The 70305-nt window shown below is 45.7% G+C and overlaps 1 protein-coding gene across 1 annotated transcript; it reads right to left on the reverse strand.

Annotated features, from left to right (window-relative positions):
* Nucleotides 1-29017: 29017 nt before the first annotated feature.
* Nucleotides 29018-60513, reverse strand: LOC117363958 (extracellular tyrosine-protein kinase PKDCC-like). The gene is made up of 7 exons (XM_033952582.1): nucleotides 59943-60513; nucleotides 47572-47694; nucleotides 45527-45798; nucleotides 36883-36962; nucleotides 36673-36777; nucleotides 34237-34413; nucleotides 29018-31077 (listed from the first exon to the last, which is right to left on the reverse strand). Exons 1-7 carry the CDS (start codon nucleotides 60369-60371, stop codon nucleotides 30977-30979), a joined length of 1287 nt encoding a protein of 428 aa, XP_033808473.1. The 5' UTR covers nucleotides 60372-60513; the 3' UTR covers nucleotides 29018-30976.
* Nucleotides 60514-70305: the final 9792 nt, after the last annotated feature.

The raw sequence follows: 70305 nt of genomic DNA on the forward strand, positions 1-70305 counted from the left end.
CTAATTACACACGCAAATAACTATGGTGAATTTAGGAAAACACCTAAAGACATACCTGTTCTTGAAATACCTAGGTAGCGGATCTGCAACAATCTCTCCCATCTCAATCCCCCCCATCACAACCGTTCCCTTAAACTGCTAGCCACTATTCTTCAACTATGTAATGTTCTACTCAATTTGTAGCATCTTTCTAATCATTGTAAACCGCATAGAACTTCACAGTCCCTGCGGTATATAAACTGTTGTTATATTATATTACTACTAAAAAGAGGACATGTCTGGGTAAATCCGGGATTTCTGGTAACCCTAACTTTAACCCCTCCATTGCCCCAAGTACCACAGTTTGATTGTGGGCCTGCCGGGACAGATAGGGAAAATATTTAAGTGTATTGTAAACCGCTCTGGGTGAATGTCTTCATGAAAAGCCGGTTAACAGATCAAAATAAATAAATAAACCGTGTGAGGCTGACTGCTGTCTATTCAGTGACACCAAAGTAGTGCCACTGAATAGCACCATGGACCGCTAAACTGAATGTCTGGTATTTTGTGGGCAGTCCAGAGGCAGAGAAAGACACAGGGGAAGCCACTGGTTGCCCTGGATCGGTAGCATGGAATGTTGCTACTCTTTGGGATTCCAGAATCTTTGGTTACTCGTTAGGATTCTGAATGGAATGTTGCTACTCTTTGGGTTTTGGCCAGGTACTAGTGACCTGGATTGGCCACCGTGAGAATGGGCCATTGGTCTGACCCAGTAAGGCTATTCTTATGTTCTTAGAGTGGGCACTTATGCGGTTGTCAGGGGCTGGGAACCAGCAATCCGGTCGGATTTTCAGGATTTCCCCAATGAATATGCATGAGATCTATTTGCTTGCACCGCCTGCATTTCCTCTGACGCCACAACGTCAGAGAGAAGGCTTCCGGTTCAGGCGCAGGACGTGCTAGGAGCCGCTGCATGCGGCTTTGTGTACATTGCGGCTTTGAGGAGGAGGGAGCCAGTCACAAGATAACACCGGGGGCATCGGACCGCAGGCCGCAAAAAACGGCCAAGCGGGCCTTGACTTTGACACCTGTGCCTTATGGGATCGCTGAGTCTGTGTGTGATCATTATTCTGTTCACAGAAAACATTCAGGGCATTGTGGGGTCCAATAGGATCCTGACGGTATTCCTGGGTGGGAGATTAATGTATTTAGGCCCATGTCAGGATTGGCCAGAGGGGATGTGATGTGAAAACATTTTGAAAGTCAGACTGGTAGTGTAGAGTTACTCATTTAATTTCAGACTTTCAGGGACACGTCTCAGATACAGGCGCAGACACGAGATAAGCTTTTAGTGAAACCTCTCTTTAGAATGGCTGTCTTCTGAGGCAGGGGAAAGGATTTGGGATTTACCTCTTGCCTTTGTTTCAGCTGTAGTTCAAGACAAGTTATACTGAGGTTCGGCAGACATTTTCCTGCTGCCGGAGGGCTTAAAATCTAAAAGGACAATTCTATAACTTCACGAATGCATTTACCCATTCTATATGTGCATAATGGGCTGAAATAATTAGCACTTACAGGTATATCTGTACTACACACTAACGGAGTTACTTTGTAGCATGCCAAGTTTCCACGTTTATTTCTCATTTGATATACCGCCTAGCAGGTGGTACCTAGATGGTTTACAATAAAATTTATAAAAAAGAATTAAGTAAAACATAAAAGAAAAGATAGCGAGGAAGAGGAGGAGCAGGAAGAGCCTCGTCGCACCCCCTCCCTCTCCCGAAGCCGATCCTGTTACTTTGTTTGAGCCGGACTCGCTCCCTCCTCCCCCAGCAGCAACTCCGTGCAGGGACGGCACCTGCTGCGATTCACACGCTTCACGTGGCTGGCCCACAAGCCTTCCCTCTGTCCAGGTTAGCTACACAGCGTGTGAGTCACTGTCTGCGTCCTGCATGGAGTTGCTGTTGGGGGAAGAGGGAGCCAGTCCGGCTCCAATGAAGCAACAGGGTCGGCTTTGGGGATGGGGGGGGGGGGCAGCAGGCAGGCAGACAGGCTGGCAAGGAGGGATCCCCGGCAGCGGCTTCAACAGGGAGTGGGTAGGCAAGGATCCCTGACAGCGACTTCAACAGGGAGTGAGCAGGCGGGCAGGGAGGGAACCCCGGCAACAGCTTCAACAGGGCGGGCGGGCAGGGACGGATCACCAGCAGCAGCTTCAACAGGGAGTGGGCGGGCGGACAGGCAAGGAGGGATCCCTGGCAGCGGCTTCAACAGGAAGTGGGCGTGCGGGTGGGCAGGGACGGATCCCTGGCAGTGGCTTCAATAGGGAGTGGGCGGGCGGGCAGGGAGGGATCCCCGGTGGTGGTGGCGGCCAGGCCACGTAGCCCCAAGCGGCCCACGTACCACATGTTGAGAAACCTAAGCTGAGCAGGAGTCCTCCAACGAAATTGCTGCCAGTGTGGGGTACTGCTTCACTATTGAAAATGTGCTCATGAAACAATACTCTGTACTGACTGGCAGGACTGTGGGTGAAGGACCCCTGCTCAGTGTAGAACAGTGCTTTTGATGCAGTGGTGTAGCGAGGCTGAGAGGCGCCCCTCCACCTCCGCACGTTCCTTCCCCACCCCCTCCTGCCGCACGCTCATCGTTTCCCTTCTCCCGTACCTCTGTAATAGAAACATAGAAGATGACGGCAGATAAGGGCCATAGCCCATCAGGTCTGCCCACTCTACTGACCCACCCCCAAGTCTACTATCCTAGGGATCCTGTCGCACCAACGTCAGCTCTTCCTCTGATGTCACTTCCTAGGCATGGGTCCAGGAAGTGACATCAGAGGAAGAGCTGATGCTGGCGTGACAGCAGCTTGGGGGTTGCTGCCCGCACCTGGAATGTTACAGAGGTACGGGAGGGGGGAAGCGATGCGCATGCGCGGCAGTGGGGGTGGAGAGAAGAGGACAGATACCTGCGCCCTCACCAAGACAGTGCCCGGGGTGGACCTCCCCCCCCCTTTACTAAGCCACTGTTTTGACCAACTGAACTGCCCTACCTTAGACTACTGTTCTAATTTTCGTAGTTCTCTTCTCATGCTCTCTCTCTGGATATCTTTGTACCATCCGCACAAAGACAAACCCTTCCTTCTTTGGCAATGCTGCTCACAAATACATTAATTAGAATTGGTCCCAGCACTGATCCCTGAGGCATTTCACCTTCTTTTCCTCTGAGCAGATTCTGAGGAAATACTTTTTTACGGAAAGGGTGGTAGATGTGTGAAACAGTCTCCCGGAAAAGGTGGTGGAGACAGAGACTGTGTCTGAATTCAAGAGGGCCTGGGATAGGCACGTGGGATCTCTCAGAGAGAGAAAGAGAATATGGTTACTGCGGATGGGCAACTCTATGACCTCACAATGCAGGTGCAAAGAGCCTTAACCTATAGGAAGAGGGGATGCAAATGTTAAGAGCCTTAGCCAATAGGGAGAGGAGGAGATAATAGTTACTGTGGATGGGCAAACTGAATAGGCCGTTTGGCCTTTATCAGCCGTCATGTTTCTATGTTTCTATGACTAACACCTTCCTTCATCTGTCAATCAACTAGTTTCCAATCCAGTTCTCCAATTTAGGTCCTATTCTTATCCCACTCAGCTTATTCATGAGCCTCCTGTGAGGAACCATGTCAAAGATTTTGCTGAAATCCAAGCAGATTGTATGTAGCCCATGACCTTTATTCAGTCCTCTGGTCACCCAGTCCAAGAAATCAGATTTGTTTGGCAGGATTTTCCTGTGGTGAAACAATGTTCCCTTGGATATTGCAACCCATTGAATTCTAGAAAGTTCATTATCCCTTCCTGCACCAGCTTCTCCATCATTTTCGAGGCCTGTAGTTTCTCACTTTTTTCTCGTCCCCACTTTTGTAACGAAGGACCACGTCTACTCATCTTCAGTCCCACAGAACTTGTCCCATCTCCAAGGATCAAATTTTAAATAAATTCTTTAAGAGGCCCTGCCAGGATTTCTCCGAGTTCTTTCAATATTCTGAGATGTATCTCATCCAGTCCCGTGGCTCTGTCCACCTTCAGTTTATAAACACTTTCTTCTGTTAATGGCACACTATTATTAGACGTCTGGATTCACCAGGACATGTCCTCTTCATAAAGGACTGTCCAGGAATCTGGACAACTTTTCAAAACCCAGCACTTCGTCTGGGTTTTTGGAAAGCTTCCAGCTCGGGACTGCGTCAGGAGGACATCTGCGCATGCACGAATGCAATGAACTGGGCGGGGCTGGATGGAACTGGGTGTGCCGGGGCGTGGCAATGGATCTGGATTTTACGGTCATAAAATCTGGCAACCCTAAATAGTACTTCATTCCCAATGCATACCTTTTGCAGGTGACCGCGGTGCTTCAAAAACGCAGAAGTATTTGTTTAGCAACTCTGATATTTTTTTCTCTTTATTCTCCACCTAGCAGATCTCAGCATCTTTCAGCCTCACATTTCTATTTCTAACCTTCCTCTTTTCACTAATATACCTCACAAAGGTCTTTTTCTGATATAGGGCTCCTTTTACTAAGGCCCATTATATTCTATGGGCGCCTTCGCATTTAGCATGTGTTAAATTGATCAGTGCACGCTAAATCAGTTAGCGCTCCTTAGTAAAAGGAACCCATGGTTTATTATTTATATTCCACCTTTAGACAAGGTGAATTACAACCAAACATATGCATACATAGACCATTGAGAGCACTGAGGTCTGAAAATCGTTTGTTACTTGATACAAGGAGAATGAATAATGTTCGATATGTAAGAACTAAAAAAATCCTACAGCTGGGCAGGTCCTATGGAATGCTATGACTGGTAACTTAAGATTTTGCAAAAACTTGCTGCAATTCAGAAAACTCCTTACAACTTACCTCTATGCACAGGAGATTTTCATCTAATGCTAGTAGTTCAAATTATATATGCGAGAGGGTCCAGGGAAGAGCGACTAAGATGGTTAAGGGATTGGAGGAGCTGCCGTACAGTGTAAGATTAGAAAAACCGGGCCTCTTCTCCCTCGAACAGAGGAGATTGAGAGGGGACATGATCGAAACATTCAAGGTACTGAAAAGGACAGACATAGTAGATAAGGACAGGTTGTTCACCCTCTCCAAGGTAGGGAGAACGAGAGGGCACTCCCTAAAGTTGAAAGGGGGATCGATTCCGTACGAACATAAGGAAGTTCTTCTTCACCCAGAGAGTGGTAGAAAACTGGAACGCTCTTCCGGAGTCTGTCATAGGGGAAAACACCCTCCAGGGATTCAAGTTCCTGCTGAACCGGAGCGTACGTAGGTAGGGCTAGTCTCAGTTAGGGTGCTGGTCTTTCACCAGAGGGCCGCCGCGTGAGCACGATGGACCACTGGTCTGACCCAGCAGCGGCAATTCTTATGTTCTTTTTATGAAGAATATGGTAAAATGTCTTTAAACTTCGTCCTGCCTTTGCCTTTGTCTGTTTTTACTGTATACGATTAAAACTGTGCATGTAAATTTCGAGGCGCTTCAGTCAAAAGCGGGTTATAAATGTTTTTTAAATAAATAAGTTCATTTCCATTCCTTCATTTCATTTTACACTGAAGTGCTCACTCCGTTGCTCTGAATGACTAATTCCAGTAGGGTCGCCAAACATTCTCTCCGCCCTGCGTGTAGAGACCGAACATTATTTAAATCACCTGTTCGGGACGCAGAGAGAGCTAAAGGGTTACCGACTGCAAAAAAAAAAAAAAAAAAAAAGGCATCAAGAGATCGAAGTTTCTTTGAGCTTTTACAGATCTTTCATCACTTTCACCACTTGAAAAGCGGTGCAGCTGACAGCCCTTAATTAATCTAAGCCTGCAGCGGCATGGCCAGAACCCAAAGCCTACGCCTCCTTTCATCAGTCTCTGTATGCGTTTAAAGGAAACGAAAGCTTTAATAAAATTTTAATTACCAGGTTCTCTTAAATTCACAAAATTATTTCTCCAGGCTGGTTTGAGCTCCTTTTCTCACATTTTAAATACATGCATTTTCTGTGGGCTAGATTCAACAAAGCAAACCGATCGTGTAGCGATCGGTTTGCGACCCCTTAGTGACCCGATTTCCCTCCGGCCCTATTCGCTTACCTCTCTGCCGACCATCCTCCGATCCGCGCACGCAAATGAGGGGAACGGCATGCAAAGTAGGCAGGGGCGTGATTCACTAACCAAAACCCTGCAACACCGACTGGGCTGGCCGATCACAAACAAGCGGCTGCTGGGGACCAGTCGCTGAAGCCCTTTCCGACTGCCCTGCCTTCTGCCGCCCTGCTCTCTGCCCGGTCAGCCCTGATCTCCCGCTACCCCTGATCTCCTGCCCCTACTCTCCCGCTGCTCTATTCTTGCCCCCCCCCCCCCCCCCAGCATGGCGACTTGTTTTAATCCTCTATCTGGGCTTTCATTTACTGTTTTTTCTCCATGTCTTCTGCTTTGGGGATGTTTTTAAAGAGTAGTGCACCCTTATTACATTACATTAGGGATTTCTATTCCGCCATTACCTTGCAGTTCAAGGCAGATTACAAAAGAATTATCCAAGATGTATTACAACAAGAACTTACAAAAAAAAAAAAAAAATTGGTCATTTTCAAAAAGAGTGAGAAATGGGTAAGGTTATTTGTTTGGGGTAGTTGGCTGTAGTGAGAGATGGAGTTTGAGACTTGCGGTATTATTTCATTTTTCAGAGTTTTCTTGAAGAGTATGGTCTTTATTTCTTTTCTAAAAGTCTTGTAGTCGAGGGATGCCGTCAGTAGATTGGAGGGAGAAGTGTACAGTTTTGTAGTTATTACTCTTTTGGGAGATTTATAAGAGAATATTTTGGAATTTTTTTTTGTTAATGTGCATTCGTTTGGCTGTTTGTCTATTTACGCTTGTGTATGTTTGTTATAACCCACATAGATTTTGGGATAAGCGGGTTATAAAGGGTTTAAATAAATAAATGTTCTACATTTTTGCTGCTGCAATTGAAAAAGCAGATTGTGCCGTTGTCACATATGAGAGTCGGATGACGGCGTTACTGGTAGTTTTGAATTCAATTCTTGGCTTATGTACTCTCAAAATTAGTTATGTAGTAGAAGTTGTGATAAAGTATTTAAATTATTTTGTGGTTGTAATATCTACTTTAGGGTGGATCCCTGACGAAGATAATGCGAAACATGCCAGGTCCAACCGCTAAGTCCACCGACACGTAAATAAGATTGACGACTACTAACCCCCTGTTTTACGAAGCCCTTTAAATCTCTATGGGCTTCGGGGCCATTACCGCAGCGCAGCTGCTAGCGTGGCATCGTAAAACGGGCCCTAAGATAAGTAAAAATGTTAACCATAATTAACAAATGTTAATAAATTTAAAATTATAAAAATGATTTAAGTACAATGTTGATTTTGAGAAGAGACAAAAACATAAATCTTCTAGCCGTGACCAGTGAGGATTTTAAGACATAATTCTCCCCGTAGAAAGAATACATATATGTTATGGGATGGTGGAGTGGTGTTTCTGAGGTCTTCGGCAAAGATAGTATGTAAAGAGCTGAATTAAAGGTATATATCTTAGAGCAGTGGTCTCAAACTCAAACCCTTTGCAGGGCCACATTTTGGATTTGTAGGTACTTGGAGGGCCTAAAAAAAAATAGTTAATATATCTTATTAAAGAAATGACGATTATGCATGAGGTAAAACTCTTTATAGTTTATAAATCTTTCGTTTTGGCTGTCTTAATAATAATACAGTGTTCCCCCGCGAATTCGCAGTTTGCGAATCGCAGACTCGCTCATTCGCGGTCTGCTCCAACTGCCTCTTTCTGTAGTAAAGTTGGGCTATACCAATCAGGAGCTGCGTATCAAAGCAGCTCCTGATTGGTACAGTCCGACTTTACTACAGGAAGAGGCGGTCAGAGCAGATCATGAGTGATTTTCTTCACCCGCTGGCGCTCCAGCTGCCCTCTCCTGCCTCTTGATAGGCAAAAAAAACGCATTTGCGGTTTTTTAAAATTTGCGGGGGTTCCTAGAACGGAGCCCCCGCAAATTTCGGGGGAGTACTGTATTGTGATTTATAGCTGAAGAGAAATATGATCAAGAAACTGTTTTATTTTACTTTTGTGTTTATGATAAACATACTGAGGGCCTCAAAATAGTACCTGGCGGGCCGCATGTGGCCCCTGGGCCACGAGTTTGAGACCACTGTCTTAGAGTTACTTGAGAGAATGTTGTCACATATGTAGCCATGTCGGGCTGGTAGAGATTGCTATGTTTTATTCATCTGATTATAAATAAATACTACTATTTATTTATTCATTCATTCAATTTTCTATATAATTCTCCCAGGAGAGCTGACAGGAGGGATGAAGGAAAAAAGAGCTGACAGGAGGGATGGAAGGAAGAGCTATGCCTACCCTTTTGCACTCCTGAGCAGGTGCTAGGTACAGTTCCTCCCCCTCACCACCCTAACCATTATACACACCTGAAAATAGCTATACCACCAACAAAGACACTACACAATACCATACCCTAAAACTAAGAGCTCAAACCACAGCACTGCCCTAGTGATTCCATTCATTCACTCCCTCCACCCATCTACCATCAAAACAAATAAACTTACACAAATTAACTTTGAAAAAGGCTGGAAGGGTACATCTATTCAACACAGTTATCACCAGTCATACCATAACAGACAGCTGGGATAGCCTTAAGAGTATCACTACAGAGATACAGACCAAGGATCTGTAACCCAAGCCTAGCCAGCATAGTCGTTCATAATTATACTGCCTTCATAATACCGATGCCACAATCTCTGCTCTCCTATTTTATGTCAATTACTCTCCATGCCAGCATGTATTCCTCGGTTCATAGACAATGGCGCGAAAGACAAAGGCGCGCCCTGACAATTGAGCGCAGCGCGGAGGTGCGCGCCGCTCAAAATTACTGTTTTTAGGGGCTCCGACGGGGGGTTTTGTTGGGGAACCCCCCCACACACTTTACTTAATAGACATCGCGCCGGCGTTAGGGGGGGTTGGGGGGGTGTAACCCTCCACATTTTACTGTAAACTTAACTTTTTCCCTAAAAACAGGGAAAAAGTGAAGTTTTCAGTACAATGTGGGGGGTTACAACCCCCCAAACCCCCCCAACGCCCCCACAACACGGCGCAATGTCTATTAAGTAAAGTGGGGGGTTCCCCCCCCACGCCCCCCTGTCGGAGCCCTAAAAACATTAATTTTGAGCGGTGCTTGCCTCCGCACTGCGTTTAATTGTCTGGGCGCGCCTTTGTCCCGGCGCGCTTTTGACCTGACACCTCCTCCATCCCAGTCATCACAGGCCAGGGCAGATATGGTGAATGGTTTAAATGAACTTATTTAGTTATTCAAGCATTTTTCCCTGTCTGTCCTGGTGGGCTCACAATCTATCTAATGTACCTGGGGCAATGGGGGAGGGATTAAGTGACTTAGAGCAGTGTGGATTTGAACCCATAACCTCAGGGTGGTGAGGCTGTAGCTGTAACCACTGCACCACACTCTCCCTACTGCTACTTATCATTTCTACACTGCTACTAGGCTGTACATCAAACATGAACTAGTCCCTGCTCAAAAGAGCTTACAATCTAGTCAAGACAAACAAACTGGACAAAAAGGTGCATCTATTCTCGGATGGGGAATGAAAGACAGAGATGGGTTGGAGTTAGGAATTGAACACAGCTTCATTGAAGTGAGCTTTGAACATGGATAGTTCTCCTCCCTTTGGTCTGCTTCGCATTTTTTTTTGCTGTTCTGGGTCTTACAGATTTGGGGAATGTTTTCCTGTTTGTTTAAAGTATTGAAATGCCAGACGTGACATTCTAATCTAAACTAAACCTGCAGCCTGCAGGACGCCAGTGCAATGTACAGCAGAAAGCTAAGTATCTGAACAACAACAATCTATTACTTCTAAAGCGCTATCAGGCGCACGCAGCGCTGTACGTTGTACTTGCAAGAGACAGTCCCTGCTCAGAAGAGCTTACAATCTAACTATGGCAGACACACAGGACAAAAGGGGAGTCAGAACAAGTGCTCGTGTAGGGAATTAGAGAGGGGGGGGCTGATGAGGTGAAATCGCATAGGACAAAGGGGAGTCTGAACTTGGTGCTCAAGGAGTGAATTGGAGGGGGCCGACGAGGTGGTAGGGGACCATTGAGGGGATGACAGACAGATACGTCGGCAGGGTTAGGATTTAAACGCAGCTTGCAGTCTGGATTTGAATACCGCCGGAGACGGAGCCTGACCTAACAAGCCAGGCAGCTGTTCCAGGCATGCGGCACAGCAAGATGGTGTCAGGTCAAAAGCGCGCCGGGACAAAGGCGCGCCCAGACAATTGAGCGCAGCGCGGAGGTGCGCGCCGCACTAAATTACTGTTTTTTAGGGCCCCCCACTTTACTTAATAGACATCGCGCCGCGTTGTGGGGACGTTGTGGGGGGTGTGGAGGGTTGTAACCCCCCACATTTTACTGAAAACTTCACTTTTTCCCTGTTTTTAGGGAAAAAGTTAAGTTTACAGTAAAATGTGGAGGGTTACAACCCCTCAAACTCCCCATAACACCGGCGCGATGTCTATTAAGTAAACTGGGGGGGCTCCCCAACTAAACCCCCCCGTTGGATCCCCTAAAAACTGTAATTTAGTTCAGCGCGCGTCTCTGCGCTGCGCTCAATTGTCTGGGCGCACCTTTGTCTTTCGCGCCGTTGTCTATGAACCCAGCAAGATAGAAGGGACAGAGACGGGAGTTGTCAGTAGAGGAGAAGGATACCAAAGTCACGACAAAAGAAGCGGACCCAAATTTCCACGGGAGAAAAAGGACAATCCGAACCAACGAGACTGTGGAAATCCAATGTTCTTGACGCTGCTTTTATTCAGTAAATCCTTTAAAATACAAATACCGACAGGAGGGACTTGTCTGCTGAATGGAGTTCCTGGGGGACCATTTATCAAACTATTTGGGGAAACTCTGTCATATTTAGGAGCTGTGAGGGGACTTTGCTAGTGGAAGTAGAATTTCCTGGAAGACTGGGGTCATGGACTTTTTCCCCTCTTTCTCAACCACCTATTAAAATTCATCATTGCACTAACAGCAGGGGGGGAGGGGAGAGATGACTGCCATGCAGAGTCTGGCTGTGGCATCTCCAGCAACAAGACCAACCCCAGTGCTGACAGGTCATCAGTTTCCTGGTTTTCTCCTTTACCCCTTTGATCTTATTCCAGGGTCTCCTTTTACTCCTAATGTATTTCTTTCAGGTTGTTGCAATCCCTGTGACCCTGGGCAAGTCACTTAATCCTCCACTGCCTCAGGTACATTAGATAGATTGTGAGCCTCCCCCCCCAGGACAGATAGGGAAATGCTTGAAGTTTGTGTATGTAAACCTACATTATCAGATGTCTGGATTTCCCCTTTTCGAGGACATGTCCAGGGGTCAGGACGGCTTTTCAAAACCCGGCATTTTGTCCGGGTTTTGAAAAGTTTCCTCGCAATCACATCAGGCAGGAGGCCCATCGAGAGCAGGCAGTGGGGGGTGGGGGTGGGGGCTAGGGCAGGATTGGGGGGGGGGTCTGGGGCGTAATGGGGCAGGGATGAGTGGAACTGGGCAGGCCTGGGGGGCAGGTCTAGGGGATCTGGCAACCCTATGTAAACCGCTTTGAGTGTGCTTGTAAAACTACAAAAATGGCGGTATAGAATTCCCACTTCCTGTCCTTTTCTTGTGGCTCATTGGTGGAGCTGCTGCCTCTGCACCCAGAGGTTGTGAGCAAATTCCTTATGACCCTGGACAAGTCACTTAATCCTTCAGCACCCACTGCTTTGGGTTTTGGTTGTTTTTTTTGTTTTCCTTCAATTCTTTATTTGTTTTAAAAGCCAACACAAAGTGCAACAGATTAACCAACAATTGGTTCAAAAAAACAGCACTTATTACAATCAAATAATAAAATAAGTACTTATCCCCCTCTTCCTGGATGTGCATAGCACTCATTCAGAAATCAAAGGGAAATATTAATGATCAATTCGTACAAAATTTTGTTAATGGATCCCAAATCTCTTTAAATTTGTTATACTGTCCCAATTATATTCATTGGGGAAATCCTGAAAACCCGACTGGAATACGGCTCTCGAGGACCGGAGTTCCCTACCCCTGAGTTAGGATATCAGCAGCTACATTAAAAGCGGCCGCTGATCACCTGTCAATCACGCATTGGTGCTGGTTTCAGAATTGCGCCTACAGGAAAGAAAGATGCCAGAGATGTGGGCCCGGGTTTTCCAGGCCTATATTTCCAGCGTCTACCTTTGTGTGAATCACGCCTATGTAGGTGCTTTAGGCCGCCTAACACCACTGCCGACATTGGTCTGCCTACTTTGGCGTTCGACAGCCTAAAGTTCTAACTTGTAAACTTGGCATAAGGTTTCCCACCAAAAGTTATCATTTATTATATTCCATTTTTTCGTGATTAGCTGCATAGCAACTCCTGTCATGCTTTTATGCTCCTAGTACCCCTCCTGACGAAGATATTCTCGAAACTCGAGTTGGGGGGTAGATGTAACCCGAAGGAGTTTAAAATACAGCACTACAGCACTTTTTGCACTAGTTCACTTTTACTCAGTGGTTATAAACAAAATTCAATTCAAAGAGAGACTATAAATGAACGTTTTAGCCGACTGATAGAAGATTGATAATATGACAAAGAAGAGTATGAAGTCCTTTGAATAACCACTGTAGATTGTCATTCACGCACAAATGATCACATTGATGAAGCACTTTATGAATGTATGAAAGAAAAAAGAAAAATTTTAAAGAAAATGAATAAAGCTGAGATTTTAGATATTTATTGATTATTCTATCCAGCTATTTTGACAATATCTCCCAAATTTTTGAGATACACCCTATTTGAGAAACATCTTAGGCTTCCAGGAGGGATTTCTACTGCGATCCTCAGATATGGATCCTTGATACTGATTTACAGTTAAATAAATCTAATACAACATGATTAGTTGTCGCAGGCCTGGCAGGAATACCACAGATCCAGAGCTCTGTTGCGATCTCTGATAAATCTGAAGAGAAAAAAAAAAAAAAAAGTGGCTGACTCGGCATACAAACTCCAGACACAGAGTGAGCGATTTAGGATGAATTAAGCAAGGATTGAGCTCTCGGGGGTAACGCTTCAGCTGAGCTTTGAAAGGGGTAAAGGCAATGACCTTTCCTAGGCTATTTCTTTCCAGGCTACTTCCAAATGTGCATTTAAATGAGCCCCTGAACTCTTTGGCCCGGAAAGTTAAACAGAAAGCACAGTGGCTTCTGGTGCCTGTTGACTATCTCCCAGCTGTCCGGAGAAGCCCCACTGATGTTTCACTCTTTGATATGCAATCTACCATCTCCGAAATGTTTTTATACTCTACTGTATAGGAAAGTGAGTTGGGAAGACATGCTTTGGGACCAGATGCCATAAGGGTTTCTGCCCTATTGTGTCTCTGGGAGAAATACTTTTAGTTTATCCTAATAAACAGAGGGACGTGCCATAGAAACATGATGGCAGATAAAGGCCAAATGGCCCATCCAGTTTGCTCATTCACAGTAACCATTATCTCTTCCTCTCCCTATTGGCTAAGGCTCTTTACACCTGCATTGTGATGTCATAGAACTTTAGTAACATTGAAACATAGAAACACGATGGCAGATAAAGGCCAAATGGCCCATCCAGTCTGCCCATCCGCAGTAACCATTATCTCTTCCTCTCCCTATTGGCTAAGGCTCTTTACACCTGCATTGTGATGTCATAGAACTTTAGTAACATTGAAACATAGAAACACGATGGCAGATAAAGGCCAAATGGCCCATCCAGTCTGCCCATCCGCAGTAACCATTATCTCTTCCTCTCCCTATTGGCTAAGGCTCTTTACACCTGCATTGTGAGGTCATAGAACTTTTGGTTATAGAAACAGAGAAACATGATGGTAGATATAGGCCAAATGGCCCATCCAGTCTGCCCATCCAATCCAACTTTCTATCTTTTTTTCAGAGGTTGGTTTTCTAATTTGCAAGCAAAGGGCTGCATAAACCACTCCCTCCCATAATGATGGAAATGTTTGCAGCATGGTACCAACTGTTTGCATTTGTAGCATAATAATGTTGAGTGGGTAATGAGGGCCTGGGCCACACAATCTGCTCTGTCACTGCCCACCCCACCCCACCCCTGTCTGCACGTAATTTTTCTATGCTTGAACCCTGACATTCAAGTGGTTATTGTCACCTTCACTGATCGATTCCATTAGGATAAATTTTTTTTTAATGTGTTTAAAATTAGGTACCCCGATAGACTGCGCTAAGCGTTAATTCTATAATGACAATTACATGCTTAATCGCTGTTATAGAACACGTGTGTAATTGTGCACGTACACACATAACTTCCATACCAAGTTCAATGGCTGACATAAGCATGCATACCTAATTGAGGTCATGTGGGTATGCGCTGCTCCTTGTAACCCTGAGGAAGTGACTTAATCCCCCCATTGCCCCAGGTACATTACATAGATTGTGAGCCCGCCAGGACTGACAGGAAAAAATGCTTGAGAAGATGAATAAATTCATGTAAACCATTCTGAGCTCCCCTGGGAGAACGGTATAGAAAATTGAATAAATAGTGTGAAAAACTTTAGTCTCTGATAACCAGAGCTGGTATTGTGACATCATAATGCCTCATTCCACCAATAACTAAGAGCCAACCACCTCATCAGTGATGTCACAATGGCTAGATTGTCCTTTACCTGGATCACCTTTGGTACATTTTGATTTCTAGAGTAGTGCTGTGGTTAAAGCTACAACCTCAGCACCCTGAAGTTGCGAGTTCAAACCCACGCTGCTCCTTGTGACCCTGGGCAAGTCACATAATCCCCCCATTGCCCCAGGTATATTAGATAAATTGTGAGCCTGCCAGGATAGACAGGGAAAAATGCTTGAGTACCTGAATAAATTAATGTAAACCATTCTGAGTTTCAGTATAGAAAACTGAATAAATAGTTACGTTTGTGATAGTGCAATTCTGGTCATTGTGTCTCAAAAGAAAATATAGCAGAATTAGAAAGGTACAGAGAAAGGTGATAAAGGGGTTGGGATGACTTTCCTGTTTCCTCCTCGAAACAGACCAGAACCTTACAAACCTCCAAGAGAACATCACCTCATGCATAATGAGACTTCATGCCTGGTCCCTCTCTGTTCAGATGAAATTAAATGAATCAAAGACAAAACTACTCTGGCTCGGCCCAAAGTTAGCACACCTGCCCACCCTCTTCACTCTACCCACAGGTCCCGCTCTTCGCCTTGAGTTCTCAAGCAAGGTCCTCGGCATCATTATCGATTCTTCCCTCTCCCTAAACGATCACCTGAACTCCTTGGCAAAATCATGTTTTTTCAGCCTCCACATGCTTAGGAATTCATGGCATCCTTCCGCCACTAATCCCTCTATCCTTCCTCGCCCAAACGCCTGCTACCACCAGATCCGCCCACAGACATAAACTATCCTTCCCCTCTCTACGTGGCATCCCCCACGCAGGCAAACTGGGAAGATCCCTCCTCTCCAAAATCACGGGCCTTTGGAACGATCTCACTATCCCGCTGCGAAACCTGGGCTCCCTCCAGCTGTTCCGGAAACAACTGAAAACCTGGCTTTTCTCTAATATATAACATCTCCTTCCTACTTCCCCCTTTTCATATGCCCTTGTAAACTCTCTCTCCCCTCTTCTTGTATTTTTAAGCTTTGTAAACCGTGTCGAGCTCCGCTTCCGTGGAGATGATGCGGTATATAAACTTAAGGCTTAGTTTAGTTTAGTTAGTTTAGTTTAGGTTAAGGTTCTTCAGCTTGGAAAAGAGACAGCTAAAGTGAGATATGATAGAGGTCTATAAAATACTGAGTGAAGTGGAACGAGCAGACATAAATTGTTTGTTTACTTTTTCCAAAACTACAAGGGCCAGGGGACACACAATGAAACTACCAAGTAGTAAGTTTAAAACAAATCAGAGAAAATATTTCTTTACTCAACATGTAATTAAACTCTGGAATTTCATTCCAGAGAATGTGGCAAGAGCAGTTAGCTTAGCAGGGTTTTAAAAAGGTTTGGAAAATTTCCTAAAAGTTCATAAGTCATTATTAAGATGGACTTGGGAAAATCCGCTTCTTATTTCTAGGATAAGCAACGTAAAATCTGTTTTACTCTTTTGGGATCTTGCAGGTACTTGTGACCTGGATTGGCCACAGTTGGCAACAGGATAGTGGGCTTGATGGAACTTCGGTCTGTCCTAGTCTTCTGTTCTTATATGCTTATCCCTGGCATGCTCTACACCTGCCCATGCTTCTCCCATGTCCCAGGTCAAACATGTATTTTACAACATTGGTTGGAAGAAAGTCCACCCTCGTTTTGGCATTGGAGGGCAGCATTTCATGCTCTTATGATTATGGAAGCTAGGGCGACCTCCCCATCTTATAAAAAACAGAGTAAATTTTGGATGACATGGGAACCTTATATACAGCAATCATCAATCAGAGCACACTGTTTTGTAGTGAACTCATTACATTTGTAATCATAAAGTGAAGCACTATTTATTAGTGATATTTGGAAATGGGATGGGGGGATGGGAAGGGAGGAGGGAGTGTTGGGAGGTACTTTACCGTGTTTGTATTGTGATGACCAGAAAGAAGGAAGTCATCCTGCCACTGTATCGTGCTATGGTGCGCCCGCACCTGGAGTACTGTGTTCAATTCTGGTCGCCGTACCTCAAGAAGGACATGGAGGTACTTGAGAGAGTTCAAAGAAGAGCAACTAAGCTAATAAAGGGTATGGAGGACCTCTCATATACTGACAGACTGAAAAGACTAGGGCTTTTCTCCCTGGAAAAGCGGAGACTTAGAGGAGACATGATAGAAACCTTCAAGATCATGAAGGGCATAGAAAAAATAGACAGGGACAGATTTTTCAAATTAAGGGGATCAACAAGTACAAGGGGGCACTCAGAGAAATTGAAAGGGGAGAAGTTTAGAACAAACGCCAGGAAGTTCTTTTTCACACAGAGGGTGGTGGATACATGGAACGCGCTACCGGAGGATGTGATAAACAGGAGCACGCTACAGGGGTTCAAAGAAGCTTTGGATAGGTACTTGAAAGACAAAGGGATTGAGGGGTACAGATAAGAGTAGAGGTAGATTATAGGGATGGGATTAGAGGTAAGTTATAAAATTAATCAGGGATCACTGTTCAGGCACTAGGCCTGATGGGCTGCCGTGGGAGCGGACCGCTGAGCAAGATGGACCTCTGGTCTGACTCAGCGGGGGCAACTTCTTATGTTCTTATGATAATTGATTGTTGATTTCTTTGAATTTATATATCTACAATGTATTAACTGAGTTGAGATGATATTCTTTGTATGTATGTTTTATTCTTAAAACTCAATAAAAAAATTATTGAACATAAATAGCTAATTTGCATGATCGGATCAGAAAATGAGCGATCGAGGGGATAAACAAGCTGTGAGCCGTTTTGTGCATCAGATCGGCAAATGCGATCGTCGCTAAAGCAGTCAAAACTGGTTTAGCGACGATCGCTGACTTTAGTGCATCTAGCTCCCAGCTCCCAGACTGGAAGACAGAAGGCCTCCGGCACACTAGGAGTCTGCATGCGTTCACAGAATACTTGATTATAAACCTGTTTTGAGCCTGTAGAGTAAGCCAGGCCTATTTTCTGTTGATATGAATAAATATTTTTCCTTTTGGATTGGGCTCAGCTAGACTTCGTTGTGTCCAGAAGCCTCACCACACACTCAAAACTCCAGCCACTGACAGTCTTACACTGCTTTAATTAATTTGTGCCTTCCACCAATGCTAGAGCTGATTTAGGTTTAGGCCGGGTCCACATACAACAGATGCTGCTTATCAGTTTCCCTTGGAGTCCCTTGAGCTATCAGAAGACTTGTGGAAACAAAGATGTCAGCCGATAAGAGTGTCAGTCGGCACATGATGAGACACGCTTTCTAGCCTCTGGCTTGATAGATGACATATTGTCTTTTTTGCCTCTGATGTCTCAGGTCACACAGAGTTTGGACTTATTTCAAGTGAAGCTAGAAAGAAGGCTGACCCGACCTCTGTGACTTCCACCCTTTACTCAGTCAGATGCCAGAAATGTTTATTACCATTTCTGGTCCTGGCTCTCCATCTTAACTTGATTTGCGGTCTGCAGTCTCTGCCTCCAGGGTACTGGCTGGCTCTCGTTTGCACCAGGGATAGGCTGGCCATTCAGAAGACTGTACAGACCTCCAACCAACAAGACTTGAACATTCCCGATCATAAAATCTCTTTTAAGATCATATTATTGTCGTTCAAAACTCTACTATCAAATGAGCCACAATTTATAAATAATCTACTTATTCCTTACATTCCTTCACGTGCACTTCGCTCAACCGACCAACATTTATTAGGTATGCATCGTCATGATATTTTTTCTGTAATCGCTCCAAAGGTTTGGATATACCTAAGGGAAGACAAGAGCATGGACCGTATCAAAAGCAGCCTGAAATGTTTCATATTTAAGGATGCTTACGATCTTTAAATTCTTTTCAACACAACCTCTGATTTAATACATTCCGTCCCTCCGTGTCATTTTTGCCTTTAATGTAGCTTTTCTTTACAAAGATTGTATTTCTCCCCTTTTCCCTTCAGACAATGTTTTCGTGATTGCTCGATGTTTTTAACATGTTGTTTTTTATTTAATGTACCCTTCTTTTTAAAAAATTGTATCTTGCTTAGTAAACCAAGATAAGCGACTATGGGCTAGATTCACTAAACCCACCGATCGTGTACCAACCCGATTCGCTAACCTCGTGGCCGATCAACCTCCAATCCCATCCGATCTGCGCATGCAAATGAGGAGAAACGGCATGCAAAGTAGGAAGGCAGCGATTCACTAAACAAAATCAGGAACACCGACTGGGCTGGCCGATCAAAAAAGAAGTGACTGCTGGGGACCAGTTGCTCACGTCCTTTCCAACTGTTCTGCTCTCTGCCGCCCTGCTCTCACATGATGTATGCAGCCATCTTACTCATGAGCCCATGGTCTTAACCCACGGGTTTAAAGCGGGAGAAGGCTTCATCTAAAGCACGGCAGATGATAGGTTGTATCAAGAGAAGCTTCGTCAACAGGAAGCCTGAAGTCATGATGCCATTGTACAGAGCCATGGTGGGCCTCATCTGGAATACTGTGTGCAATTCTGGAGGCCACATTACCGTAAAGATGTGCTCAGAATTGAATCGGTTCAGCGGATGGCCACTAGGATGGTCTCAGGGCTAAAGAGTCTCCCGTACGAAGAAAGACTGAGCAAACTGCAGCTCTACACTCTTGAGGAGCGTAGGGAGAGGGGAGACATGATTGAGACATTTAAGTACATCATGGGACGGGTCAAGGTGGAAGATATCTTTCTTCTCAGGGGACCCTCGACCACAAGAGGACATCCGCTCAAACTCAGGAGAGGGAAGTTTCGTGGAGACGCCAGGAAGTACTTCTTCACGGAGAGAGTGATTGATCATTGGAACAAGCTTCCAGTGCAGGTGATTGAGGCATGCAGCATCCCAGACTTCAAGAACAAATGGGATACCTATGTGGGATCCCTACGAGGGTCATGCCAAGGGATAGGGTCACTAAGGTATAGACTTGAAAGAGCAGGTCAGTAGAGTGGCAGTATAATTACAATTATACTTAAGGGGATCAGTAAACTTAAAAGGGTGGGTCAATAGTGTGGGCAGACTTGATGGGCTGTAGCCCTTATCTGCCGTCATCTTTCTATGTTTCTATGTACGGCGTGTTCTGTTCTGTTCCATAACACGCGGCAGTGCAGCCCCGCAGGTTAAAACCATGGGGCTGTGAGTAGAAGTCAAAAGGAAAGCCTCCAAAAAATTACTTGCAAAAACCTCTCTGGCTGGATGGGGAGCGCGCGAGTTCGCTGCTGCTACGAGACGGGCCGAGCCGTGCTTGGAGTGTTGGCTAGTTCTGCTGGGCTCTGCACTAGCAAAAGTCAGAATGTGGTTGGTGTCAGGAGATGGGAGAAAGGGAAATCTGCCAGAACCTGAGATATTATATGGCAAACTCCTCCCGACAATTATTATCTTTGTGATTGTAATAAGGCAGAGTGTCCCTGGATGCAAGTAAACAACTTTAACATGGCGCTATATCTTAGCGGTGAAACGCTGGGCCTGAGTGGGGAGAATTTTCTTGCTGCAGCTGGGTAATCTGCTGGATGTAGTAGGGTAGGACCGATCCTGTTTTTTGTTCCCCTCAGGAAGTGTGTGGGGGGGGAGGGATCAGCCAACGAGCAGTCTACGGTGGGCCAGCGCATGCGCAGACCATCTACAGGCAAAGAAGATGGCCTGCGTATGCGTCGGGATTGCTCTGCAGCGATCTGTGTGGTCGGTGTGGGGTGTGCCTCCGATCGCCCCCATTTGAATGAGGACGCGTTGTGGATCAGTCGGCCTGCCACAGATCGGATAGGATCGGAGAGGTAAGTGAATCTAACCCTATATCAAATTTTAATAAACTTGAACGTGAATGGTGAAGAGGTACCACTTAGAAGTTGATTTTCAAGCTCAGAACTATGATTTCAAGTACAGTACTTGTAGTTGCCATAGAAACATAGGCCATGTGGTCTTTATCTGCCTTCATTTTTCTATCTGGTCTGCCCAACCATGCCGTCCACGATCCTTTCCTCTCCCTTAGAGATCAAATGTACTTGTCCCAAACTGTCTTGAATTCAGAAACATTTTTTGTCTCCACCACCTCCACCAGAGGCCGTTCCAAGCATTCACCACCCTTTCCATTTTCTGAAATTACTTCTTAGTCTATCCCCTTTCACCTTCATCATATGACCCCTTATTTCCAGAGCTCCCTTTCAAATGAGTCTTGCCTTATGCCGCATTTATGCCATGTAGGGAGAGAAAAAAAATGCCTTGATGGTCAATTGGCCCTCTCTTCAGTCCTCTCCAGCCATGCCACCCCTCCCTTCCCTAGTCACAAACAAAATGCCCTGGTGATTTATCAGAAGCCCACCTGCCCACATACCTTGTACAAGGCAGGAGCAATGTCTACTCACTCCTGCCTCGCTCCATCTTCAAAATGGTAGTGCCTCGCCACATGCAATGCATCCTGGGAGAAACTCCCTTATATAGTATAGGCCCCACACAATTCATCCCAGGATGCACCATGCAGGACAGGATGCTGCCATTTTGAAGATGATGGTGCCCAGAGGCAGGAGTGAGTGGGCATTGCTCTTCCCTTGTATTAGGTATGGAGGTGGATTTCTGCTAGACCACCAGGGCATTTTGTTTGTGACTGGGGAGGGAGGGATGCTAGAAGACCAGCTAACTACTAGACATGTTTTGATATTGGGGGAAATGTGGGGTCAGGTTAGAAAGGGGGCGGCAGGTTGGAGTGTGGTGGGGCAATGCTCAAAGCTATGAGTCAGGGTGGATCAGTCATGAGAGGAGACTATTATACCACTAGGGTAATTTTTTTATTTTATATGAGGGGGTAGGAAGAAGGAGTGGAGGCTGTGTAGGAACTAGTTGGGTTGGAGAGAAAGGGTATCAATTAGAGAATGACATGGGACAAATTTATCTCCATCCCCGCAAGAACTCAATTCCCCATCCCCATGAGTTTTGTCACTGTCCCTCTCCCTGCCCCATTCCTGGAAACTCTGCCTTAACCACACAAGCCTCGAACACTTATGATTTTAAAGTGTTTGAGGCTTGTGCAGATGAAAACGGAGCTTAGGCATTGGTGGAATGAGGCATTATGACATCACAGTCTGAGCTCTAGAATGTTGCTACTTATGATTTGAAAGTGTTTGAGGCTTGTGCAGATGAGGATGGAGCTTAGGCATTGGTGGAATGAGGCATTATGACATCACAATCTGAGCTCTAGAATGTTGCTCCTTAGGATTTTAAAGTGTTTGAGGCTTGTGCAGATGAAGACGGAGCTTAGAGGGATGGGGCAGGGACAGGAAAAAAACTCACCTGGATGGGAAAATGAGTTCCTGTGGGGACAGGGAAAAATTTGTCCCCATGTCATTCTCTAGTACCAATAGACACCTGCTCCTCTCAACCAATCCTCCTCCACTGCCCCCAACCTAGTATTAAGTTTCCCATGCAAAACACACATGAGAAACTTTTTTTTAAAGCAGGGCTGCAGCTTAGGTCAAGCCCACATTAACATCCATCTAAATCAGGGGTCTCAAAGTCCCTCCTTGAGGGCCGCAATCCAGTCGGGTTTTCAGGATTTCCCCAATGAATATGCATGAGATCTATGTGCACGCACTGCTTTCAGTGCATATTCATTGGGAAAATCCTGAAAACCCGACTGGATTGCGGCCCTCAAGAAGGGACTTTGAGACCCCTGCTCTAAATGTTTGTTAATGTGGTCTGTAATAATAGTTTCAGCACATTTGTGCCGAAACCATTTGTACATTAGGTGCACAATATTTACGCAATCCCAATATTAAACCCCCATGCAATAGTTTTGAACATCAGCCCCCATGTGGGAACCTTGTGACTGTTCTTCAGTGGGGGCCGATGAATAAAAAAGTGTGGTAGGGCTTTGCGCACAGCTTGGAGAGTCTTTTATTGGTGTGCGCTACGTTTTGCACTTACTGGGCCTCAATAGCAAAATTTAAGGGTGTTGCGAGTACAAAGGTAGCCGGAAGCCGGAAGTCATAATGCCATTATACAGAACCATGGTGAGACCTCATTTGGAATACTGTGTGCAATTCTGGAGGCCACACTACCGAAAAGAATGTGCTGAGAGTAGAGTCGGTGCAAACGGATGGCCACCAGGATGGTCTCGGGGCTCAAGGATCTATCGTACGAGGAAAGGCTGAAAATTGCGGCTGTACTCACTCGAGGAATATAGGGAGAGAGGAGACATGATCGAGATGTTTAAGTATATTACCGCCGTATCGAGATGGAAGAAGAGATTCTCTTTCTCAAAGGACCCTCAGGCCACAAGGAGGGCATCCGCTCAAACTCAGGGGCAGGAAAATTTCATGGCGACACCAGGAAATATTTCTTCACCGAGAGAGTGGTTGATCCTTGGAAACGAGCTCCCGGTGCAGGTGATCGAGGCAAACAGCGTGCAAGAATTTAAGAGCAAACGGGATGCCCATGTGGGATCCCTTGGAGGGGTTAAGCCAAGGGAACCTGTCACCAGGAGTGGGATCCCTAGGATAGTAGACTTGGGGTGGGTCAGTAGAGTGTGGCAGACCATGATGGCTATTGGCCCTTATCTGCCGTCATCTTCTAGTTTCTATGTCCAATTCAGTGCCTGTGTGCTTGTGTGGTAGCAATTAATGTGTGCTAATGCACTTTTTTAAATAGGCACATTGGTTCCATGCAGTTCTGAGCAGCCTGTAAAGATCTCAAATATTTCTTAGGAACACTCATTAGCAAGGAATTACAATTGAATTTCATTACATTAAGTTTGTAGGCACCTACTGAGTTAGGCACCTACTGGCAAATTAATTTTTAAAAATTTTTTTGTTTTTTATGGCACTTCTCAATTGGCAGCGCCAATTGAACCAATTAAAAAATTAACCCCCTTCCCATTTACACCGCGCATGAGATTTTTAGCCGAATGCTCTGCGCTGCTCTGACGGTCATAGAATTCTTAGGAGCGTCAGAGCAGTGCAACGCATTCAGCGTGCCGGCCAACACTAAAAACCTCTTGTGCGTTGTTGTAAAAAGGGGGGTGGGGGGAAATTAGGTACCTAGATTGGCTAGGCGCTCCAATTTAGGCGCCTAACGGGAGATGCATTTTTTTCCTCTAGAATCAGGCCCGTAACGTGTTCACATTAAAGCCCTTTGCAAAGCTACAATTTTTCCCCAAACTAACAATATCTATGCACAGAACAGCATTCCAGCACCCAGGCGTGTGTCAGCGCATGCAGCTTGAGTGCAAAATGTTGCATTGGCCCGTGTGCGCACGCTCCTAGCATATTTTCCCACGCTAGCGTACCTTCCTGCACACGGCTTATTTGAATAGACTGGTTCCTGCAATGGAGAGCAAAGGGTTTCTTCGCTTGCTTTAGGAAACTCTACATTTAGGGCTCCTTTTACGAAGTGGGCTAGCGTTTTAGCGCACACAGGAAATTACCGTGCGCTACGCGGAAAAACTAATGCCAGCTCAATGCTGGCGTGAAGGTCTAGTGCGCGTGGCAATGTAGCACGCGCTATTCTGCACGTTAAAGCCCTAATGCAGTGAAGTAAAAGGAGCCCGCTTAGCTGAGAATATGCTCATTCGGGTGATTATTTTAGTATCATATTGGCACGAACGTTGGTGGAGAGATTTGCTGCTGTTTTTATAATCTTTTTATTTTATTTTATTTTAATAGAATTTTACTTTGTAATTTATTATTCTTATGTATTTTACGTTCCGATTGATAATGGAGTTCCTTCCTTTTCTTTAGCACTATGTAAACTGCTATGATGATATATCGAACAGCAGCCTATAAATACTGATAAACAAACACGGAATGAGGAGTGTGTGGCACAGTGGTTAGAGCTACAGCCTCAGCACCCCGAGGTTGTGGGTTCAAATCCCTTGCCATTACTTGTGACCCTGGGCAAGTCACTTAACCCCCATTGCCCCAGGTACATTAGATAGAGTGTGAGGCCCCCCAGGACAGATAGGGAAAAATTATTGAGTACCTGAATGTAAACCACTTAGACTATAAGGGGTATATAAATACTTAAATAAATAAATTAAAACATAACAGCCCAGTCCAGTGACTGCACCCTGGCATAAACTCCCAATAGGAGACAGCTATTTCCCAGACAATTAGCTAGAGATGAAATTCAAATGCTTTTCTACATAAGGGTTTTAGCATAGTTGTTTGTGTAAGTACAGAAAATTACCCCCATCGCTAGGGCCCGAGGAAGGTATTTGAAAGCACCAAAACCCACTGCTATGTTATGTCCTCTTCAGTTCTAGGCCAGATCATAGCCTTACTGCAACATAGGGTCTAAGACAGGGGCGGCCCTATAATGAGGCCAACTGAGGCGGCACTGTTGATGGGAGGCAGCATCTTGCTGCCGGCTAACCTACCTCGCTGGTCGGCTCTCTCTGTCGCTCCCCTGCCCGGCATCTTTCACCGTTCTCCCCCTCCTCCCGTGCATCTACCTTCAATTTGTCCTAAAAGTGTGAGTTGCCGGGCGCGGTGGCGAGTCACATAGATACCCTGCGCCGGTCCTGGCGTCTTCTCACCACTGCAGCCCGCCCTCTTCTGCCAACTTCCTGTTTCCGCTAGGGCAGGCCGTAGTGGCCGGTGCAAGGTAGCTATGTGACTCACTACCACTGCCCGGCAACAACTTTTAGGACAATTTTAAAGTACATGCAGGGGGAGAGGAGAAGGATGGGAAAAAATACTGATTGGGGGGTTAGATGAAGGGGAGTGGCAGCCATTATCCCAACCCCATTTTGGATGCTTGGGTGGGGGGGCGCACCAGCTCATCCCTTGCCTCAGGCAGCAGATTGCCTTCAGCCGCTCCTTCCCTAACTCCATTCTTGACTGGAGCAAATTCCCCCTTCCACTCTTGGCATGTACAAAATTGTGATTTGTATGTTCAAAAATATTCTACACAGCTTCATAAGAAAACACAGAGGTAGCAAAGCAGAGCAGATGACTTATTTAAGAACAGCACCAGATAGAAAAACTACTGTTTAAAATGAAAAATATGTATTTTCTGTGACATACAGTTTATTTGCACATAATCAAATTAAAGAGGCTTAGAAGACCATCTTTCACTGAAAGCACACTGAAAACCCACAGGGTCAAAGAAACAGGAATCTTCCAGTGCAGGCTTTTAGCCCATCCTGACAACATATTTGTGATTTCTTTTTTTCATTAACAGCTCCCATCATGCATCTTGGTTACCATTTCTTTACAATGTTCCGGTGCCAGGCTGTAGATTTTAGGACAGTCCTGCCCATGGATGTGCCTAATCCTGTCCACTAAAAATCATTGCCACAAGTTCCATAATGCACCATGATGGGGTGGTCAGAAATCCAGGAGTCCCCCAAATCTCCAGCCTGAAACTTGGTGTTTCTGACGTTCTTGAGAATGAAACATTGGTGCAGTCTGCGAGGATGCCTATCTTCTCTCATTTCTTAGCGCCCACTTGGGCTTTTCCCTTTCACCACTTTTTATAGAACAGGAGTGCAATCCTGGAGTGGCCTCAAACCAGTCAGGCTTTTCAGAATATCCCTAATAAATATGTATAACTCAAATTCCTACAACCAGCTATTACATCTTTAATACAAACAAGTGTTATCTTAATCAATTCAGTTTTAATATTATCTCCCACAATTCATTTCATTACAGTACAACTTATCAATACTTAATTTATTAATAAACATCAGAATAATTTAGTCAGTGAACCTAATCCCCATCAACTCACACTCATTTCCAGTTTGATTTCCTGGTAGAAAGTGTTTCCTGCTTGTCAGCTGATCCCGGCTTGTGCCGAACCCTGGGTCCCTGCTCGAGTCATGCTTAGTTTACTGGTGAAGTTGTGATGTAGGTGAGCCTTGCAAATACAGCTCCTGAAGATGCCAGGTGGCGAAACACGGTCTTGTGTTGAGCTGAATGCTTTATGAATTGAAGAACAGGACCATCATGAGGACAGAGAGGCCTGCCGGTTCTGTTTAAGAAACTGTGATTCTCATGTGCTAGACTGTTGTGCAACTCTCAGTTTGAAGCCTCTCTGATTAGAATATCAGGGGTAGGGAACTCCGGTCCTCGAGAGCCGTATTCCAGTTAGGTTTTCAGGATTTCCCCAATGAATATGCATGAGATCTATTTGCATGCATTGCTTTCAATGCATATTCATTGGGGAAATCCTGAAAACCCGACTGGAATACGGCTTTCGAGGACCGGAGTTCCCTACCCCTGGATTAGATGATCATGGACTAATGAACTAACTAAGACCCAGTTTTGGATAAAAGTAATCACAATGACTGTAAAATGTGTGTGAAAGTTGGGAAGTGAGTGTGAGTTGATGGGGATTAGGTTCACCGACTAAATTATTTTGATATTTATTAATAAATTAAGTATTGATAAGTTGTACTGTAATGAAATGAATTATGGGAGATAATATTAAAACTGAATTGATTAAGATAATATTTGTTTGTATTAAAGGTTTAATAGCTGGTTTTAAAGAATTTGAGTTATCTAATAGGTAGCTATTTAATTAACATGACCCCCCCCCCCCCCCCCACCATGCTTAGGCTTTAGGTTAATTTCTAATAAATATGTATGAGATTTGTTTGCATAGATTGGAGATATTGCATACAAATATAGACTGAATATCAAACTAGTTTTTGCTCCTCTCAGAGTGCATAGGACGTGGGATCTCTCAGAAAGAGAGAGAGGTAATGGTGGGATCTCTCAGAGACAGAAAGAAAGAGATAATGGTTATTGCGGATGGGCAGACTAGATGGTCCATTTGGCCTTTATCTGTCATCATGTTTCAATGTTTCTATAATCAGAAAGTTCTAAGACCTCACAATGTTGGTGTAAAGAACCTTGGCCTATAGGAAGAGGAGATGCAAATGTTAAGAGCCTTAGCCAATAGGGCGAGGAGGAGATAGTGGCTACTGCAGATGAGCAGACTGATGTTTCTAGTTCTTGAGTATATTCCTATATTCCTCTCCAAAATCCAAATCCATTTATAAAGTTGATCTTCACTTTCTTGACTGCTCTCTTGTAGGCTCTCAATAGTAGAGACCAACAAAGTCGGACTTAGACGCCCTATTGAAAATGCTCCTCCATTCTTTGCAGTTTGTGAGTAGGACTTAAAAATATTTGCCGGCTCCATGAATATCTGTGCGTCCAGCACTGGTCATCATACATGAAGAAGGACATGGTACTACTCGAAAGGGTCCAGAGAAGAGTGACTAAAATGGTTAAGGGGCTGGAGGAGTTAGCCATAACAGCAAGATAGATTAGCAGAAACTGGGCCTCTTCTCCCTTGAAAAGAGGAGACTGAGAGGGGACAATGATAGAAACAATCAAGATAATGAAGGGAATAGATTTAGTAGATAAGGACAGGTTGTTCACCCTCTCCAAGGTAGGGAGAACAAGAGGGCACTCTCTAAAATGTTAAAAGGGGATAGATTCTGTACAAACATAAGGAAGTTCTTCTTCATCCAGTGTGGTAGAAAACTGGAACGCTCTCCGGAGGCTGTTATAGGGGAAAACACCCACCAAGGATTCAAGACAAAGTTAGGACAAATTCTGCTGAACCAGAACGTACGCAGGTAAGGCTAGTCTCAGTTAGGGCACTGGTCTTGACCTAAGGGCTGCCGCTTGAGCAGATTGTTGACACAGATGGATCACTGGTCTGACCCAGCAGTGGCAATTTTATGTTCTTATGAAGGTCTATGGTCCCTGCCCGAGCTCAGATTCCAGTCCCTCTCTCTTTCCAACCAAAATTATTTATTTATATTTATACAATGTGATATAACTGCCCATTCTAAATAGAATCAATAGCAAATTTGAGCAAATAGGGAGCACTGCTGGAAGCTCAGTGTGTGAAGTAGTCAGGTCCCTTCCTTTCAGCCACACCCTCTTCTTGCAATCTCCAGCTCATAAGAGCCAGATCCTGTTAAGCCATGCCTCGCTGGCTTTCGTTTCTAATTACCTATGGATCACCCACCACCGTTTTTAATACCCTTCCCAGCTCACTTCTCCTAGCCATTACATGATCATCTTCAGCTCCTTCTGGAATTTCTGTGGAGTGTGTGGATAGAGCTACAGCCTTTGACACCCTAAGGGTTGTGGGTTCTAATCCTGCACTGCTCCTTGTGACCCTGGGCAAGTCACTTACCCCAGGTACGTTAGATAGAGTGAGAGCCCGCCGGGGACAGTTAGGGAATAATGCTTGAGTACCTGAATATTTTGTTATCTGCATTCTCTCGGTAATGTCCAGATCTCTTATAATTTGTAATCCGCCTAGAACCGCAAGGCACAGGCGGAATAGAAATCACTAATGTATGTGATATGTGGAACATAAATAATTAAAAATAAATCAAACTCTTTACCAAGTTTGATCACTAGTCACCAGATATATAGTGCTATTTGACCAGTCAGGAATGGCTCCTGATTGGCTAAATAGCGTTAAGCTGGCTAACTTCTATTATTCAGTGAGAGATAGCCAATCAACACCAATATTCAATGGCCAACTGGCTACGTGTAAAAGCCAAATAGAATAACCTAAACAACAGGTCTATCTTTGCTAGTTATGACTTAGCCAGTCAGTCGACAAATATTGGCGTAACCGGCTACGTCAACCTCAGCTAGAAAATAGACCAGAAATTCAATTCCAGTCGCTGGCTAAAGCCCCAGCATGGACTTTACAGGTTCACGGCTGACCGTGGGAAGCAGCCAGACTGAAAATGGGCCCTAGTATGTTTCCTTTGCGTGAATAATGGGGCTCTTTGATAGAAGGAGCTGTGAAACACTGGCTCCACAGCACCCCAATCCCAGGGGGCAGAAGACCTGAGCCAGGAATCGAAACAAGTCCCTTCACATTCCAACCCACCTATTCTATGACTCCTCCATACCACTTTTCCTGACATTATGGTGACGATTTTATAAAGTAGTACACGTCTCCCTTCATATTCGTGGGGGTTTGGGGCACAGATCCCTCATGAATATTAAAAAAATCATGAATAACTTTAGGGCCCCCACCCTGACTCCTGGACCCCTCCTTTCAAGCTCTGATGGTTGAGTGGTGAAATAGGGCAGGAGTGATCTTCTTAAGCTCCTGCCCCGTGCAGTGTAAGTAGGCACGTCTATGCGCACAATGCCATGCACCCAACGTATATCATTCCATGTTGCATGCATCACTAGGCAATATGCCCATGCTTCACCCATGCTAATGCCCCCATGCTGTCACGTGCACATAAATAGATTCTAGCACTTACACACACAACTGCCCAATAACTGGCACCAATTGCCAGCCTAAATACTTCTATAAATCTGTGTGTGTTACTGGCGCCTAACTTCAGATGCACCTCATGAATTGCCTGTTTTGTAATCTACTTGGTTCTTCTCTTCTTTTGATTATCACATGAGCCTTGTCTACAGAAAATGCTTTTATCTGTTGCTCAGCCCTGCTAAATTCTCTCTCTCACCAGTCCTTGCTGGCCAAGTCCCTATTTATTAGTTTGTTTGTGCCACACGTTGGTTATTGCAGCAGTTTCCAGTCATCTTGCCAGCCCACGTAAACGGTGTCTGCTTCCCATTATTCATCCTAATGCTTGTCTTGATAGTTTTATCATTTGTACTCTATTCCAATCCTTCAAAATTAAAAAATTTTAAAATATATTAAGATAGCTATAAAGGCAGTCGACTTAGACTGGTCATCTTTCGCCTTAGCATTACAAAGGGAAACAGGACCACTACTGTAAATGTAGATTTGCTGTGGATGTAGGTTATGAATTTCCTTTCAAAGAGATGGAATATTCAATGATGTTGAGCACGCTCATAGTCTAAAAATATCCATTAAATTGTTTCATATATTAAATAGCTCTCTTCCGTCTACAGGCTGTAGAATTACTCTTCCAGTCACTCTCTCCTGGGTAAACTGTTTGTTCATTGGTTAGGCATGATGGAAATTAATCCACGGTGGCCCTTCTCTCAGCAGACACGCCTGCTCTTCATATCGCATACCAGAGCATTATGGAAGCACACGAAGCCCAAACTGAGAGTGAAAAAACATCTTTGGTAGATGGGCGAGAGATTGCGGTAGGAAGTCTTTGGTCTCGGAAAGCAGACAACTGGGCTTGGTTCAAGTGTTGTAGATTGCATCTCGTAACCAATGCAGACTCTCCGGGTTACGTGCAAACCCTCTGTTCCAGCTGGATTTTTCCAGTGCCTTATCTTTTTCTCGATGCACTGGATCTCTTGATATAGACAGTAGAATTAGCATCAGGTATCAAGTCAGTGGAACTACTTCGAAATGTGGCAAGGTGGCGCCCTGGAGAAAATCCAAGAAAAGACGGCATTAGCTTGAACGTGTGCACCTCAGGTCACTTTGATTGCGCACATATCAAATGTTTTTACGCATAAAGACAAAACATCAACCTTGAATTCAGGCCCTTAGGCTGGGACTTTATAGAAAGGACTACAGGTGGCTGCTGTATTCTTGAAAGATGTTTCCAAAAGATCTACGCCTCTCTTGACAAACTTATATAAGGGCCCCTTTGACAAAGCCACAGTAATGATGCTGCCGCGTTAAATAAGCAAACGGAATGGGCTTTGGCGCATTTACCGTGGCAGCATCACCACCACAGCTTTGGAAAAATCTTTTTGATTTTATCAGTAGGTTTCATAAAATTTACTAGCGAAATATTTCGTATTTTCTGTTCTCTTAGCAAGTAATGCTAATATGCAGCATTATATAACCCACCCCCCCTTTTACAAAACTGTAACGCAGTTTTTAGCGCTGGCCGCGGCATTAACAGCTCCGACGCTCATACAATTCCTACGAGCGTCGGAGCTGTTACCGCCACGGCTGGCGCTAAAAACTGCGTTACAGTTTTGTAAAAGGAATGGATAATGCACTACAAAAACTTTATCATATTTATGTAGAACAAACATATAGAACCGTCATTTGGTAGAATTGGAACTTTGAACATCAGTACATAAAGCTCTCTCAATTTTAGGACTTTTGAGGTCAAGAAATCTTGTCTTTTTTAATTGAAAGTGCAATAACAACTCAAATTACAAGAAACCAATAGTCCACATTAGAAGAGGAGAGAAAAGTTGTAGGGAGGGTTGGGGGGGGGGGAAACACATATTAACAAATAGCAAAAGAAAATTCTAACCTGGCCTTTCTAATGACCATCTTCCAAACTCCACCAAGTTCGAGAAATCTGTTGACTAGGTCTGTTAGTTCTATATCTGAAATATCATGACCATCTGGCATTATCTAAAGAAAAAGCAATCTCCTAGTTGAAATTCAATTGCATGGAAGATGTCCATATTCACTAGGAAAAGCCCTGTAGCACATTCCTGGGCTGGCATCACAAGAAAGAAATTAAGCGTCTGCCTCAAGACATACAGCAGTTTAGCAAACATGTAGCTACAAGTAATGGGAGACCCAAGATACGACTTGCACAACTGGCTGATCTGGCCTGGAACCTGGTAGCAGACTACACCTCCTAAATCAAAAGTTAATTAATCCTCTTCCAAGCTTATCATTATACCACCTCTGAAGTACAAACTCCAGAAGAGGAAATACGGAACAGCTGTAGGAGCTGTACTGTCAGAACTTGTCATTCTGCACATATATGGACCCATATTCATGGATTCTACATATGGCGCCCACTTCCTGGCCCTTTGGAAAACAATCTTTGGATTCTTTTGCTGCATTTGAGTGGGGCCAGTTTAACATAGAAACATGATGGCAGATAAAGGCCAAATGGCCCATCCAGTCTGCCCGTCTGCAGTAACCATTATCTCTTCCTCTCTCTAAGACAGGGGTAGGGAACTCCGGTCCTCGAGAGCCGTATTCCAGTCGGGTTTTCAGGATTTCCCCAATGAATATGCATTGAAAGCAGTGCATGTAAATAGATCTCATGCATATTCATTGGGAAAATCCTGAAAACCCGACTGGAATACTGCAATAAAACCACCTACAGAAATACCAGCAGACTGATCTTGGAATGATTTTGAAGAGACACCAAATGGCTTCTCCTAAAATACTTCAAAGCATACTGCAGTCTCAACACCTGCCCACCCTAACAACCATATGAAAAATAACCCAAAGGTTCAACTATCACATAAAAATTTATTTATTCATTCATTCAATTTTCTATACTGTTTTCCCAGAGTTGTTTGGAACGGTTTACATGTATTTTCCCCCTTCTGTCACGGTGGGCTCACAATCTATTTAATGCACCTGGGACAATGGGGGAAAACTGGCCTTTTCCCCCAAATCAGGAGGAGAAATTATCTTAATACTCATTCCCAAGAACTCAAAACACAGCCCCTCTGATGTGACCAATTGTCAGCCAACCATTTCCAGCCCCCTATTTATCAATAGATATGGCACAGAACAACTCGAATGCTACTTGCAACGCTTCAATATCCTCCACCCTTCACAATCGGGATTCAGAAAAAAAAAAATCACAGCACTGAGATGGTGGTCGCAGCACTAGTAACATACAGCAAAGAACAACTAAGCAAGGGTCACGGCGTAATTATAATCCAATTTGACCTAGTAGGCTTTGATCAAATGTCCAAGATCTTCACTGATCTCAGATTCAGCAGCCCAGCTCTCTGCAGTAAACTCTGCAGGACTTCAGAGGACCCTGCCTGTCCCCAGTGACTGGAAACAAAAAGTCATCCCTCCACTAGCGTAAGCAGACGTCCAGATAACCCTGGACATGTCCTCCTTTTGAGGACCTGACTGTAGATCCGGACGGCTTTTCCAAAACCCAGCGCTTTGTCTGGGTTTTGAAAAGCTTCTAGCGACGAGTGACGTCGGGACGGCATTCGCACGTGCAACTCATCGGTGTCACGCGCGTGTGATATCATCGCATCATAACCGGCGCTTGTGCGAATGCCGTCCAACGTCATTTGCTGCTCATGCAGGTCGAGGGGGGTGGGGCATGGGTGGGGCGGGGGTCAAAATGGGATGTGGCCATCCAAAACAGGGCAGGCTTGGAGGCGGGGCCACGGGTCCGGATTTTCCATTTGGAAAATCTGGTAAACCTAATCTCCATTGGCAGCAATGCAGTGGGAGGACTCCCACACAGCGTAGAGGGAACAGTGCACCCTGGTCTCTCTTACAAAGGCATTCCTGCAGCCCTTAGGCTGTGGAACACTGCTTTGTTTGGGGTGGGGGCCCAGGAGCTCCGCCCTGGCACATGACCTCTAAACAGCTCCCAAGTCTCCCACACACCTCCTCCCGGCACTTTAATTTTAAACCTTCAGCAGCCGGTGTGCAATGTCCACGAGCAGGCCTGCCCCCGGAAGTAGAACGAAGGGTTCCGGAGTAGGCCTGCTGTGTGACGCTGTGCGGTGGCTGCCCGAAGATTTAAGCAAACACCAGGAGAGGGGTGAGCAGGAGGGCCAAAACTAGAGCGACAGAGAATTTTTGGGGAGGCCATGGCCATGGCTACAGCCTCACCTGTCCACGTCCTGTGCTCACCGACGATAAAGCTCTCACACTGGGGATGGGAGTTGCAAATTACTGCTGCCTCATCTTCATTATGAATGGACAGTAAACAGCTCAAATGGCTATAAGAAGGCCAGCATTTGTAATCTTGTGCTTCCTGGAGGTGGAACCCCTTTAGGATTCGATATTCTGCAAAACAGAAAACAAAAGTATATAAGGACATGCACTAGAATGGTTCAAAGACAGAACTTGTGACAGAAACACTGCTGCAGCCAAGATGGGATGCAGAGAAATCACTACCTTATAGGCGTGAGTATAAGTTGAGAAATTTTTGGGCAAGAGAAGCATTGGAAAAACCAGTCAGTCATCTTATCTATATGACCCTACCTGGGCCAGCACCTCTCTTTACATCCCTTCCACCTCTGTTGGAAATGTATTCCCTCTTTCTTTCCTTCTCCCCCAACTCCCCTACAAATCAGGAATCTTTGTTTGTCCTAGGGTTGCCAGAGTTCTCCTTTTTGAAAAAAAAAAAAGAAGATTGGCCCCGCCCCGTTCCACTCCTAGTCCCGCACCATTCCGCCTCCAGCTCTGTCCCGTTCCTCCCTCAATCCTGCCCCCTCCCCGAACCTCCCCAAACTCGAAGGCCGCATTTGGAAGCAGTGACTTCCTGTTCCCGTGTAGGTGGGACTTGCAGAGAGGTGGCTTCTGGGGCAGGCCGGCGGCAGCAGGCTTATCTCATTGCTACTACCAGCGGCCCGAAGGTTCAATTACAGCAGCCGCCCCGCGGAAGAGGCATGTGGGAGAATTGGGAACTAGAGAGCAGTGTCAGAGAAGAGGTGAGGGGAGGCGAGTCTTCCATCAGAAAATTGTTTTAATGATTTGTAATCCAGGGAGTCACTGTTTTAGTTTCACAAAGCTGCTTCACAGCCGATTAGATTACAAACCTTTAAAACAACTTTCTTTTTTTTTTTTTTTTTTAGTTCAAAGAGTTTTATTGATTTTATAAAAGATGAAATACAAAGCCAACAATTTCTGATGGAAGATTGAAGCAGCACATCGTGTTGGTAGACGGAAATGGGCACAATAGATAAATTGTTTCCATCTGGCATTGTAGTAACATAAGAATTGCCGATGCTGGGTCAGACCAGTGGTCCATCGGTCCCAGCAGTCCACTCACGCGGTGGCCCTCTGGTCAAAGACCAGCACCCTAACTGAGACTAGCCCTACCTGCGCAAGTTCTTGTTCAGCAGGAACTTGTCTAACTTTGTATTGAATCCCTGGAGGGTGTTTTCCCCTATGAACTATTCCTTCATTAGAGGTAGTTTGAAGCCGTTCCTTGATGAACTTTTGATATATCCTTGGTTTCATAGTGGAGTGTTTTTTAATGGCCCATGCTGTTTTGAAGCTAATTGGGTTCATAAGGTATGAACTTAATGGCTGCTGACTTGTGGATTATTACTAAAAATAATTTTTTCATATAGAGGAGTGGGGTGATAAAAATGATGGTAAAACCAATGAAACAACTACAAGAGAATGCCATTACTATCTTCTTAAAGTTAACACACTTAAAAAGAGCCTTTAAGACTATAAAATTAGCAACCATTAAGACCCAAATAGTATCTATGCATTAATGACATTTGAGTTGTGTCTTTTATGTGATGACGCTACTCATTTCAATTGGCCTTATAAATAGTATGGCGTCCTCAGCTGATGGTGCCATTTTGAGGAAAAGATTTAGAGGCACGGTGAAAGTTCTGTTCCGTAAGTTTGTTTTTATTAAGCACTTGTACTAAAGTTGTCTTAGATTGAAATAAGAACAATGCTAAATAAATCTTTTTTGTATTGTTTAGGCACTGTTTTAATACCTCCCCTGACGAAGCCGACAAGGTGAAACGGTGGCCCCCTCGGGTTTCTACTGCAGTGCTACAGTTCCTAAGATAAGTGCTGTTGAAATTTAATGCACTATCGTTTTGAATTATCTATTTAATCTTAAAAAATATTCAAAAATATTTAAAAACTCAGATATATATGTAAAAAAATGTTAGAGGCATGTAAGAGTTTAAGCCAATGATTGAGATTCTGACCTGCTATTACATCTAGCAGCATACTGCCTGAATTTAATGTCTCTGAGGCTTGCTTTACGTTGCTTAAGGTGCTAGTTTAGAGGTGATTTTGGCTTAGAGTGATAAAAATGATGCCCTAGGTGTCAAATATACTAGGTTTGCCACTGTGGTCACCTGTTCTGCTGGCGTGTGCTTATGACTCAGTTTGTGCTAGGGGGGGCGGGACCAGGGTCATGTGTCTTCTTTTTGGTTTTCATAATTATGGTAACTCAACTAAACTGGGATCACAAAAGATTCTTCTGAACATCCAACATGGGCAGGTAACAAAATACAGTTCACATTTGACCAGTTCCAGTAGCCTTCACCAAAGCACGGAACGTCCCACCTTTTAAAGGTTGTGATCTCTTTGGTAGATGCAATCCAGCCTTGTACAGGTACAAAACCTTTTCAAAAGCTTCTAGAGTTTCATTTATTCCATATCGCAAATCACCTAGTGGGGGAAAAAAAAAAAAAAGAACAAAATGTTGAAGGGACCCATTGAAAGAGCACCAATTTCCTTCCCCAAATGGATGCATTTCAAAATGGCAGCCAATACCTGTTGCATTCATAATGTCGTAAAGAAACGGCTTCAAGGCAGAAGGCGCGGTGTGAGGCAAAAGGTATGTAAAAAAGTACCTGAAATAATAATCCAGAATTAGTTTAGGAGTTCTCTGGTGCAGCATAATAAGGCTTTGCTCATTTGCATTTTACACTTTCCAAAGCTATGAGACCAGGGCTATGATGCAATAAAGTGTATGGAGGGGAGGGGGATTTTGTGTACAGTTTAGCGTTCTGTGCATAATATTGTGACTACCTAGTGCTAAAGGGAGTTTTGTGCTAGAGCAAACGGTGCAAACACTCTCTCTGATGGCAGCGTGCAGCTCATTTAAATCCCGGGGGAATGAAGGCATTAGCTATTAAACCCAGAGGCAAAGAAGTGTGCAGAAGACTGAATGAAGAGCGAAGGGTTTCTTAAGTTAAATCTGTTTTATTATAGAGAAAGTCAACAGTTCAATACAGAAATAACGGTGACTCGACAAAAGTGCGCCAGACATTGGCGTGCCGACAATTACGCGCGCCGCCTCCTGAAGCTGTTATTACCGTTCCCATTAGCGCTGTGAGTGAGTGTGGGGGAAACCCCCTCCCTACACTGACAAATACTCACGCTCATGTTGAGAGGGGTTGTGGGGGGCGGAACCCCCTCAATACACCGAAAAGTCCCACTCTTATCCCAAACACCGGCTCTTCTGCTCTGATGGGCAGCGTGTGTGGGGGGAACCCCCCCCCCCCACACACACACACATCCTCAATGTGAGCGTATTTCTCAGTGTACTGGGGGTTCCCCTCCAAACCCCCCCTCACAGCACTAACGGGAACGGTAATAACAGCTTCGGGTGGCGTGGTGCATTCATCCCTGTGCGCAATTGTCAGCGTGGCTTTATCGGAGTGCTTTTGCCCTGCGCTCAAACGTCGGTGTACTGAAATAACACTACAGATTCTTCAACAGTCCAAATATAAGAGATGGAGCTGGCGTCCTTAAAGCCCCACTAACACAGTATTATATGCTAAAAACAAGAACATTTTTCTATTATCCCACAGACCTATTTCTTGCCCCCCCTAAAGAACATCATAAGAAGAAATGACCACATTGCCATAGCCTCAAGTTCTAGAGGTTCAATTTATTCAACACTAGACTTCTGGCTCTATGTGGGAGCAATTGAAGATTTAAAAAAATAGTTCTGTCAGTATGGGAGCCCTTTTACATTTAGGGGAAGAAATACCTCTTTGGCTTCTAAAAGCAACAAGCGATGGAATCGATTCCTCCAATGCCAGAAGCCAGATGGAGAATCTTGTAACCAGTACTGCATTATGCATTTCTATTCCACCACACAAGACGTCTGGAAAAGCAAGCGTCTCCCCTTTCCAAAAACTCCACAGCTGGCAGCCCTGCCAAACAGAACTCCCTTTGGAGAGCTCACAGCAGTAGTACCCAACATAGGCACCAGCTCTGTTTTGGGACATCACGTGACCAGGGTCGGAATGTGGTTCGAGCATCTCTTCCCTTTCTGTCCCTCTCCCTTCCTTCCCCTCACCTTCCCAGTCGCTTTTCAAGCTCAAATTTTCTTTTTTGGAGGGGCCCTGGCGCAGCAGCCATTCTCACAAGCTGCCAGCACTGCCCCAAATCTTTCCCTTTTTATGATCCTCTTCTTCCCTCCCTCCCTCCACGATGCAATATCCTGTTTTGGCCTGGGTGAATTGCGGCAGAGGGAAAGCTTTGGGGCAGCGCCGGTAGCATGTGAGAATGGCTACCATGGTGGGGCCCCTCCAAAAAAGATGATTGAAAGGAGACCAGGAAGGTGCGGGGAAGGGAGAGAGAGGGAAGGCAGGGGAAGAGATGCCTGGACCATGGAGCCCCCTGGAGCTGTTTTAAATTACCTCAGGGGTGGGGGCGGGGAGGGATGAGAGCAGGGGGAAATGCAGACAGGAGGGAGGGAAGGAGAGAGAGATGCTAGACTATAGAAGAGGAGAGATGCCAGGCTGTGGGAAGGATGGTGCACAAGGATGGAAGGTAAGGGGAGAGAGAGGGAGGTGGTGGTGAAACAGGGATGGAGGGTAAAGGGAGAGAGAGGGAAGAGATGGTACACAGGGGAAGGGGAGAGAGATAGAAGAAATGCTTCTTATAGATAGATGGGAATAGGGGAAGAGAAAGAGGGAGGAGATGGTACACATGGATAGATGGGAGGGGAAAGGCAGACATGAAGATAGATTTTGAGAAGAAATCAGAAAAATGGAAGTTGAATGCCAAAGATGGAAGTAGGGCAGAAAGTGAAGGAGAGAAAAGCAGCAAATGGATAAGGTGGCCCTAGAAATACAGTTAAGAGCACAGACAGAAGGAAGGTAGTGCAACCAGAGCCTGGGAAAAGATGATTAGAAAAATAAAAATCGCCAAAGGTAGGGAATATAATTTTATTTTCAATTTAATGTTTGAAATGTGTCAGTTTTGGGAACTGTCTATATTTTGTACTGTTCAGAAAGAACAGTACAAAATATGTGACACATCGTATCACATACAAAATTATTCTACTGACATTCAAAATAAAATCTTCACACTTACCATTATTTCTTCACAAACTTCTCATTCCTCAATACTCCTCTCGAACTCTTAGATCTACAAATCAAAATTTCCTACTAATTCCTTCTATAAAAGAATTTTACTACACACGAAAAATAAATTTTGCGGTATCTGCCCCGACACTGTGGAACTCTCTCCCACAACCACTTCGAGAAGAACAAAATCTCGATAAATTCAAGAAAAGCTTAAAAACATTCCTATTTCATGACGCATTTTCTTCAGTCTAAACCTCTCTTTAATTTCATACTTCATATACTACTCTACATCACATTCATTTTTCCCCACCCTATATGTTATAACCCCAACCCCTCTATCTCCTTTTTCTCTCTACAATGTAACTTTACCCACCCATTCCCCTTTTGCCCCCACTATCTAGTCTGTTATGTTAAAGTCTTGAATGTTCACTACACACTCTAATTTATTTAATATTTTATATTACTTGTACTTCTTTAAATTTCTTTTTTTACTTTTTCTTCTTTTTCTATCTTTTTAAAAAATTTTATGTAAACCGGCTAGATATTAGCTTGATAGTCAGTATATTAAAACTCCAATAAACTTGAAACTTGAAATGAATTTGTTTGTTTGTCTGGTGGTTATACTGCATGTAGAGTCCTGCATCTTAGGGTGTCATTTGTGTATATTAGTACTTTTAGTTTATGGTCCTGTATTTGCATTGGGCTTATCCGTGTTCTGCATGTGTGTAATGAAGGCCAAGTGTTCTGGTAGGAATTTATGTTGAGAAGCAGAGGATGGGCTAGAGAGGGCTTCAATGGCTGGGAAGGTGTAGATGGACTGGAGTAGGTTTTGACGGAGATTTCAGCAGTTGTAACCCAAGCACAGTACCGGGTAGATCTTTGGATTCTTGCCCAGAAATAGCTAAGAAGAAAAAAATTTAAATTGAATCAGGTTGGGCAGACTGGATGGACCATTCGGGTCTTTATCTGCCGTCATCTACTATGTTACTATGTTAAGTATTGTTAATAAGTTTATATTGTGTATGTATATATGAAATGAATGGAAAAAATGGCATTACAATTAGCACCATTATTATGGGTGTGGGGTCAGGGGTGGGGCTTTTGAGCACCCCTAATTATTTTGAAAAGTTGACTCCTATGGTATCAAATAGTCCACTCAAATAGTATAGTATTTTGTCACAAAAAGATCTTACTGTATATATGAGGGCACAGCAATAAAGCATGAGAAAAAGAATTGGGTTACTAGCCACACTTCTTACATATTGGAAAGTCAGTCATTCTAGAGTAAAACGCCTGCACCTGAGTAAAATATGCCCTAAATATTATTTGATAAGTACATTCTTGCCAAGTAGAACTCATAACATCTTCGGTATATGGGAAAGAGGCTGACTACTATCTGTTGTTCGTATGGGCACCCCTAGCTCCTCATCCCACTTAGTTGCTAACCATTCATACGACATAGATGGTAACATATCCCATAAAATTTTTCACCGTCCCCACAGGAACTCATTTTCCCATCCCATCCTCTGTGAGTTCTTTTCTTGTCCCTGCCCCATTCCTGCAAGCTCCATCCTCATCTGCACTAGCCTCAAACACTTTAAAGCCATAAGTAGCAACATCCTAGAGCTTAGATTGTGATGTCATAATGCCTCATTCCATCAATGCCTAAGCTCCGTCCTCATCTGCAAAAGTCTCAAACACTTTAAAGCCATAAGTAGCAACATTCTGGAGCTCAGGTTGTGATGTCATAATGCCTCATTCTACCAATGCCTAAGCTCCGTCCTCATCTGCGCAAGCCTCAAACACTTAAAAATCCTAAGTAGCAACATTCTGGAGCTCAGGTTGTGATGTCATAATGCCTCATTCTACCAATGCCTAAGCTCCGTCCTCATCTGCACAAGCCTCAAACACTTTAAAATCATAAGTGTTTGAGGCTTGTGCGATTAAGGCAGAGCTTACGGGAATGGGACAGGAATAGGGACAGCGACAAAACTCACGGGGACGCGACAGGGAAATTGAGTTCCTGTGGGGACGGGGACACTCAAATTTGTCCCCGTGTCATTCTCTACTGTGGACAACTCACCAGTCTGTAGGGTAGCTATATAGTGTGCCCGAGAAATCTCCATATTCTGTAGTTTTCAAGCAATGTAGATAAAGATGACATACTAGTTTATATCACTCAGCCCAGGCTATCCTGAATGTCTGAGCACCTATAATTTCTGGATTAGATAATATTTCCCTAATAAGAAGATCTAAAATGAGACCATAAAGCGGGGATGGCAATGGACACCCTTGTCTTGTGCCTTGGCGAATAGGGAAAAAGTCAGATTGTACCCCATTAACTACATATCATGACCCACACGAGTCATGATATGTAGAGCCTCAACAGCCTCTCTAAAAAAAACAAAACAAAACCCATCTATACCATATTTCACCAAGATATCATACATGAACTCATAGTGCACTCTGTCAAATGCCTTCTCTGAATTACCGGGTAGGGACCCCCACCAAAGTGGAATCTTATCACCCTATCTCCCTTCTCTGTTGTACAGCAAAGCTGTTGGCTAAAATGTTGGCCAATTGTTTAGCAAAGCGATTGCCCCACGTGATGGCGGACCCTCAAGTGGGATTTATACAGGGTAGAACGACGGTTAAAAATATCAGGAAGATTTTATCCTCCTTGGAATGGGTCCATCACAATAAACTTCCTTCTCTCCTGATAAGAACATAAGAACATAAGCAGTGCCTCCGCCGGGTCAGACCATAGGTCCATCATGCCCAGCAGTCCGCTCCCATGGCGGCCCAAGCAGGTCACGACCTGTCTGAATCACCAGAAGGGGCCCCCTTGCCACCTTGGTTTCCCATTGAAGTCCTATCTTCCCATCGAAGTCATAACCCTCCGGTCTTGCACATGCACGACCTGGTCGGGTTTCTATACTTATTTCCTGGATACTTCTCTCAGTATCCCACGATCCCTTTATCCCTCAGGAATCCGTCCAATCCCTGTTTGAATCCTTGTACCGTACTCTGCCTGATCACTTCCTCCGGTAGCGCATTCCAAGTGTCCACGACCCTTTGGGTGAAAAAAAACTTCCTTGCATTTATTTGAACCTATCTCCCTTCAGTTTCTCCGAATGCCCCCTCGTACCTGTTGTCCCCTTCAGCCTGAAGAATCTGTCCCTATCCACCCTCTCTATGCCCCTCATGATCTTGAAGGTCTCTATCATATCTCCCCTGAGCCTCCTTTTTTCCAGAGAGAAGAGCCCCAGCCTATCCAACCCCTCGGCGTATGGGCAGTGTTCCAGCCCTCTTACCAGTTTCGTTGCTCTCCTTTGGACTCTCTCAAGTACCCGCCATGTCCTTCTTGAGGTATGGCGACCAATACTGAACGCAGTATTCCAGATGTGGACGCACCATCGCTCGATACAATGGCATGATGACTTCCCGCGTCCAGGTTGTGATGCCCCTCTTTATGATGCCCAGCATCCTGTTGGCTTTTTTCGAGGCTGCTGCGCACTGTGCAGATGGCTTCAGTGATGCATCCACCAGCACACCCAAGTCTCTCTCAAGTCTGCTGTCTCCCAACAATGCCCCCCCCCCCCATTTGTAGTTGAACAACGGGTTCTTTTTCCCTATATGCATGACCTTGCATTTTTCCACGTTAAAGCGCATTTGCCATTTGTTTGCCCAGTCCTCCAGCTTCTCCAGGTCCCTTTGCAGGTCCTCACACTCCTCCCTGGACCTAACTCTGCCACACAGTTTGGTATCATCTGCAAATTTTATAACCTCACACTTTGCCTCCTTTTCCAGGTCATTGATAAATATGTTGAAGAGTAACGGCCCCAGCAGCGATCCCTGTGGCACACCGCTTGTGACTCCCCGCCAGTCAGAATATTGGCCCTTTACTCCAACCCTCTGCAGTCTACCCGACAACCAGTACTTGATCCATCTGTGCACATCCCCTCCCACCCCGTGGTTCCACAGCTTCCTAAGCTTCAATTATTGAGAGAAGGAAGTTTATTGTGATGGACCCATTCCAAGGAGGATAAAATCTTCCTGATATTTTTAACAGTCGTTCTACCCTGTATAAATCCCACTTGAGGGTCCGCCATCACGTGGGGCAACATTTTAGCCAACATTTTAGCCAATAGCTTTGCTGCACAACAGAGAAGGGAGATAGGGTGATAAGATTCCACTTTGGTGGGGTCCCTACCCGGTTTGGGAAGCACCACAACCTGTGTCTGCATTAGTGACGATAAGGTGCCTTCTTGTATTTGATGATTAAACATAAGACACCAGAGGCCACATTATATCCAGCACAAAAGGTTGTAAAACTGTACGATAGCCATCAATTCCTGGGGGCCTTATATAATGGGCTCTGTTGTATGGCCAAGAACAATTCTTCTTCACTAAAAGGAGCATTAAGATATCAATCTTCCTCACCAACAGCAGTTCTATACTGGACAAATAAGATTCGTTGACTAGATCTCGTGTATCCCTTTCCAAATACAAATTGGAGTAATATGCCTGAAAGATTGTACAAATATCTTGATCTGTACGACAAAGATGACCCTGTGCAATTTCAAAGCTAGCTAGTAATTTCCCATTTTTGTTACCCTTCTTATACAACTGATATTGATAATATTTCATTGACTTCTGAACCCATTGCTGCAAAAGTTCATTTAATTCTATTTGAATCGCTAGAAGTTGTGTTTTACAAGCTGCACTAGGCTCCTGGCCATGAAGTCGACAAACCCTAATTAATTTTCTTTCCATTTTCACAATCATTTTGTCCCACATGTGTTTCATGTGACTAGAATAAGCTATGATGCCCCCTCTCAATACGTTCTTTGGCGTTTCCCCAGAATAAAGTAGTGTCTCCCATATGTTGGCATTACAGGCTTGATAAGTTTGCCATCTGTCCTGTAAATAATTTATAAATTTTGGGTTTGCATATAAATCTAAAGGGAATTTCCACTGTGGGATAATTGGGGGTCCCACCTGTAGAGTGAGTTTCAGCCAAATAAAAGAATGATCTGATACTTCTGTGGGGACCTATATGAGTGTCTCTGATTGTCAAAAAAAGTTCCTCCGAATAGAGAATGTAATCAATATGAGAATGAATATCATGGGCTCGAGAGTGATGGGTATAGTCTTGGTCATTGGGAATAAGACTTTCCAAGCGTCTATTAAGTGCAGTGTGTCGCAAAACAGAGGAACTCCCTTGGTCATGTCTATGGTCGCAAAAGGGTAAGAATGGGTCTTATCCATAGTAGGATCTGCTACTTTATTAAAATCTCCCCCTATCCGCAAAGGTTTAATCTCATACCCCAATAAGGAACATCGGATGTTGATTCGGAAGGCTGCGGTTTCTGGTAAGAAAATTATTCTTAGTGTTTGAATACAAATCAACCACGCCTGCTTTCTGAGCCTGGCAGAATCGCCTCCATGGGCCTCCATGGAACAAAGACACCTTTAAACGAAAACGTGTTTTTTCTGCAGATCTGGGATGCTTACATTCAGTCCGTATCCCCTAAGGCTCGGAGTTTAGTTTTGAAGTCATTCTAATTTGGCTTTCTTGATCTGGTTTATGGGAACTCACCCTGGTTTGCTGGTATGGTGTGAGTGGTGGTGTATGGCTGTCTCTGTGAATGGATTTTGGGGGATGGGGTGGGAGGGATTGTGAGCTTTGTTTTGGTTGGTGTATACTTATATTGTTTTGGGTGGGGGGGGTTTGTAATTGGACGCTATCAGTTAGAGAGTATAAGAACACAGTTCTCTGACACTTGCCTATGTTTTCGTTAACTTTGTTGGCGGGGTGGTTGTTAGGAGGGGAATCTTTGGGAGGCATTATTCCTACTTTGTATATTTTGCTACGCCAGTTATTGACTGGTGTTGTTTACTGCTGTTAATAAAAATGATTTACTCTAATTGAAGGATGGTATATCAAGAATTTTGATAAACTAAATAAACTGCCAGGTACAGAGTTCGAGATCTCTACCATGAAAAACTGAGATTCAGATGGCAATAACACCAGCCTCTGCCCTGAATTCAGAGTTGCATCACCTCTGCTTTGCTCTCATTCTACTTACCGATATGCATTATAGAGATTCCTCTTTTCATTGATCCCTTCACATCTTCCAGCTGCTGCACAGGTTAGGTTGAAGGACTTTGTAGGGAACTCTAGTACACAGTCAGCATCGTCTCTACATGTCAGCTCTTCGGTGATAGCATCATCCACATCGGTCACTTTCAGGTCTCCATCCACCATTACAAACTGCCGGGGTTGGAAATCCAAGAGGGCCACAGAGCCCAACGGAGAGCGTGACAAGTAACGCAGAAGCCTCACCAGGCTCAAGCACACCTGGGGGAAGAAGACATCAAAAAGGGCTGTAAATACTGGACACAGAGCCAGGTTACGTTGAATAAGACGGCAGGTGAGGAGCATAAAGTCCATCTCATCTGTCCAGTTTCATTTCTTTGGCCAGAGCACTGATCCCAACTAAAGCCACACTTTCCCTCACTTCTTTGCTAATAGAGATAAGAACATAAGACCATAAGAACTGCCATACTGGGGCAGACCGAAGGTCCATCGAACCCAGTATCCTGTTTCCAACAGTGGCCAACCAGGTCCCAAGTACCTGGCAGAAATCCAAATAGCAGCAACATTCCAGAACTGAGATTGTGATGTCATAATACCCCATTCCACCAATGCCTAAGAACCAGCCTCATCAGTGATGTCACAATGGCTTGATTGTCCTATACTTGGTTCACATAAGAACATAAGAATTGCCGTACTGGGATAGACCAAAAGTCCATTAAGCCCAGTATCCTGTTTCCAACAGTGGCCAACCCAGGTCACAAGCACCTGGCAGAAATCCAAATAGTAGCAACATTCCAGAACTGAGATTGTGATGTCATAATGCCTCATTCCACCAATGCCTAAGATCCAACCTCATCAGTGATGTCACAATAGCTTGATTCTCCTATACTTGGCTCACATAAGAACATAAGAATTGCCATACTGGGTCAGACTGAAGGTCCATCAAGCCACATATCATGTTTCCCAACGGTGATCAACCCAGGACCCAAGTACCTAGCTAGATGCAAAGTAGTAAAACAGATTTTATGCTGCTTATCCTAGGAATAAGCAGTGGATTTCCCCAAGCCATCTCAATAATGGCCTATTGACTTCCATTTCAGTAATTTATCTAAACCTTTTTTTAAACCCTGCTAAGCTAACTGATTTCACCACATTCTCTGGCAACATAAGAACCTCCTGATCCACTGTGCTCCCATGTCTTTCAAATCTCATTACCATGTTTGTTTGCACCATTTCCTTTGGAGGCATTCCATGCATTCCCCACTATTTAATACGATTATATTATTTTAAATGTGCTCCTACTGGGGAATTCTATAAATGGCGCCTACATTAGGCTCCCTAATTGCAGCCGCCTAACTTTTAATTTTTAATTGGCATGGTAATTGACCACACCAAAGCTGGAAACTTTCACGAGCGCGTGATTTTAACCTGCGAGTTGAAAGCGGGGCTGCACCACGGGATAAAACCACAGAGTCGGGGCAGAGAACAGGAGAAGCAGAATCGGGGCAGAGAACAGGGGTCTTAAAACAAGCGACTGGCCCTCAGCAGTCGCTTGTTTTTTGATCAGGCAGCCTAGTCGGTGTTCCTGAAATTGTTTTGTGAATCGCATCCTTCCTACTTTGCATGCCGTTCCCCCTCACTTGCATGCGCGGATCAGAGGATGATCGGCACAGAGGTTAGTGAATCAGGTCAGAGGAAAATCAGGTTGGTACACAATCGCAAACACGATCGGTGGGCTTAGTGAATCTTGGCCGTAGTTCGTTCTTCAGATCAGTTCAATTGACAGAGGACAGGCTTTCCCCAGCTCTTCACTTTAGAATTTCTTCTGAGGGAAGCCCTCTAATAATTAATGGCTATGGGGCTGCTTTGTTAAACTCCTGCTGTAATCTATAGGAGCCCAAAACGAGATTAACACAAGCAAACAGCCTACCAGCATGCTAATCTCTTTTGAGCTAGAAGTCAGGGGCTCTTTAAAGTTCTTCCCTTTGATGTCTAAAGCTTACTGATCAAATTGTCTGTCTTCTGTTCTCTTACCTTAAATCTCTCTTCCCAGGGGGTCTGCAGAAGTTGAATCATCTCCAGAGGGGATCCCAGCTCCAGCAGAGCGGTGACCCTTCTGCCAGGATCTAAGCTATTGTCGTAGCATTCACCATACAACTACAGAGAGCAGAGTGATTTTCCAATTAATAGGCATGCAAACAGAACTGAATGTAATTTAATTACAACGTTCCGCAACTTATTTGCATACAAGCAAAGGGCTAGCTGCTGAAAGAGAACATATGTAATGAAAGACTGGTCTTCCAAATAAAACTAAACATGAAATAACTTAAAACTCTGAAATATTCTCTTAAGCGTGTTAACCTCCTGTATGGGACAGTGGGTTGATCAGCTCATAAAATCATTCCTACATGCTGAAAGCTCTTAAACAGGGTTACCATATGCAGTGGCATAGTATTGGGTAGGCGGTCCGCCCCAGGCGCCTCCCTTCACCACACCCGCACCCCCCTTTCCCTTCCCCCGCACCTCTGGTTGTTCACCTCCACGAGCGACAACTTTAACGTGCTCCCCGCGACCCGTGTCATCGGTCACGCTGACATCACTTCCAGGACCTGCGCGCAGGAAGTGATGTCAGCGGGAGAGACAACAGGGGACTCGAGGAGTACACTGAAGTTCTCATTGCTTGCGACGGTGATCAACTAGAGGTGCGGGGGAAGGGAAGGGGTGCAAGTACGGCAGGGGGGAATGGGGGCGGAGACAAGGGTGGGGGAGGGATGCCGCCGCCCCAGGCGTCTCTCGCCCTCACTATGCAACTGACCATATGGCTCCAGAAAAAGGAGGATGGATTGAGACATCTGGGTTTTACTTCCACTGAAAGCAGCGGCAATAAGGAGGAGAGATACACTGACAGACTGAAGAAGCTGGGGCTGTTCTCCCTGGAAAAGCGGAGACTCAGAGGAGATATGATAGAGACCTTCAAGATCCTGAGGGGCATCGAAAAGGTTGACAAAGACAGATTTTTCAATTTGAAAGAAACCACAAGAACAAGGGGTCACTCGATGAAATTGAAGGGGGACAGGTTTAAAACAAACGCAAGGAAGTTTTTTCACACAGAGGGTGGTGGACACATGGAACACCCTTCCGGAGGCCGTGATAAGAAATAGCACAGTACAGGGTTTCAAGGATGACCTGGATAGGTTCCTGGAAGACAAAGGGATTGAAGGGTACAGATAAGAGCAGTGGAAGGTTTAGAGATAAGTGTAGAGGTAGGCATAAAATTAGTCAGGGATTGCTGACCAGGCAATATGCCTGGTCAGCCGCGTGAGCGGACCGCTGGGCTGGATGGACCTCTGGTCTGCCCCGGCGGAGGCGTCTACTTATGTACTTACTTATGTACTTATATGTACTTATGTCTGGGTTTCACATCCGTTGAAAGCAATGGAAGTAAAACTCAGATGTCTCAATCCATCTTCCTTTTTCTGGAGCCATATGGTAACCCTACTCTCATCGTTTCATAGTTCATTAAAATTTGATTAAACACTTAACATAAAATTCAAAGCAAACCAGTAATTAACATCAATTATGAATGCATCGATCCCCCCTCCCCTAAAAGAAGCCAGGAGATCCTCACATTAACTGAAGAACCTCTCTCAAGTTCTGATGCTCAGAACCTAATGCCAGCGCTAGGGTGACGGGACAAAAGCGCGCGAGACACCAGCGCTCCGACAATCGAGCGCAGACAATTCGGCGCAAGACACCAGCACGCCACGGGAAAACTTACTTTTAAAGAGCTTCGAGGGGGGAGGGTGTGGGGAGGGAACTCCCCCACTTTACTTCATACTGTTCGTGCTGCTGTTGGGGGTGTGTGGGGGGTGCAATCCCCCCCCCATTATAGAGAAAACTGAACTTTTCCCCCCAAATCGGAAAAAGTTCCGTTTTCTCTATAATGGAGGGTTCCAACTCCCCAGCCCCCCCCCAACGGCAGTGTGAACAGTATGAAGTAAAGTGGGGGGGGTTCCCCACTCATACCCCGCTTCGGAGCTCTTTAAAAGTAAGTTTTCCCGCGGTGGGCTGGTGTCTCGCGCGCGAATGACTATGAACCAGCGCTAGAGCTTATTCATCTGCACAGACTATTCAGAGGGTTCTAAACCCAGGAAACGATTTGCACAACAAAGATGGCCACAAATTATATCTAAAGGTAGTCAAAAGGCTATAATGAGGTCATTTTCTATTCTCGCCCAATGCTCAGAGAAGAGTGCACAAACTAACCCTGCTCTTAAGGCTGGAAACCTACCGCCAGCTCAGAGCTGGCATTCAGGGGTTCAAAGAGAGGATGTCTAATGATTTTCTGTTCAAAACCTGCTCATTTTGATTTGTTTTGGAAGCAGAAGAAAGTCCGTGAAAGCCTCTAAGTCCTGGCACTGAGAAACGAAGGTGTGCGAGTCTGAGCGAATGCAAAAGTGAAAAAAAAAACACGTATTGGCACCTGTTTTCTGCACTTTAAAGCCTTTTAAGTGAAAAGAAAATGTTTTTTGAACGCTTATATTTAAAGGTGCAGAAGAACCGCACCGACGTGTGCTTCACTTCTGAGTTTGTCCGGGCATGTGCACAAGAGTTGTGCTTACAGCAAAACTCTTGTGCACATTCGCCAGGCGTGTTTCTACCCTTTATTTTTAGGCCCACAGTGCACATATGAAGGATAGTCTTTGAACAGTTGTCCTCAGAATGGTGCTTTTCAAGTTTCACTAGTTCAAAAAAATAGTGCGGTAAAACACCTGTGTCGGGGTGACCAAGTGGAGAAAAAAGAAGGGAAAAATTCTTATGCTGATTTTCGTTCTTTTGGGATCTTTCTGTTGGATCAGCCCAGGATCCACCCAATTGGTTTTCTCTGGCTGTCTTATGTGCACGAAATGCAAATATTCTGTTTTAGGCTCCTTTAATGGTTTTCTTTGTTTCCCGTAAGCGGTCTAAATCTTGGTTCAGGTACACTGGAGACAATACATTCCAATTATGAAGCCTGCCCCTAATCCCCCCTTCCCCCTGGAGGGGTTAGGTTCTTAGCTATGGTCTTAAATACAGGAAACGTGGAAAGCTGAGACCGCACGGGGGTCTTATATACAAGCTTGTTCTCGGTCTCCCTTTGTGAGTAGAGGGGCTACTACTACTAATCACTTATATAGTGCTGAATGGCATTTGCAGTGCTGTACATTTTGACATTTAATAGACGGTCCCTGCTCAGAAGAGCTTACAATCTAATTTGGACAGACGGACATGACATATAGGGTTACGGATGCAGAACCCAAGGTGAGGGGAGCTTGAACTGGTCCGGTATGACTTGAAGAAAGAAAATTAGCTGGTAAGACTAACCTCCTCCTTTTACTAAACCGCGATGGCGGTTATTAGCGCAGGGAGCCGCGCTGAATGCTCTGCACTGCTCCCAACGCTCATAGAGTTCCTGTGAACATCAGGAGCAGCAAGGAGCCTTCAGGCATGGCTCCCTGCGCTAACAACCACTATCGCAGTTTAGTAAAACGGGGGTGTGGGGGTGGGGTAGGGGGCGGGAGGAGTTAATTTTTTATTTTGGATGGAAATTCCTCATCTCTAAAGCACCTAATGTGGAAAGTACTTTTTCTAGTAGGTTTCCTCGGCTAGAACCAGTGATCTTCAGTCCCAGTGGCGCAGGAAGGATGAGCGGAGGCCGTGGTGGCCGCATGCGCACCCTCCTTCCCTTTCTCCATACCTTTTTAACTTCTCTAGCGTAAGCAGCACGCCCACGTCAGTGTCAGCTTGCCTTTGATGTCGCTTTCTAGGCACGGGTCCCAGAAATGATGTCAGAGAGCGCGCCGGTGTCGACGCGGACAGCGACCTCGCGCCGGGGATGTAAAAAAGGCACGGGGCAAGGCAAGGGGCACACATGCACAGCAAGGAGCGGAGCGGGGGGAAGGGGGGGAGAGGAGAAGAGGGTGCCACACCTTTAACAAGACCGCGCCCGGGGCAGACCACCCCCCCACACCCTCCTTACTATGCCTCTGCTTATTCCCTACTCCCTATGAGCTGTATATACAGTTACACTACGAACTCTTACTACCCTGTTTCCCCGAAAATAAGCCCTAGTTAAAATCCCTCCCTCCCATCCCTTTGTGCACCAGAACACCACCGACCGCCTCGCATACCTCTGAAGCCTCAAAACCGGTGGCAGCGCTCTGAATAGGCTGCTTCACAGCCTTCCTCGCCGGGGCCTTCCCTCTGCTGCGTCACTGATGATGTCATCAGTGATGTTGGTGGTGTTCCGGTGCACAAAGGGATGGGAGGGAGCAATAGGTATAACACGGCAAGTGTCAAGGGTAGATACCGTGTTTCCCCGAAAACAAGACATTCTCCGAAAATAAGCCCTAATGCGTTTTTTGGAGCACAAATTAATATAAGACCCTATCTTATTTGGGGGGAAACACGGTAGGTACATAAAATGCCAACTCTTATTGTGTATACCATCCTGTAACCCAATAAATAGCCTCCCCTTTTACAAAACTATGAAAGTGGCTTTAGATCACAGGTGTCGAAGTCGGTCCTCGAGGGCCGCAATCCAGTCGGGTTTTCAGAATTTCCCCAATGAATATGCATTGAAAGCAGTGCATGCACATAGATCTCATGCATATTCATTGGGGAAATCTTGAAACCCCGACTGGATTGTGGCCCTCGAGGATCGACTTTGACACCCCTGCTTTAGATGCAGGCTGGCGCGCTGAATGTTCTGCGCTGCTTCCGACGCTCGTAGGAACTCTATGAGCGTCGGAAGCAGCGCACAGCTTCAGTGGGCCAGCCAGTTCTAAAAAAAACACCACGCTTTCGCAGTTTTGTACACGGGGGAGGGGGTAAAATTTTTCATGCCATTAGAGATGAGCATTGGGGAGCTCAATTTTACACAGTTTCCACGGTACGGGGGTGAGCACTGTTTGCTTTGGTGCTGCACTTCTGAGCATCGTGGACTAAAATCTTAGCCATTCACTTTATCTCAGCTGAGAATATTGGAGGCTGCTTTGCTAAATGTTCCTTAACGCTAATACTCCATTTTAGGCGAAACTAGGGCCTGCTAGCTCCACTCATGGAAGTAGTTGAGTGGTTAGCTCAGCCGCTTGAGAACTAGAGGTCTGCACGGGAACGGGGATCGCGGGGATCCCGCGGGTCCCGCGGGGATCCCGCGGGTTCCCCCCCTGGCTCACGGGACTCCCACGGGGACGCCCCCTGGCCCACGGGACTCCCACGGGGATGCCCCCCTGACCCACGGGACTCCCACGGGGACGCCCCCTTGCCCACGGGACTCCCACGGGGATGAAAACAGCCTACCTAAATTCTGGCGATGCAAGATGCAGCTTACAAGTCTGGCGTCGCGTCGGGAAATAGCCATGTTGAGCAGTGAGCTCAGCACGTACACAGATGAAAGCCTTGCTTGCTGATTGGTCCGGCGGCCCCGCCCCACCGTGCCGCCGGACCAATCAGCAAGCAAGGCTTTCATCTGTGTACATGCTGAGCTCACTGCTCAGCATGGCTATTTCCCGACGCGGGCATTAGGCTGTTTTTTTGTCATTTCGGGTGGGGGATGGCAGCGGCAGCAGCAGCCTGAAAAAGAAATCATCCTGGCCGGGTTCGGTGTCATGCTCCGGAGCTTCTACAGCCTTCCTATCTCCCTCTCCCTTCCCCTGCTCCGCGGCTCTCTTCGGCAACTCAGCAGCAGCTTCTGACGTCGGGGCCTACCCTCTGCGAGTCCCGCTTGTTTCAACTTCCTTTTTCCACAAAGGTGGGACTCGTAGAGGGAAGGCCTCGATGTCGGCAGCTTGTCTTGATCACCGCTGCTGACGAGTTGCTTAAGAGAGCCGCGGAGCAGGGGGGTGTTGCCAAGTGCAGGTAGAAGGGAGAGGGCCAGATGCAGGACTCGTGGGTGAGGGAGGAGAAGAGAGAGGGGAGAGAAACAAAAGGAAATATTTCATACTGGGCTGGGCCGGAGTGGAGAGAGGGTGGAAAGATTCTGGCTACAGGGTGCAGTAACAAAGGAAAAGAGGGGAAAGCTGAAAATGGAGATAGTGACACAAAGAAGAGAAAGGGTAAGCAGGACCTTCTGAATAAGGATAGAGATACAGAGGGGACATGAAGAGGAGGTGAAATAGAGACATAGAAGTAATGCTGAAAAAGTGTGTGTGTGGGGGGGGGAGATAAAGACATTGAAAGGGCAAATGGTGAATATGGGGTAAAGACAAGGACAGAGACAAATGAAGATTCTGAAAAAGTGGTGAGATAGGGATATAGGTGAGATGGACACAAAGAAGGGTGATGCTGGAAAATAGGTGGAATGGTAATTCTGACAGACACAGAAGGGAAATGCTGGATCAAGGAGAGATGGGGCTCAGGCTGGATGGAATGAGGAGAAATGCCTTGTTGGCCCGGAACTTCCTCTCCTACGTCAGAATTGACGTCAGGGAGCGGAATGCTGGTCAGCGCGACGCTTCTGCAGGGAAAGCTTGGGACAGCGGTGGCTTGGGGACTATTCCCCGATGGCGGTGGCAGCAAACCGAGTGGCTTGGGGGAGGGCACGGAGAAAGAAAGAAAGGGGGCAGACAGAGAGACAGAAAGAAGGGGGAACAGGGAGACAGAAAGAAAAAGTTGGGGGAGAGAATGAGGTCTGGAGGAGAGGAAACATACAGGAGGCTGAAAGAAAGGAAGAAAGATTGGATGCACAGTCAGAAGAAGAAAGTGCAACCAGAGACTCATGAAATCACCAAACAGCAAAGGTAGGAAAAATGATTTTATTTTCAATTTAGTGATCAAAATGTGTCTGTTTTGAGAATTTATATCTGCTGTCTATATTTTGCACTATGGCTCCCTTTTACTAAACCGCAATATTGTTTTTTAGCGCAGGGAGCCTATGAGCATTGAGAGCAGCGCGAGGCATTCAGCGTAACTCCCTGTGCTAAAACCTACTATTGTGGTTTAGTAAAAAGGGAGGGGGTGTATTTGTCTATTTTTGTATTTTGTTACCGAGGTGACATTGCATAGAGTCATCTGCCTTGGGAAATGTATATGGCAGATATCTTTGTTTTGTGTTCAAAAGAAAAGGAAATGCATTTCTGGTTTTATTTCTACAGTGTTGAAGTACTTGTTGGCCCTTGCTGTGACTGGTGGGGATCCCCAAGCACCGCCAGCAGAGGACCTCCTCTAGAGATGGTCAGAACTCCCCTCCACCAAGCGCAGCAGTCGCTGGCAGCATCCATGAGCCACTGAGGTGCCAGCATCTGTGACTCAGGGACGCTACTGCTGCCTGCCAAGCTTGGCAAAAGGGACCCCAACTGCAAAGGAAGTCCTCAGCTGACAGTTTGTGGGTTCTCATCAGCTGAGTATTTATATTTTATATTTACATTAGAGGTTCTGGTAGAAACCCATTTACAAAGTATGTATTCTTCCCAATTAATATTTCCAAATTAATAGTCTCTTTGCTTATTTGTAAATGGGTCTCTACCAGAGCCTTTAATTCAGTAGCATAATTAAATAAAATAACTATTTCTGAAGTTTATAGGGAAGGATGGTGACGGAGGGGATTCCTCGCGGGGACGGGTGGGGACGGAGGGGATTCCTCGCGGGGACGGGTGGGGACGGAGGGGATTCCTCGCGGGGACGGGTGGGGACGGAGGGATTCCTCACGGGGACGGGTGGGGACGGAGGGATTCCTCACGGGGACGGGTGGGGATGGGTGGGATTTTGGCGGGGACGGGTGGGGACGGGTGGGATTTCTGTCCCCGCGCAACTCTCTATTGAGAACCTGAGGGGACTGGGTTCAATGCCCCTTGCGATTCTGGGTAAGTCATTTAGCATTTCATTCCCTACCGGTAGGTACAAAATAAACATAGTAACATAGTAGATGAAGGCAGATAAAGGCCCGAATGGTTCATCCAGTCTGCCCAACCGTATATAATATGTAAACTGCTTTGATTGTAACCACAAAAAAACTGTATTGTAATATTGCAAACTCGCCAATAAATTCTTGTTTCTTGCCAGGTTTGAATAGCAAGAAGAAACAAGAATTTATTGGCGAGTTTGCAATCCCGTTTAAAGTTTAGCGAGACTTCACCTCCAGTTTAACATTGAATTTAAACCTTATGTCGGTTCCCTGAAGCAGTACCGAAACGTGGCACGTCGGAACCAGTAAATAGTCTAAGCTAAGTTCCAGTATTTTATATACTTTCAAGCAATACGATCATGTCACTCCTCTTCTGAAAGAAGCTCATTGGCTCCCCATTACACATCGTATTACCTACAAAACCGTTATGTTGGTCTTCAAAATTAAACTTTCCCATCAACCCTCTTTTCTCGATAAGCTCCTTCTCCCTTTTCGCCCTTCACGGACTAGAGAGTTGCGCGGGGACAGAAATCCCACCCATCCCCACCCGTCCCCGCCAAAGTCTCACCCGTTCCCACCTGTCCCCGTGAGGAATCCCACCCGTCCCCACCTGTCCCCATGAGGAATCCCTCCGTCCCCACCCGTCCCCGCGAGGAATCCCCTCCGTCCCCACCCGTCCCCGTGAGGAATCCCCTCCATCCCCGCCCGTCCCTATAAACTTCAGAAATAGTTATTTCATTTAATTATGCTACTGAATTAAAGGCTCTGGTAGAAACCCATTTACAAATAAACAAAAAGACTTTATTAATTTGGGAATATTAATTGGGAAGAATACATACTTTGCAAACGGGTTTCTACCAGAGCCTCTTTTGTTTATAAATTTTTATCAACACAACTAATATACTACTTTATCCTGAAGCAAAAAAAAAAAAAGAAAAGAAATAAGAAATAGATTTCTTTTCCTACCTTTGTTGCCTGGTTTCTGCTTTCCTCATGTTCAGTTCATGTTCATGTTCAGTTCCTTCCATCCACTGTCTCTCTTCCTTCTGCGTCTTCCATTTGCTCTGTTACTGTGCCTCTCCCTTTCTCCCCCCTTTCAAATTGGTCTGGCACCCATCTTCTTCCCTCCGCTCCCCCCATAGTCTGGCATCTCTGTCTTCTTCCCTGCCAGCATCTTCTTCCCACTCTCTCTTCCCCATTTCCTTTCAGCGTCCTTCTCCCCCCCCCCATCTTCCCCATGTCCTGTCAGCGTCCTTCTCCCCCCTCTGTCTTCCCCATGTCCTTTCAGTGTCCTTCTCCCCCCTCTGTCTTCCCCATGTCCTTTCAGTGTCCTTCTCCCCCCCGTCTTCCCCATGTCCTTTCAGCGTCCTTCTCCCTCCCCCCCATCTTCTCCATGTCCTGTCAGCATCCATCTCCCCCTTCTGTCTTCCACAAATGCTTTCAGTATCCTTCCCCCCCCCGTCTTCCCCATGGCCTTTCAGCGTCCTTCTCCACCCCTTTGTCTTCCCCAGTGCTTTCAGCGTCCTTCTCCCCCCTCCTTCTCTCCCGCCCCGGGTGCAACACAGCCGGCCAGGTTCCCTTACTTTTGTGGCGCTTCCCCGACCAACCGACCGACAACAGCCCCGGTCTGACAAACCTCCCTGCACCAGATGCTGTAAGAAGGTAATTTAGATTCGCGGTTAAGGGCAGGGAGGTTTGTTGGACCAGGGCTGTTGTCGGTAGGTCAGGGAACGCCACAAAAGTAAGGGGACCTGGCCGGCTGTGCTGCACCCGGGGCGGGGCGGACAGCCCCCCTCCCTTGGTAGGGATTCCCGTCGTCCCCGTTCCGGTGCAGCTCTCTATCACGGACTCTCAGATCAGCTGACCAGAACTTACTTTATATCCCCTCCATAAAGGAATTCTTATATACCAGGAAATCCAATTTCTCAGTAGTAGCCCCAACTTTATGGAACACTCTGCCATCTCAACTTCGTCATGAAAAACTAATCGATAAATTTAAGACAAATTTAAAAACGTTCTTATTCCAAGATGCATTTAACTGCTCTTGAACCTTCTCATCTTCAAATCCACCAACCGCTTTAAAGAAGCGATCCCATTCCCCATGTTTTATCCTTTTTTCCCTCCATTTCCTTTCAATTTTTTTTCTTTATTTTTATCTCTTATAATGTAACTTTACCCCTTTCCTCTTTTTTAATCCTCACTCTCATGTCCGTCTTGTCTATGTCCTCAATGTACACTTCCCTCCCTTTCTATAAACATTACTTTTAACAAGTATTGCTTTTATTTCTATTTTAGCATATTATTGTAACCGGCTAGATACCCGTTGATGGTCGGTATATTAAAAATCAATAAACTTGAAACTTAAAAGAGACGTTTTCTAGAGCTTGAGTAGCTAGTGATTAAATAATGAACTAATATGAGCACTGGTGTGTATTTGCATTGAACACTGCGATGATTGGGTGGTGAGGCGGAGCATTCAGCCTTCATGTCTCTGAGCAGAGTTCCATTAGATATGCAAATTAATTACATTGGGTTGAATTTAGTTTTGACCTTAACGGAGTGACTTTTTTCAAGATCTGCATTCTCTGCACATGGCATGCCGCCTGGAAAAATAGTTCTAAAAACTAAATAACACGCAAATTACCGCACACTAATTGGCAAAATATCACAAAACGTGTCAAGTATTTTGCGGTGGCCTATTTTTCCCACACTAAGGGCCCCTTTTACAAAGCCGTGGTAGCGGGTCCTACGCGGCAAATGCACCAAAGCCCATAGGAATTGAATGGGCTTCGGCGCATTTACCACGCTGGGACTGGCCACCGCAGCTTTGTCCATAAGTGTGTACTGGGGCTTTACACTCTTTAATAAGAGGGACCCCCATACTAGAAAACGAACCCCATCCTTTACAAAGCTGCAGTAGTGTTTTTTGGCGCCAGCCGTGGTGGTGACAGCTTGGACGCTCAAAGGACTTCTAGAAGCATTGTAGCTGTTACCATGGCAGCCAGCGCTAAAAATGCTAGCAAACCTTTGTAAAGAAGGGGGTGAGATAGCTCTTAAGATCTGGGAGGTGTGGGGGGAGGCATCCAGTTGCAGGAGGGACTGCATTTTCTCACCTTTGCCTTACCGAAGGTGGGGAATTACTCCATTAAACGTGCACAAAATTTCGGGTTCTCCTTGCTTAATATTGATGAGGGCCGTGCACAGCTACGGGTAGTTGAGGTGTGAAGGACTATTAAATGTATATGGGGAGAGGCCTTACAGGGAGGTTTTAAAACCTGCGACCCAGCGGCTTCATTGCACGGACCTCAGATTTTTAAGGACGTGCCGTTTTAGATCCGCGAGGTCCGTAAGGTCCGTGCTAGATAATGACACGGTGACAAAATTCATCACCGTTCTCGTCCCCGCGGATAACAGCAGGAAACCATCTTCATGTCATTCTTTAAGGAGAGAGGGAAGAATCAGAGTATGAATGGCCACAACCACTGCCCCGCAAGCTTTGCTTTGAAGAATACTGGTGTAGAAGGACTGAGGTTGAAACAGACACTACAGAATGACAGTCTCTGGTATCCAGAGCAGACATTGTGATGTCATAATGCCTCATTCCACCAGTGCCTAAGAACCAATCACATCAGTGATGTCACAATGGCTTCATTATCCTTGGCTCACATAAGAATCAGAGTATGAATGGCCACAACCACTGACCCGCAAGCTTTGCTTTGAAGAATGCTGGTGTAGAAGGACTGAGGTTGAAACAGACACTACAGAATGACAGTCTCTGGTATCCAGAGCAGATATTGTGATGTCATAATGCCTCATTCCACCAGTGCCTAAGAACCAATCACATCAGTGATGTCACAATGGCTTCATTATCCTTGGCTCACATAAGCACAGCCACTGACCCGCAAGCTTTGCTTTGAAGAATGCTGGTGTAGAAGGACTGAGGTTGAAATAGACACTAGAAAATGACATGGGATTATTTCCCACGGTTATCCGCAGGGACGGGAACGGTGATGAATTTTGTCACCGTGTCATTCTCTAGTCCGCGTTTTACCCCTTCCCCGAAATCAGCCTCCCACAAATCGGTCCACAGCAACCCACACGGGTTTTTTGCACCTAACGCTCTGTTTACACACTAGCAAGCATTCAGGTGGACAGTGTCCCAGCCAGTGCTTTTACATTGTTGTATATAGGGGGGGGGGGGGGGAAAGAGTACATGATTGGGTGCTATAAAGACCTGTGGGGTGGGGATGGCAAGGGGTAATATCATTGGGAGGTGGTAGTGGGGGGGGGGGGGAGATGGCTCAGGGTGGTGAAGGATGCTATCAGGAATTGGAAGGGGGAAAGTGAGAAACGAAGGGGGATAGGGATGGATCTGGGCTATGGGGAAGGGGGGGATGAAGAATGGCTCAGGGGTGGGTACCCGTCTGATGAGGGGCAACACAGGGAATTGGGATAGGGTAGTGAGGAACGACTTGTGGTGGATAATTGGGAAGGGGGGTAGAGATGCTTCGGAGGTACCTGCCTGGACGATGCCCGGGTGGCGCAGCCCCTTCAGCAGGGTGACTTCCTTCAGCAGTTTGTAGGTGGCCAGGCGCTGGCAACCCTCGGGGTCCCCGTACAGCTGCAGGCAGCGCCGCATGTCACTGCCCTCCCGGTGGATGCGCTTCAGGGCGATACCTCTGCCGTCCGCCAGGCGGCCTTTCCACACCACTTTGGAGAAGCCCGAACCCACGTAGCCGAAGCCGGACAGAGAGGCGACTTCGGCGCAGCCCAGGCGGGCCGAGAGCGGCTCCGGGCTGCCAGCAGCCGACGAGTACAGGCTCAGGTCCCGCTGCCGGGCTCTCAGCTCCCGGAGTAAGGCGGCCGGTCGGGGCGAGCAGAGCTTCAGGAGGGCGACGGATCCGAGGAAAAGCGCCGCCGCCAGAGCCAGGCCGGTGCCCAGGGGCTGCATGATTGATCGATGCCCACGACAGCGCTCTGGAGCAGCACTAGCCACGCGCTATGGGCTCCGCGCCTCGGCTAGCGCTGCGATCCGCCTTCCCAGCTGCACTAGCCGCGCGCTACCTAGTGCTGCGAATAGCGCTGCGCTCTGACTCCGCCTGGTGGAGAAAGTGGTATCCAGAGACCGGGCTGAGCATTTATAGTCCTCGCCGCTGTCTGGAGTTTCTCTCTTTTAGATTAACGCCCATTGGGGAGGATGCCACGCCCGTGTGCCCTGGGTTGCCTCTACGGCTAGCTGAAGGGTCTGCAAATATGGCCACTACAGAGGAGGTCGGATAGGGAGCAGGAGATGCACCGGCTAAAGAAAAGAAACTCACACAACATCTGGAGCCAGTTGTGGAATTCTATGGGGCTTAATCTGAATTGGCCTCGGTGTACAGGAATTCCGTTTTGGCCAGTAGTCCAGGTGCGAGGCAGCCAGGCGCCCACACTTCTAAGCCGGTTTGGCTAGGGGCTAATGTATTAAAGTCTGGCTAGAAAATAGAGTTTGATTTGACAGGTTTCCTTGAAGATTCTCAAGACATAATCCAAGCTAGATCTACTCTATTGATAACCTGTGCAACTGAAATAGATAAATCTTTAATAAGGAAAGCTTATTTTCAGAATAAGCTGATGAAATTTTGTGTTGATAATGTATTGATTTTTCCGGATGTGGCCCACACCACACAATTGAGAAGAATAAAAAGCCCAAGAGCTAGTCTCGACGGGCGACTTTAACGCGGGGCTGGGTGGCCCGCTGAGTCGCCCGTGGGCTGGGATAGCTTTGAGGAGGGGCTGGCAGGCGTGGGGCAGCAGGAGTTTGTCTGGGGGGTCCTTACGTCGAGGGATCGAGCGGCAATAGGTTTGTCGCAGCCAAAGAGGATTGTGGGTGGGAGGGGTTAAAAGAGGGGCGCCCTGAGGACCCTAACGCTTTTTGGGTCCTCCGAAGCAGCCTTCCCGCCCACCCGCCCTTTAGGTTAAGGGGTGTGTGAGTCTGGTTGAGTTGCAGTATCCCGAGCTACTGGCTACTGGGCTCATCAAGGGATGAGCGGTGGGCCAGCTGGGAGCTGTGCCTGGTGGGTCGGATGACCCTGGATAATGGGGCATGTGTGGGACATGCCACCCCTCGGACCTGGCTTAGATGGCGGGGTCGGGGGCCAGTTACATCTGTTAAGGTAGCTCGGGATCAGGGTCACAATGGTGATACCATTGTTAATGGGTTATTTATGGCTGTTAAGGTATATATATTTCATTTTGTTAAAATGTTATATTGAATATGTTTACTGTTCAATAAACAGGGCTGTGGCCAGGTTTATACCAACTAAAGTGTATTTGTCTCCTTGGGAAGGGTGAGAGGTATGTTGGGTGGGAGGTAGATTCTATGGGGAAGCGGGTCACTCCAGGTTCTGCTGTTAAAGCTTTTTTGGCTTTGAAACCAAGGGTGTTGGCACTGGGAGCCACATTTTATTTAAAGTTTCCATGTAAATACTTAATCAAATTTAAAGATTGTGAATATGTTTATTGGGACTCTATTCAATTGGAACAATTTTTACAACTTCATGAAACCAGTAAGGTCACTACCTGATTTTAAGGAGCTCATATGTATGTTCCACCGTTATAGTTAGATCGTTTGATCTGGATTATCTTTAGGACTTATCTGTATATTTTGAGATAAATTCTCCCAGCAATGTGGGCTTGAGGACATGTGAATTAATGTTAAAAAAAATTTCTTTGTATTCGTATTTCTATGGAAAACTTCCTTCTTGATTATTTTTGTTAAAATAATAATGATTAAAAATTTTGAAAAAAAAAAAAAAGTCTGGCTAGGGATTTCTCTTCAAGCTTCTTGAGACAGATTTAACCCCACCTACACATGCAAATAAATCATTCCCTCAAAGGGGCAAAGGCTGTCTCAGCTGAACAAGTCAAGGAATCATCATATAGGAGCAACCCCAGAGGACAGAGGAGTCGTGACATGTCGTTCAGAGGCTTTCTGACTGCTTCAGTGTTCCCCCATGCTGCGGATTCCCAGATAATTCCGGAATCTCATCCAGTCAGAGGGTTTTGGAGACCTCTAGTTCATCAGTCTCTTTTATCTTCTTTCAAAGCTTCTCTCTCTTTTTTTTTATCCCCTAAATTTAAACATTTAAACTTTGCTAAGGAAGGCAAATTATTATTATTATTCAAAACAAACCTTTATAACAAACAGAACTAATGGTGCAAATCCAACAATATCACGTCATAAGAACATAAGAATTGCCATACTGGGACAGACCGAAGGTCACTGTCTAGGTTCGTTTGCTGCGAATGCATTGGACCTTGGGATGAGGAGAATAGGTTTTTCGTCATCGAGAAGATGACCTCCGATCTGTTTGGGACCGTGGACAGTAGAGTAGTGAAATGTGCTGGGAAGGGGTAAAACACGGACCTCACGGACCTGACGGATCTAAACCCGCACGTCCTTAAAAATCTGAGGTCCGTGCCACTTGTAGTTAAGTTTCTGGCTCTGACAGACCTCGGTGACAATTTAGCGCTGACGGATCCGTCTCAGTGTAGGGAGGGAAAAGTATTAGGATCCGTCAGCACTAAAATGTCACCGAGGTCTGTCAGAGCCAGAGACTAGTGCTGGAGCGGGCTCTAAAACGAATCCTTTAAACTGGTTTCCTGCAGCCCCAGTAAATCGGCTCAGACAGACCTCGATGACATTGTAGCGCTGACGGATCCTAATACTTTTCCTTCCCTATGCTGAGACGGATCCGTCAGCACTAAATTGTCACCGAGGTCTGTCGGAGCCAGAAACTTAACTACAAGCGGCACGGACCTCAGATTTTTAAGGACGTGCGGGTTTAGATCCGCGAAATCCGTCAGGTCCGCGTTTTACCCCTTCCCAAATGTGCTTTCTTTGCTTCATGTGTGGCTAATTTGTAGTTTTGCAGAAGGTTTTTGCACGTGGATTTGTTCTCGGCGCAGAGAGTTTTGGGCCAAGTTTCTTCTGCTTTTCTTACTGTTCTTTTTTGTACTCTCAGGTCTTCTGTAAACCGGGGTGAAGAGAATGGGCGTGAGTTAGGTTTGGGCACTTTGACTTTTGCTAGGTTCTCGTAAAGTGTTTTGATGCCAGGTCAGTGTCAAGTTTCTTTATTTTTGATATACCGTCTATAAAAATGCATGTCTAGACGGTGTATATTATTAAAAAATTATAGAAAACAATTAAAATAAGTAAATCCAAACCTCATCCAAACCACCTCTACCAGGCATAGAAAAACACCCCCCCCCCCCCATTCACTTACCCCCAATCAAAGAAGTAAAACAGAAAAAACTATACAACGGACTACTGGCCCCTCAGGCAGCGAAGATAGACAACCAAGTCTCCAACCTATTGACAACAACCCCAGACTACAAGATGTTCAGAAAGGAAATAAAAACTATACTCTTCAAGAAATCCCTTAATAAAGCTTAATACCATGATAAAGCTTAACCCCCCTCTTACCATCCCCTCCCTAACCCCAGATCCTACTTTTTCCCTCTCTTGGAAACCTTCTCTGATCTAACGTTGTAACCCTTCTTCCATAACTCTTTTTGTAATCCGCTTTGAACCGAAAGGTAATGGCGAAATAGAAATCCGTAATGTAATGTAATGTAAATAAAAAAACAATAATTTATTAGATATTAAAAAAAAATATATTGGACAAATTCAAATTAACGTACATGAAACGGAAGTAAAGTAAGGGAGGGAGAGGATGTTTAAAATACATCGAAGTAAAATTAATAAAAAAAAGGACGGTAAATGAGGAGTGGTAAAAACATTAGGAAGGGGGGATCACTTCAGAAGAAAGGAGCAAGACATGGAATTTGTGCTTAGTTGTAGTTTGGAGATGCTGCTGGAGAATGTGGTTGGGTTTACTGATTTTGGGTCGAACGCGATTGATTCCTGTGAGTTGGTTTGACTTCGGTGTGCAGGCCGAACATGATAAGTCGGCGAGGATGATGTCTGGTCAGCTTGTGGATCATCTGGGAGAAAGATTAGGTCTAGTGTGTTTCCAGAGGAATGAGTGGGAGAGGTGACTTGTCGAGCGAGTCCCAGATCTGACAGTGTTTTGATGAAATCTCGTGGGGCGCCCGTGACTTCTGAGTAGTCTGCGAAGTTGAGGTCACCTAGGTCTATGATTTGTTTATGGTTTACAGACAGGCTGCTTATAACGGTTAGCAGTTCTTCGAGAGCAGACATAGGGGTGCTCTGTAGACTAGTATAACTGTGGTTTTTTTGTCGTGGCCTATTGAGAAAATGAGGCATTCTATGTAATAACGCTGCAAAATTTTTTTCTTTCACCATTTGTGTTTATCAGAAATGAAGACACCCCTCCACAGACACAAGATGAGAGAAAACCTTTTAGAAATAAGACCCTAAAGGAGGAGACAGGAGAATCAAATCTAATTTTCTATTTCTGCGTCGCACATACCTAGGCAGGCTCAAGGCGACTTACAAAGAGAAGAGAGAGGAATGGAGAGGGAAGGGGAGAGAAAAAGGGGGAATATTTGGGCAGGGGGAGATCTGAAAAGTTCAAGGGTCAAAGAGGTTGGTTTTTCATTTTTTTCCGGAATGTGGCGTAGTTGGGCTCTGTTCTGGTCGTTTCAGTGAGGTCGTTCCAGGTTTTCACTCCTACCGTGTTTCCCCCATTATAGGACCTCCTCCTTTAGTAAGACACCCCCCTTTTTTTCCCCACCTGGGAAATATAAGGCCCCCCCCCCCCCCGAAAATAAGGCACTATTTGGCAAGCATGTCTTGGCGATCCAGAGTACTGGTACAGTACCGTATGCGTGGTCACACAACTTTCTGCTTCCGCTGTCCAGGAAAACAAGCCCAGGAACAGCCTCTGTACACCGAGGCCCTGATTCTCCAAAAGTGCGTCCCGATTTTAGGCAGCTGTAGACGTCCTACAGCTGTCTAATCAGCCAATCGGGATGCACGTTTTTTTAAAAAAAATGCTCCCCAGGCAGGCCGCCCGGGAGGGGCGTCCTATACTAAACGCCGATTCTGTAACCGGCGTCTTTAGAGAATCGGGTTAAATTAGACGCGGCCGCTATACTTATGGCAGCAAGGGATTTCCCTGCTGCAATATGTATAGCGGCCGCGGTTGTTGTGGCCGCCTGTCCCATCACCGACAGGAGAATGCCTAACTCCTCCTGTCGGAACCCCGGAACCCCCTCCCCCCCAAACTCGTAATCGCCGACAGGAGGATGCCCAACTCCTCCTGCCGGAAAGCCCAACGACCCCCCGCCCCAACTAATCTCCCTCCCCCAACTAACCTTTCAATGTTGGTCAGCTGGACGGGTCTTGCTGCCGTCCAGCCAACGGGTCTGCCTCGTGGAAATGAGACGGCACGCCCCTTCCCGGCCCATCCCCGCTAAATCTAAGGCCTGATTGGCCCAGGCTAGGCACCTTGGCCAATCAGGCCTTAGGATTAGTGGGGATGGGCGGACCCGCTATGCCTAAGGCCTGATTGGTCCAGGCTTCTACAGCCTGGGCCAATCAGGCCTTAGATTTAGCGGGGATGGGCCGGGAAGGGGCGTGCCGTCTCATTTCCACGAGGCAGACCCGTCGGCTGGACGGCAGCAAGACCCGTCCAGCTGACCAACATTGAAAGGTTAGTTGGGGGAGGGAGATTAGTTGGGGCGGGGGGTCGTTGGGCTTTCCGGCAGGAGGAATTGGGCATCCTCCTGTCGGCGATTACGAGTTTGGGGGGGAGGGGGTTCCGGGGTTCCGACAGGAGGAGTTAGACATTCTCCTGTCGGTGATGGGACAGGCGGCCACAACAACCGCAGCCGCTATACATATTGCAGCAGGGAGATCCCTTGCTGCCATAAGTATAGTGGCCGCGTCTAATTTAACCCGATTCTCTAAAGACGCCGGTTACAGAATCGGCGTTTAGTATAGGACGCCTCTCCTGGGCGGCCTGCCTGGGGAGCATTTTTTTAAAAAAAACGTGCATCCCGATTGGCTGATTAGACAGCTGTAGGACGTCTACAGCTGCCTAAAATCGGGACGCACTTTTGGAGAATCAGGGCCTTAAATGTTTTTCTGGTTTGTGATACAGTTTTTTCTGGTTTGTGATGACCTGTACCATATACAGGTAATAAATGTCTTTTTTTCAGCAATAAATGTGTACTGTATTCTTCTTCATGGAAAAATAAGACATCCCCCTGAAAATAAGACCTTGTGCATATTTTGGAGTTTTAAAAAATATAAGACAGTGTCATATATTCGGGGAAACAGGGTAGGAAGGTGAGCATGGAGTGAAAGATTCGCTTGTATTGGAGATGTTCCTAGTTTTCACAAGCAGAGGTATGTTCTTGGGGCCCCTAAACACTTTGGCCAAACTTCTCTCGCCTTTTCACTAGAAAAGCTTCCATCGTGTTTCTTTCATTACGGTTAGTAGTAGTGAGATTTAGAAACTCCGAGGATTATTTTAACAACTAAAAACTCACACGCCTGAGACTTTCAGGGATACTTCTAAATATGTTGAATCAAAATGAGGCTAGGTTAAAGGGTGGGCCTGTGATTTTGGTCGTTGCTCAGCTGACATCTGAAAAGATACTGCCAGGACTGCTTCCTTCATTCCTGCCCTGGACACCAGAATAACCGCTTCCTCCCTGATGCTAGGCAGAAATGCATTCTAAAACGTATATCATACGGAACTTAAGGCTATTAGGTGGTGATAATAAGAAAGCGAATAGATATCATCAAGAAAGGTATTACAGCCAGAACGAAGGAAGCTATCCTTTCGTTGTATCGGGCGATGGTGCGTCCGCATCTGGAGTACTGCGTCCAGTATTGGTCGCCGTACCTTAAGAAGGATATGGCGATACTCGAGAGGGTCCAGAAAAGAGCGACGCGATTGATAAAAGGTATGGAAAGCCTTTCATATGCTGAAAGATTAGAGAAACTGGAGCTCTTTTCCCTGGAAAAGCGGAGGCTTAGAAGGGACATGATAGAGACTTACAAGATCATGAAGGACATAGAGAAAGTGGAGAGGGACAGAAAGAGAGAGAGAAAGGGAGACAGAGAGAAATAGAGAGAGAGAGACAGAAATAGAGAGAGATAGATAGAGAAAGATTGGAGGAACTGGGTCTCTTTTCCCTGGAGAAGAGGAGACTTAGAGGGGATATGATAGAGACTTACAAGATCATGAAGGACATAGAGAAAGTGGAGAGGGACAGATTCTTCGAACTTTCGAAGACTACAAGAACGAGAGGGCGTTCGGAAAAATTAAGAGGGGACGGATTCAAAACCAGTGCTAGGAAGTTCTTCTTCACCCAAAGGGTGGTGGACACCTGGAATGCGCTTCCAGAAGGTGTGATAGGACAGAGTACGGTATTGGGGTTCAATACGGAATTAGATCAGAGGTGTCCAATCTGCGGCCCCGTGAAGTATTTTGTGCAGCCCCGGTCGAGGGCGATGCAGTGTTTCCCTCTGCTGCCCCCGGGTTTTTACCATCTTGCCGGCTCCCTCCTCTGTCTTGCTGCAGCGTTTGCACGTTTGTGCGACCCCAGAATCATTTTTTTCGGCCAATGCAGCCCAGGGAAGCCAAAAGGTTGGACACCCCTGGATTAGACGATTTCTTAAAGGAAAAGGGGATTGAAGGGTATAGATAGAGGATCACTATACAGGTCCTCGACCTGATGGGCCACCACGTGAGCAGACCTCTGGGCATGATGGACCTCTGGGCATGATGGACCTCTGGTCTGACCCAGCAGAGGCATTGCTTATGTTCTTATATCTGTAATGAAAGGCGGGTCTGCTACATTGCATATTCCAAAATTGCACGCCTCCAACTTGAACCAGTAGGCGAAGCTCGTTCAGAGCACCGGTTTTCCATTTAGCCAATGATTGCAATAAGAAGAAAAAAAAAAAGTTTAAAGCTCTCTTTATTATTGCTGACATGTTTAATAAAGTCATCGCCCAGCTGGGTAAGAACAAAAGGTCTCATAGCTGCGGATTATAGAATCATTTCCTAAACACTCGGAGAAGCGAGGGACCCTGTTATGGTGAACTGTTCAGTTGCTATTTCACACGTGAACTACCATTGGGCAGGAGGGGGAAGCACCACAGCAGTCCCCACTCAGCACATTCGAGCGCACACAGCAGCCACATGGCAGTGCCAAATGCCTGGCATGCCTCTCCAAAGAGACTGGTAAACTGCAAACACACGGATCCCGCCAAATAAAAGACATGCACTATGGGATGGAAACAAAGTAGTAAGATTTTCCCCGTGTAAACTTTACAGAACAAACATACCTACTGCTTGCTTTTCTTTTATATGCATTTTGAAATTGAGGGCTTGCATGTTTAGCCTAGAAAGCTGGATATCAGAGAACATCCAGTGCCCCTGTCTACAGTTTTGATGGCTGTGGTTTCTATTAACTCCCGCAGACTTCACCGATCCCACTCACCCCATGGATCATTGTCTTACTCCTCCTCCTGTGGACCCCACAGATCCAGCAGATTGGTAGATGTGTCCGCAAGTGGGGGATAAGATGAGGATCTGTGGGGTCTCTTAGGATGAGCAGAATCTGTGACGGCTGCAGGAGTTAAAAAGGGGATCTGTGGAGTGAGTAAGGTCCCTCGGAGTTTAAATGAAGGTCCCGCATCATGGCTGCTTTTTTTTTTTTTTTTAAGGCCTTGTGGTGATCAGTAGGGTCATGAAAACTGTACTAGGACTAGGGGGACAAACAATAAAGCTACTATGTAGATTTAAAACAAATCAGAAAAAATATTTCTTCAATGTGTAATTAAACTCTGGAATTCATTGCCAGAGAATATGGTGAAAAAGCAGTTAGCTTAGCAGGTTTTAAAAAAGGTTTGGATAATTTCCTAAAACAAAAGTCCATAAGCTATTATTAAGATGGACTTGGGAAATCTACTGCTTATTTCTAGGATAAGCAGCACAAATCTGTTTTACTCTTTGGGATTTTGCCAGGTACTTGTGACCTGGGTTGCCCACTGTTGGAAATATGATCCAGGGCTTGATGGACCTTTGGTCTGTCCCAGTAGGGCAACTCCTATGTTTTTATGACCTAGATGCAAACTGTGATTCACCATGGTAAGTAGTAATGGGAATAACTCAAGATAGCTTAACTTATTCTATGAAGTCAGTATGGGATCAGATACAAGTGGGTTTCATAGATGAAAGGGTCTTTTGTAAGGAACATATGGTTTGAATCGGAATTGAGGCCCAAATGACTACATCCCCTAGCCTCAAGCTGCAAAGAACAGGGAAGAACAGTACAAAGGCCAATGGCAAGAGGGTAAGAGGGTCAATGGCAAAGGAAGAGAAGTTCTAAGATACAAAATTTTATTGCAAAAGCCAACTAAACCGTTGGCAGATACCTGGATGCATTACCAACTTTACCTTCACCGCCAGTCAATGAATGACAGTGAAGAGTTCCCTTGTCAGATTACCAGATTTAAGAACTATTATTGCATAGCTTTTTTCAAATGATAATTAAAATTGTGGTTCGAAAGAATACAAAGTGTCAGCAGCTTCTAAGGGGGCTTTTAAATAATCTGTTGAAGAGTGGTTGGCACTGAGCCTGCGAGGACCTTAACACAGTGGAAAGAGGGTGGCGGTGAGAACAGGCAGTGCTCTCTTGTAACACTCTCCCCAGGAAAAGGTGTGATCTCCAGGGCAGGTTGGTTGGAGGATGCTTCCCTTAACATCTTTGCCATCCTTTGACTACTTTGATCAAAAATAGGAAATATAGTTTCAAGATAGAAAAGGGAAAAGAATCCCCTCCCCCCCCTCCAGTGTGGCAGTGCATGTTTCTAGGTCTCTGTTCTGCTCTTAAATGCTGGGCTGGCAAATAGCAAGGACAGAGAATATAGGGCCAGCAGTGGCAGCATATGCCTG

This window comes from Geotrypetes seraphini, chromosome 7, assembly GCF_902459505.1.
Source record: "Geotrypetes seraphini chromosome 7, aGeoSer1.1, whole genome shotgun sequence".
Classification (NCBI taxonomy): Eukaryota; Metazoa; Chordata; class Amphibia; order Gymnophiona; family Dermophiidae; genus Geotrypetes; species Geotrypetes seraphini.

Coding starts and splice junctions, on each gene's coding strand:
- LOC117363958 (XM_033952582.1), bottom strand. CDS start 60,371: ATGCAGCCCCTGGGCACCGGCCTGGCTCTGGCGGCGGCGCTTTTCCTC. Junction 47,695..59,942: donor GCCACCCGGGCATCGTCCAG/GCAGGTACCTCC, acceptor TGCTCTCTGTAG/TTGTATGGTGAATGCTACGA. Junction 45,799..47,571: donor CCTGGGAAGAGAGATTTAAG/GTAAGAGAACAG, acceptor TTCTTCCCCCAG/GTGTGCTTGAGCCTGGTGAG.